At 39.4% G+C, this 72,089-nt stretch overlaps 1 protein-coding gene across 1 annotated transcript; it reads left to right on the top strand.

The window, feature by feature from the left end:
- Positions 1–13,354: 13,354 nt before the first annotated feature.
- On the top strand, positions 13,355–43,275 carry CYBRD1 (cytochrome b reductase 1). Its single transcript, XM_019727420.2, has 4 exons — positions 13,355–13,823; positions 25,596–25,804; positions 39,297–39,451; positions 39,981–43,275. Exons 1-4 carry the CDS (start codon positions 13,631–13,633, stop codon positions 40,285–40,287), a joined length of 864 nt encoding a protein of 287 aa, XP_019582979.1. The 5' UTR covers positions 13,355–13,630; the 3' UTR covers positions 40,288–43,275.
- Positions 43,276–72,089: the final 28,814 nt, after the last annotated feature.

Consider the following 72,089-nt stretch of genomic DNA (forward strand, 5'->3'; position numbering starts at 1 on the left):
CCGTGTGTGTGTGTGTGTGTGTGTGGTAGGAATCTGGAGATTTATATATTCACTTCACTCTTCAAGGGCAGCCTGCATTCCCTCCATCCCCATCACTAGAATGTAAGCTGCAAGTCTTTGTTTTGTTCATTGTTGTGTTCCAAGGGCCTAAAAGAATGCCCCGCAGGTAAACAGACTCTCAGTACATTGAATGAATTTCTTCTGTATAGAAAATGGCTTTGTCTTTTACAGACCTCACAACATAACAATCCCTTATTGTTAAATTTTAGGATAGGGATATCTATCCTTTCTCCCTCAAACTCCACCCTTATCTCTTCACCTAGGAGAGGAACACTGATTGGTTAGTCAGAAACCTGGACAATGATTGGGCTGAGTTGTCTAGGGAGAGAGCTTTCAAAGAAGTTAAACGCTCAGTAAAAGGTCAGTTCTTGAGGAAATCCCACTGATTTGAGATACAGAGCCTTGCAAAAACACCGTCCCCTGTCCCTGGCACAAGCTAAGCATCTGAAAGGGGCACAGCTGGCCAGGCTGTAGTCATTGGATGGTGAATGTCGGTTACTATGATGCTTGAGGTGGTGATTTTCTCCTAGAATAGAGCTTTTCAAACTTTAATGTGCTTACCAATCCCCTAGAAACTTACTAAAAGGTAGATTCTGATTCAGTAGGACTGCAGTGAAGCCCGAAGTTCTGCATTTCTAACAAGCTAGTCCAAAGACACTTTGAATAGCAAGGACCTACACACTTCATTCCCTCTTCTTTCCACATGCAGGAGTCAGTTGCAACCCATGCTAGTGGAGTAAAAGTAGGTTTTGAAAGTGGCAAGCTATTTACACATTTTATACCCCTGTTTAATCACTTTTTTGATAAAAGTAATATTACAGCCAAAGTTTTTTTTCTTCAGGAAGAAATGTCTCAATAGCTTGTCTACATAAGGTATGTTTCTCAACATAAGGTATGTTTCTCAACTCTGCATGGTAAACAGAATTCAAAAAATAGAATTTAAGTAGAAACTTGTCCAAAATATCAAGAAAATAAATAGATTAATTCACCTATTAAGAGTCAATGACTTGATGGAAGGAGAACTGACTCTGGATGGTGAACACACAATGGGATTTATAGATGATGTAATACAGAATTGTACACCTGAAATCTATGTAATTTTACTAACAATTGTCACCCCAATAAACTTTAATTAAAAAAAAAGCCAATGACTATCAGATTGATTTTTTCCTAACATTTTATTATGAAAATTTTCAAACATGCAGAAAAGTAGAAAGAATCGTACAGTATACACCCATGTACCCACCACGTAGCTTTTACAATTAATGTTTGTTTTAGCATCTATCTCTTCATAGGTTGACTTTTTTAAAAATCCAGTTATATGCTGCTTACAAAAGATGCATCTAAAAATAACACAAATTTGTAACTATGTGTGTTAATGGATATTAACTGGACTTATTGTGGTGATCATTTCACAATATATACATATATCAAATCATTATATTGTACACCTAAAACTAATACATTATATGTCAATTATCTCTCAATTTTTAAAAAGAAATAACACAGAAAAGTTAAAAAAATAGGACTCAAAATTTATTTGCACTTTGTTTTATCTTATTACGGATTCATGTTTTACGTGTCCGAAATAGTGAGGGGAAATTGAAAAATAAAAAAGAATTAGCACTATACTAAATAATTTGAAGATTCTTTCTTAAAGTATCCATATCCACTACTGGCCTTCTGAGTCTACTATTTGGGTAACAGCTCAATTTCATTGGCTCATGTCCATTTCATACAGAGCTTAGGCCCTTTTGAAATTATCTACTCTCCCCAAATTTCAGGGTTTCCCAGGCAGTGTCTCCTAGGTACTTGCACACAAATCTCTCCTGCCAGACACTTGGCAGCAGCGCTTTCGGGCGCTGAGTCTCCCACTGGGCTGCCGCTGATGCCAGGAGCCCTCACTGCACCCAAGCTACCTGCAGATTGTACTGAGTTATCAGCCTGGGCTGCTCAGTGCCCTGCCTGCCCCGCGGAGACAGAGCTTACCCACTTTTTATTATACACTCCAGGCATGCAGAACAGTTTTTAATTAATCACTATATTCAGATGAAGTGACCTTTTTTACATTTATATTTCTCCCTCTTATCAATATGAAAATGCATATGGTACATTTGACTGACCAAAATATGACCAGAAATGCTCAACCCAATATATATTGAGCAACCACCTGGAACAGAGTGATTGGGGGGAAAAAAATGTGTCCCTTCTGCAGATGCTTGATTTTGAAATCAATCTGCTTAAGTGTCTCACATTTCCGTCAGTGTAAACATAATAGAATCCAAACCCATGAGAAGCTGGAATGTTACTTCTTTGTTTCCAGCAGAGCTGGGGGGAGCACATTGCATATTTAAAGCAAGGAATATGATCTGAGATTAAAGGACTCCTTTCTCTCTTTGCACTATTTTTATCATTCCTCTTTTTTCCTCTCAACATTACGTCATTATTCTTATAATCTTTTTTTTTTTTTTTGCTATGTCACATTAACTGTTATTTGGCCAAAAAATATGTTACACATTTTAGTCATTTTCTTAATTATTTTAGTGTTGACTTGAGAACTGTGTATCTGTTCAGAGCGGTGATAAACATAATTATATATGCAAAGGACTCATGAGTCCATTTTATTTGCTTTTTCTGGTTTGGAACTACTTAATCAGGCTAGAATAGCTCATCAGGCAGAAGATGGGTCTGCAACAACTGTGTGTGCAAAGCAAAGGTCAGGATGAGATACCCTTTTTGAGGAAAGCATCCTAGGAACTTGTTTGGGAAACAAGGATTTTTGAGGAGTGCACTAACCATTTTGTCTCTACACTGAGTTTCCAGCCAGCTGATGTACCTTACAGATCTTGGACTTGAGCTGCAACACCCAGTTGGACTTCCAGCCTTCATCCGGCCCTGCTCACTTCAGACTGGACAACTCCCACAGTCCAAATTGACATGAGCCAATTCCTTCACCTACCCTTTTGCTACTGTTTCTCCTGACTAATAGGGATTGTGTACAATGAAGTGGTTTTTGTGTACTGACAAAGACTCAGTTTGTCTAAAGTCTGAAGTCAAAGGGAGATTCTGTCAGCAACCTAGGACCTTTCAATTCAGTCCTAAATGGGTTTTTCCTCCAATTGCAACCCAAAGTTTTATATATGTCTTCCAGTCCCTATCGTGTTTATTTGTGCCACTGACCGTGTAAATGTATATAGACAAAATTTTATCTCCCCCCAGATTCTCTAATTGTTTAATGTATCCCACAATGTCTAATATATCACATCCTTAAAGCCATCCATCCATGTAGCTTTACATTTCAAAAATCTGGGCATAAGGTCAACATATACTTATGCTCAGTATTTAATGGTAAAATTTAAATAAGTACAGTAAAATATGGAAAGTGTATGCCAACTTAAAGAAAAAGGTAAGAGAGAGAGCATGGCATTTGGGGGACACAATAACTAATTCAGGATGGTAGCAGCAGAGATTGACAAAAGAGAGCGGAGAGAGATGAGGCTGGGGCGATAAGCAGGAACTTGATCAGAACGTCCTTGCCTGCCATGCCAAGGACGTCTTCTTTAAACCTGGTGCCATTGAAAGATATTTCATCAGGAATGTGCTTAGCTTTGTATTTTTGGATTATCTCTTTAGAACAATTTCTTTTCCATTACAGTTATAATACAGAGGGTGCCCCCAAAAATGTACACACATTTTAAGAAAGGAAAAAACTGTTAAAATTGTAATATTCAATATATACTGATAACAAAAGATGAATACAAGTCACGTTTGACTTCTGCAATTACAAGAGGTGCTCAAAATGGTTATCATCAGCATCCAGATACTTCTGATTATAGCAAACTACTGCTTGAGCAACGTTGACCAAAGTGTCCAATTGGTTACATTTTTTTGGCACCGCCAGTACTGCATTAGTTTCAGGTGTACAACATAGTGATTAGACATTTATATAACTTACAAAGGGATCATCCTGAGAAGTCTGGGATTATCTTTTGATGTAGGGCACAAGATGCATTGCCTAGGGTAGGTGGAAGCCAGAAAACAAATTGGATGGTTGTTTGCTAATCTAGACTTGATATGAGGGTTGCTGGATCCAAAGTAGCAGTGGTAAAGATGGAGAGAAATGAATGAATTTCTAAAGGGGTAGGATGGACCCATTAACTGGATGTATGAGCTGAAAAAGGGAGAGAACCTCAAAAGCTAAGTAGGTATCCCTCTCCCCAGTGATTTCTTAAGAACATGGAAAATAGGCTCTCATGGTGTACAAATTTGATGTGCTGTGGAAAAGAATAATTTAAAGTAGGTTGGGTAATAGTAATCAGTATGTGTGCTAAAAAGTAACATCAAAAAAAAGATTGAGAGGAGAAATGTGCTTAGCAAGGAATTGTTATTGCTGTTTCTGATTGCAATAGAATTGCAATCAGAAGAAAAGCACCTTGAGAATCTCAAGGACAAGATATAGGAACAGAAAGAATTCCCCTGCTCAAACCAAGATGTACTCAAAAAGAGCTGGGAACGTTGTTGATGACTTAAAGTAACCCAAATAATTCCCTAGGTTTCATGACACCGAAACATTGTCAGACATTGTGGAAACTCAGTCTTCTCATGCTCAGTGAAGAACTGACATTTATTATTTTCAGTTAAATCTTTCCAAAGCACCATGGTAACAAGGAAAGAAATGTTACACAAAATAAGAAAATGGTCAAAGGAAAGAAATAAGCAATCACAAAAGAAGAAATACAAATGACTAATTAATACATGAAAAATATTGCATCCTAAAATGAAAATTATGGTGAGATACCATGTGATGTCCATCAGATTGGCAAACATATAAAAAATATAGAACAATCATACCCTTTATTGGCAATGGTGTGAAGGGGTATAATCATATAGTTCTGGTCAAATTGCTACAATCCTTTGTGAAATAATTTAGCAATTCATTTAAAAATTTTAAACCTAGTACATTCACTTTTAGGAATTTGCCCTAAAGAAACAACCAGAAATGTGTAAAATTATTCATGTATAGAGACATTTATGAAGGCAATTTTCTAATAGAGAAAAACTATAAATAACATAAATGTCAATATCAACAAAGAGGGAATTTGTTAAATAAATCATGGCAGTTCAGATAGTGTCTGCAAGCAAGGACTCCAGAGCCAGACGACTTGAGTTTAGATCCCAATTCCACTCCTTCCTGGCTGTGGGAATTTGGGCAAGTTGCCTACCTTCTGTGTGGCTCCGTTTCCCCATCTATAAAATGGGGTGGTTAGAAGCAAATTAATAAAATACGAAGAGTTCATATAACTGCGTCTGATACATCCTAAGGGATCATTAAGTATTAATAATTCTTATGGTTAGTATGACAATTGACCATCAATACTTAGCATGAAAGAGATTTGTTATCATTCCATATTGGTAGAGGGTGAAAGAGGGGTAAGTCTCCATCTGGGACCTCAGTGATGGTAGGTGGTAGTCCGAGTGTTGGGGGATTTTGTACAAAATGTGGGCACTGGGAAGAAAAGCCAAAATAGGGGAGAAAAAGGGGCAATCGTGACAAACAGGGCTGTTTGACACTCTTGCCTGGCCTGGCAATACTTACAGAACACCTCTACCAGACCACAAGTAAATCAAGATTAAGCAATCAAGAGACAGGCTTTTTATTCTCAAGGAAGCACCATACTCAGAAAAACTCAGCATTTAACAATAGCTCTGGATTAAGAAGATGTAAGGCTTTTCTAGCTTAATTCAACATTTCAAGTTCTTCAAGTGTTTGTTGTTTTTTAACATTCCTATCATGGTAGGATGGTGACTGTACTTTGTAAGATATGAGTGCGATTTAGTTGGTAGCCTTTCTCTGAGTTTCTGGGTTCAAAAAGGCAAGAATAAACCTTAGAGGTCATTTAGCTCAGGGATTCTCAGGCTTGGCGTGCGTGGGCTTCTTCCACAGGCTAATAAGGCCTTGGACTTCTCCAAATAGTGTTCTTAAATACATAAAATTTAAAAAAACACAGGATTAGAGAGGAAACCAATTTCATTGAAACGGAGTTATCAAAATTAAAAAAAAATTGTGATGTAATAGCATATGTGCTTCCTTGCTGATTCATTTAAGAGATAATTGCGGGTCTAGTAACTGCTGTTACTCTGAAGAAGTGCTGAGCATAAATGGGTAAGTCGAGATATCTGCAACAACTCTTACTGGGACGTGAAATATCAGTGATTTCTACTGGTGGCAAAGTCATGGCCACTGCGAATACTAGTGGGGTTTACATTTCTAATGAAAGAAATTGCTAAATTTCAGTTATCTGTTAATGAAAATAAAGAGGCAATTTTTCTCCCATTCAGGCTCTATCCACAGGCACCAGGTTAAGAACCTGATCTAGTCTGAAGTTATCCTGTCACAGATCAGCTAGCTGCAGCCCCGTTTGGCCCCCGTGCATTGTCTGGTGACACAACAAGCTAGTAGCCAATTGAAGACCTAGAACAATATACATTCCCTTATTCCAGACTTTTCCCTCATTCCTGTTCACTGGAATCTCCAGGATCTAGGCTTAGAGGCAACATATAAACGACAGACAGAAGCCACGCTAAATTATTTTGGGGCAAAAGTAAAATCTGGACTTACACCTTTTGGTTGCGTCTTTAAAAAGAGTTTTACCTGTTAACAGAAATTACAGTCAAGGCTTCCTGAGATTCACTTAGGTCTGTCTGACCTGTTTGCACATCAAATTTATTTAGCCAACTCTTTAGTCAATGAAGAGAGCCTCTCTGATGTACTTTCAGAGCTCTTTTTTGGACATGCATGTTTCCTTCGTACTTCAAAAAGATCTTGAGATTTATGAGTCAAAATTCTGAAAACACATTTCCGAGACACTCCGCCTGTGAACGCCCCTTAAAAAAATGCATCAGTGACAAGGAGGGCTGTAATTAGAGCACTTACTCTTGTTATTACAAAGCCAAACAAAGAAGCATCCAATAAAAGTTCTCCAAAGAGAAGACGATGTTTTTGTCTACTGGTTAATAACAGTATAACACAGTTCTGCACACATTGTCATGTCTCACCTGAATAGCCCAGTGTACGTATAAAATTTGATTTATGTGGAAGAGAGCTTGGTTATAAGAAAAGTGTTCCAGATCATTCTTTCCCTTGCTAATTAATTCTCTAACTTGAGTTTAGGCGCTCTAATCCAAACTTCCAGTCAGTCAGTCAGTCCACGAATATGTTTTTTAAAGGCCTTTTCTCTGTCAATAGCTGTTCTAGGCTGTAGTAACTGTATTTTCTTCTTTTCCGTTTTCTTGATGCTCTGGCCTTTGGGGGGCCTGTGGACAAGGCAACAGCCCCTCTCAAGTTAACTAATTCCTAGAGATAACACTTTGCCTGCCAGAATGCCTTCGATATGCAGGCCTACCAATTCTGAGTCCATTCCCCCAGCCGTGTCCTTTTATGAGAACTCTGCAATCCAGGACCAATATCCCCTGCTCCAGTCACTACAGGGCCAGGTACCAGACAACTGGGGACTGCCCCTGAAACCCAGAGCCCGCTGAAATCATCCAAACTATCCAATCATAAGTTTGCTCCACTTGCTTACCTCGCTTCTTTCATTCCTTTGCTCGAAAACCACCAGGGAGAGGCTCCTGCCTGCAGTTCCCTCTCTCCCTGCCTGCTCACCTGGCTTTGGAGCTCATCTTGCTGTGCGGCCATATGTGGCGTGCCATGCCTCCTGCTTCTAGGGGACTGTGAATATTAAGAAGTAACTTCTTGCTTCATGGCAAGCATTTCTGTGTCTGTGTCATCCTATACCTGCTCAAAACAAAACCCAGCAAATTTGGGAACATAGGCCCTGGAAGCACAGCAGCAAATCCTCACCTGAAAGGAGCTTATATTTTAAGCTAGGATGTTAACCTAAAAAGAAAAGGCCAAAGTGAGAGGCAATAAATGTTTATTTGAGATCACAGAATTGCAACGGGAGAGCGTAATTTCAGGCAGAAACCCAAATTCTGTGCTAATGACAGGATGAAAGCAATGGGGTTTTGATGAGAAAAGCAGGGGACATAATAGAATAGAAGAAAGGAATTGCTATCGGAGTTCACAAACTGAATTACTCTTTAGCTATACATGGCTGAGTATTGATTTTATTTTCAGAAAGCGTGTGCACAATCATCGGTCCCTGTTGTCAGAACGCCTGCTTTCCTGTTAGTTTTTAAAAATAGTTGTTTGTAAAACAATGTTGCTTTGGTCCAGTCCAAAGGTTATTTTGCCCAGTTCGAACATCCCAAAGGCTCAAGGAGCAAGACCGGCAAACAGTTCCTCTGGAATGGCTGCGCTGGCTCTATTTTTAAATGACTCCACTTGTGTCAACTTTTCATAAGGGTTTATAAATCTGCATGGGGAAGAGGGCTCTAAAATAAATAGAACCTAGGTGTGACCAAGCCCCATTCTTTTCTGTCTCCCCTGGTTGCTTCCTGCTAACCTATGGGGGAAGAGTGGTAGATGAGAATTGGGGAATTGGGGAACTCATCCCTTTTTTTCTCTTCTGCCTGGATGCAGGCCAGACTCTTTGCCTAGACTAGACTCCACCTACTTTGGGCTGAGGAGATAGGGGCAAACTGGGGTCATTATCATTTCATCTTGCCAGATGATTAGGAAGAGTTATCAGTCGCTTTCCTAAGTGCTTCGTGCCTCACCAGTTATCCCAAAACCAAACTCACATGGGATGATGATGGAAGTAATTTTAAAAATTAAATGAAGGGTCAGGTAGGCCTTACAAAACAGTAGAGTGTGGAACAGAAATGATGCCTTGGTCCGACCTCCTGTCACCCACAACCCCCTCCACTCGTGCACGTAGCATGGGGAAGAGGCTCTACTGAGTTAGCATGTTGCTTGGGCAGCTCTGAAGGTGCTCGCCTCACTCCCCATGTTTTCCCCGGCATATTCCTCTTCTCCTTGTGTCTACTGCCCAGTATGGTGTGCTATTTTGCTCTCTCAGGAAAGAGTTACTTCCTGCCTCCTTCCAAATTGGACCCCCTTCAGGCTGTGTCCAGATAGGAATGAAATCTTTCCTTGCTTCCGTCCCTGCCCTCTTGGGTTGGGTGGACTCTGAGAGCCTTCTGAGTTAGGCGATGAGCCCCCGTCTCTCGCTGCGGGGAGACTGGTGGAGGCTGCTTCCATAGCCAGTCTCCCCACAGCGAGAGACTGGGGCTCATCTCCTCACCAGTTCCCTTGGAGGAGAAACACTGCAGCAAAGCAGAAATTTGGTTTTCTCCCCGAAGACAACACAGTCTAGCCTCACATGAGGAATGTGTATTCCTCCCATTAACATCGGTTTGACTGTGTTCATTTCAAAACTGTAGCCCTCACTTTATTTTACTAAGCAGCCTTTGACCACTGCCTGGGCTTGGCATATGTCTTGAGTCACCATGTCAGCTGGGAGTCGCTTTATTTTAGTCATTTGGGACAGCTTTCTGATCCCCAAATCTCTTGTCTAGTAGAAGAGAGAACAGAAAGATGTGTGAGCTTATTCTTTCTGCTTTTGATTTTCTCACTTCATATATTTCTCCTTTCATAATGTGTCCTAAAGGCACCGACAATTAGTTGGGGCTAGGGAAGCAGTAGTATCAAGCAAGAGTATTTTTCTGCTTATCTCTGTCAGCGTCCTGCAGGAAACAGCTGGTTCCCACAAAGAATGTAATTGAAGAGAGTTTAATGAAGGGACTATTTACAGAGGTGCAAACAGACTTATGAGAACCCAACAAGGAATGGTGAAGACCCAGGATAAGCAAGAACAGAGAGACAATACTACACATAGGCCTGTAGTAGGAAGGGACCTGGTGTTACTGGACCCAGGGAGAGCTGTAGCTGTGGAAGAGGTGACACTTGAAAGTTGTCATGGCAAAAGGGACGCAACCAGAGCAAAAACCATGACTTGGCAAAGAGAGAAATAGGTCGACCTCTCTTTCTTCCTGCTCTCTGATCTCTTTCCAGCACCACCCATTGGCCAAAGCCAATTGGAAGTCAACGGGCAAGAAGCCTGCCAGGGAATAAGGTAAGGTAGAAAAGGGTGGAAAATGGAGGGGCAACTAACATACACTTTGAAAATTTAAGAAATGGTCCACTTATCCCACCAAGCAAAGCACTATGTAGAACTTATTATACTTTATATTAGAATATTAGACTTCTGTATGCACCAAAAGAAATGCAACATTACCTTGTGGAAGTTTCAATAGAGAGATGGCATACAGGGCACCTGGTTCTAAATCTTAATGATGGGTAAGGTTTGGATTTTCTTTCCCCACTCCTTCACATGCTATCTCCTTACTCCACATTCTATGTCTGTATCAGGGACAATAGAAATCGGTGTCAACAGGTACACGTTTCCAGAATCACAGGTTTTTAGGAAGGTTATGTTGTTCAATAACCCACCTGCATCCCCCATCCTCTCTCCATACACATATCAAGAATCCCTTAGACAGTATTGCTGACAGGTTAACTAGTCTGAGTAAGTACTTTGACAACAAATTTTTTACCATCTCCTGACAGAAATTTTTTAATTGAAAAACTCTGTTTAAAAAACAAAAGTTGTTAACATTACAACAACATTTAGTGAAAATTTTCCTGTTTCAAGTTAACAAGTTTCATCAAATTAGGTCCTAATGGGACAATGTAAATGTTGAAATTCTCTCAGTTTATCTTGTAACTTCAAGATGCTTCAACGATACCCACGCCATTTGGCCATGTTTTCATTCTCTTAAGCTGTTTTGTTAAACGGGGTCTAGAGGCCCAGAGATTCTTATTTGCTGCTGCTACAGCACAAAATCAACTCAAGAGTGAAGGTGTTGGGTCAAAGGGGTGATGAAGTTAACTGGGGACAAAAACTAGATACTTTTAGAGAAAAGAATAGGGACAAAATTATTACCAGAGAACAGGTTCTTGGTATTGTCACAGGAAAGAATTCAAGGACGCACCAAATTAAGCCATGCAAAGAAAGCCAAACAAGCAGTGGGTTTATTAAAGGAAAGGAAAAGAGTTCACTCCCAAAATAGAGGGAGTGGGCAGTCCAGGAGGAAGGCAACTGCATCAAAGAACAAAGAGGCTTAGAATTTTATTACATTTAATGAGGGTGAAAATATTCAAGAATTAGGCGTTTCTAGGCGGGTCCTTGCTGACCACTCCTTGTGGGGAGAAGGGATTTTTGTCCTTATTTGGCCCTTGTCGGAACTGTCATGGTGACACACGGGGTGGAGATTTTTCTTGGCTGCCATGTTAATAATGTTATAATCCATCATAATTAGCTAAAGTTCACCTGAGGGGCAAGATGGTGTCCTGGATCTGCTCTTGGCTGTCAGGATCCAGTTCTGGCCCATCTGGTAACTTCAACTTTTCCGAAGGATAAACTCCTCTCCTCCTCTCTCCCCACGGCCCTGTTCTTTCTGCCTATGATAAACACAGTGACATTGTTTTTAAAAATGACTAGCTAAAGGTCGCAAAAGAAGAGAACAGCATAAAATTAAACAGGAAATATTTGCAGCACTCAGGAACCAAAAATATCTGAAAGAATCAAACTGGAAGATTCAGTGATAGTTTCTTTTTATTTCTATGGATCTGCTCTTACCCTTCTCCACTCTGCTGTGTGCCCTGGGAGGCTCACCTGTTGGATTACATCAATTGCCCTCTGGCTTCTGATTAAATTCAGCCATTTGGACTGGGCAGGAGATTGAAGGGGAGCAGAGTAGCGTGGGAATAGTCACTCCACCTCCCATTCTTCCTCACTGAGGGGTCCTTGCAGGCTGGCTACATCCCTCAACTCAAGGCCATAGCCCCAGTCAGACTGCCCTCTCTACACAGTTCTCTCTATCTCTGTGGATTTCAGTAACCCTCTCCCATTCAGGTGTGGGCACTGCAAAACCCTTGTGGTTTCCCACACCCTTCCCACAACTTCTTAGGCATTAATCCTGTGCTTTATTCAATTGCCCAACTGAATGTGTCATCAGTTTCCTGCAGGACCCTGACTAACACACTAAATTCCATCAATCTCCCAACAAACATTTACTGAGTAACTACTATATGCCAAGGAGAATAAATGATAAATTAGACAGTTAATACCCTCAAGGGGCAGTCTGGGGCATAGCGACAGTCACAGGAACAGATGACTCTATCACATCTTGATAAGTGATGCAAACAGGCATTGGATAGAGGGGTGGGTGGAGGTGTAAAATGGGGGCATAGGCAGATTCCGGGGAGGTTTCTGGGTGGAGATGGGGTCAGGCAAATTTAGAGGCAGGGATGTGGTAGGGAGTGGTCAGGAGCTGGGAGAGACGTTTACAGCCATGGACATGAGGGGCAGTCAGGTAGTGGTAAAGTATTAGAGTGGAGGACGAGGCTGGCCCAGACCACAGCAAGCCTTGTACTGTGGGGAGGGAGTCTCCTTTTCTATGTGATTTCTCCCCCTCTCCACCAAGGGAAAAATGACGGAAGTCTGCAGCCTCTCACTCTTAGCCTTTAATCCTGCCTGCCCTACCAGGGCGTGACACTCCTACTTTATCCGCTTAAAACCTGTCTTTTCCACTGGAAATCAATCCCATACATGTACTTCCTGTGCATTCTATAATAGGTCTTTCAAAATGGTAACAAGACAACACAGCAAACTCATCCTTGGAGATGAGAAACAGGAGAGGGCTAGAAGTGAATGTTCTCAAATGTGTCCTAGAAGTCCTAACAGCCGGAGCCCCGTTTTCTTTAATAGCGATTGATAACACCGAAACTTTCCTTGTCCAGTGGAGAACGCATCATAATGTTGGGGAAAAGGGCAGACAGCGTGCATCACTTCATTAAGTAACCACTTTTGTTCCAAATTGGTTTGAGCAGGTAGGCTCTTTTTTTTTTTTTTTTTAAATTCCCTCCCCCAGGTAGGCACCTTTAAGATCCATCCTTATCACACTATATAGGAAAGTCCAGGGTTCAAAAGCTGTCTTCCCTCTTTAAAGCACAAACTGCATGTAGTAGCTTCCTTGCTAGGGCGGGCCAAGCCCATACCATCCCACAGGTTCCTCCTTGGAGTATTTTTGGCGTCAAAGACAGCCAGTCGTCTAGGACCGGGGCTCAGAAGGCTTCGTTAATCTAAACCACAAACACAACCCCACCCAACGGACCCTTCTCATCTGTTCATCAGGTGTGCGCACCACTGCCTTATTCAACCTCCCTACAAATAAGAGACACGGGAAGAGTTAAAAGAAAGTGGTGGGTGTGGAATCCTCAGAACTCTCGCGCTGAACAATTAACTGATCAGTGGCTCGAGCGCTCTGCAAGCTGGATGTCGGGACAGGCGGCGGCCACCGCGCAGTGAGAGTTCTCCGCTGGCCTCCACGAGATCCCTGGGGAGGGGCGGGTTTCTGAACGAAGGCCCGCTGCTCATCCCCTTGAGGCCTCCCATCCCCAGCAGGCCAGCGAAAGCCCCTCCTCCCGGGCGGAGACAACTACAAGAAATCACCGCCCGCGACCCGCCGTGAGACCAGTACCCGGAGGCTGCTGTCGCCTCGCCGAGTTCCCTGTGGCTGCCGCGACGCGGAGTATGGGGCGCTGATGGCCATGGACGGCTACAGGGGCTTCCTGGGGCTGCTGGTGGCGGCGCTACTTGTCGGCTTCCTGTCTGTGATCTTCACCCTCATCTGGGTCCTCCACTACCGGGAGGGGCTTGGCTGGGACGGGAGAGCCCTCGAGTTTAACTGGCATCCTGTGCTCGCGGTCACCGGCTTCGTTTTCATCCAGGGCATCGGTACTAGGCACCGCCTGGGAGACGGCGGGGAGGGAGGCGCGGGCTGGGGGTCCCCCCACCGAGTCCCAACACAGTGGGGCCGACAAGGGCGAGCGAGGGGGTGAGGGGGGAACGCGGAGCGCGCGGGGGCCAGGGAGCAGGGTGTGGAGAGCGCCCTGGAGCCCAGGCGGTGGGAGGGACGGAGGGAGGGAGGTGGACTTCGGTCGGGCCAGGGGATCTGAGGGGCCGGGGATCCGCAAAGTCAAAGTGGGCAAGCGCGGGAGTGGCGGCTCCCGGCTGGGGGTTCATTGCGAGACGCGTTGCGGGGGGTGGCTGGGCCCCGCGGCGCCTGGCTGAGCTGGCCCCGCCGCGCCGGCCCCACTTAGTTAACTCTTTGAAGCGAGTGGCTGGGACGAACTTGAGGCTCTCTAGCGACACCAGAAATGGGAGCCGTTGAGCGATGCGGAGCTCGGTGGGTCCGGTCGGGAGCAGCTGGCAGGCCCGGGCAAGTCGCTCCCTGAGGACCGAGCCTGCGCCATCAGGGGCGCGGAGACGCTCGTTAGGCGAGGCCTTTCGCTGAACTTGCTTCTAGGCTGTTGAATCAGGAGAGCAAGCCAACGGGGGATAAAGGAGGGGCGAGAGTTTTCCTGTTGTAACGTGCTCACCTCCGAGTGAAGGGGCTCGTCAGTGTAGCTGCCTGGGTGAGTGAAGCATCCGCTCTGGTTTCAACTCCTAGAGCGTTAAGCTCTGACGAGCCCGGGAAGCTGCCAAGACTCAAAGAATGTATTGCGGCCCTGTTTGGTCATTGGACAGTCTTGAGCCCAACTTGTTAATGTGGCTGCCATGGCAAAGTTCCACCTCTTGGCTTCCTGTTGGGCGCTGGCCACTAACTTGGGGCCGGAGATGCCCGCAGGGGTCCGGGGCGGCTTGGCGTCTGCTCTGGACGTCCCTGGGGTTAGCTGCGTTCGCTGTGGGCCCGCGGTGAGTCATCTCGGGGACTGGATTCTCTTGGATGAGGCTGGCGCTGGGGCAGGGAGGCCTCAGTCAACGGCAGTTTATTTTTTGGACATGTAATTGACATACTGCATTATACTAGTTTTAGGTGTATAAGATAGTGATTTGATATATGTACATACAGCAAAATAATCACCACAATAAGTCTAGTTAACATCCATTATCACATATAGCTATACTTTTTTTCTTGTGATGAGAACTTTTAAGATCTATGCTTAGCAACTTACAAATACACAATACAGTATCATTAACTTTAGTCACCATGTTGTATCCCAGGATTTATTTATTTTATAACTGGAAGTTTATACTTTTTGACCCCCTTTACTCATTTTGCCTGCTTACCCCCCACTTTCCTCTCCTGACCAAATGGCAGTTTTATGGCGTGTGTTTTTTGAAGTTTTTAAAAAGGTTTAATGGAGCCAATAAGGTATATATATTGTGTTCTAGCAGACATTAAGATCTGCTTCCTCTTACCAAAGAAAATGGCACATTTTTTATCAAAATTTGACAATCGAGAGTAAAGGGTAGTGAGAGTAAGTGTCAGAGCACCAACTAAAACAAAACAACCCCACAAAATTGTCACTTAATTTGGAAAGAGGAACTAGAACCAAGGCATAAAGGGGAGAGTAAATATGTGTTCCTTGATCTCAAAATCCTTTAGGAATAGGGGTTCTGGCCACTTGTGAGCAACACATCACTCCACCAAACCCCAGTTCTAGAATCTAAATTTACAATCATAGATTTACAAATCTAAAAAAAAAATAACTTCTAATGCATTTCTTGTTACTCAAATGGTCCTGTAGTACCTTTCACAATGTCCAACAATTTCTTCTGCTGTTGTTTGGATGAAGGAAACTCTAGCTACTAGTGCAAGCACCATTTACTTGTAATTACTGTCCAAAAAGTGAGTGAAGGCCTCGGCTGAGAACGTATTCAGAAAAAGGTAGAAACAGGTGGGCTGGGGTTATAAGGAGTGGAAAGGGTTTGGAAAGATGTGCCCACTGGCTGAAACCTCTAGACTTGCCTTTGAGCAGGCTGCCTTTTCTCCACCAGTATTTAAATTTCCACAAACACATGAACAAAAAAGCACCCACTTCATTCCTAAAGAAAAGATTTTTGTTTCTGTTGAAAACTCATGCTGCAGCCTTTGGCAAGTGTGGCTGGTATCCTCCCACTTTGGGATATAGGAGCAGACTGTGCTAATGCCCAGCCATGGTCCGCAGGCTTCTCTGGTGTGAGATTGGCACTGAGGTGTGAGCTATTTCATTGCATAAGTCCCAGTTCTTTCGCCACTAAACTAAAATGAGAAAGACATGTTCAAGTTCCAAAGCCGCTGTCATCAGAAGCCCTCTTTCCTTCATGTTGGAGCCCTTAAGTTTGTCCAGAGCTATCAACACTTCTGTTTGCTCAAAGTAGTAGGAACTATCTCTTCCAACCAACTCTCCAGAGCAGCTCCTAACGCCAGGAACCTTTCCAGAAGTTCTGGAATATCGTCTCATAATTAAGGGTAAGGGAAACACAGGTGATATTACTTGTTTCCTGACTTATCAAAGAGACAAAGTCATAAAACAATAGCTACCGTTTATCGAGTACTTTCTGTGTGCCCACTAAATGCATTATTTCATATATATATATATATATATATATATATATATATATATATATGAGTAAACTGAGGCACAGAGCAGTTAAGTAACTTACCCACAGAAGTAGTGTGTTTTCAGTGTCTTTACTTTCAAGGTTGATTTCTCTGTTTTTATGGGAATATGCTTATTTGCTGTAAAACATTCTTTTTAGAGAAGCAAAAAACTTCATCTAAAATACACTTTGTAACTCTTCATTCACATTAGAGTTCATTACAGTTTTCCTAAAAGGATTTCTTATTCTCTAAAATTTGGACTTTTCTTAATCTGTTTATACTCACTTTGGAGTAAAAATGTGTAAATGGATATTTTGGAAGTTTTCATCTGCTGCTTTTAGGCAAACCTTGTTTTCTTTAAGCATAGTTACTGTATTCGTATTAGTTTTGGAATGTTTGTCTTATCAACATTACCCATCCTGTTTACTATTTGGATTCCAGATTTGCAAAGCGCTTTCACCACATAATACATTTAATTGACATGAACATAAACTTTTTCATGCCTATAGGCACATTCAAAGTAGTCCTGAGTTCTTACAAATCTTGGCCCACCTGCGTCTCCTCACACCCAATAGTAGGAAGGCTCCGGGGGAAGGACTAGGAATAAACAGTTGACTTTATAGGCCAGGAGGGAAACACACATGTTACAGACTAGCTGTGTTGTAACAGACTGTTTTTACTGTATCATTGCTTCAGGGAGAACATTTTTAGGCTATGCTATTTCAAATCTCTAATAATGAACATGATGTAATTGAGTTCTTCTGTGGTACACAAATATTTAGAGATTAGGAAGAGAAAGCTAAAATATGTACAGTTATTACTACTCTAAGCATTAAATGCTTTATAGGTACAATATACAAACAGTAAACAATGTTTGAAAGTATGTGAGAACAAGTATGAGTCTTTTGAAACACCTGTTACAAAGTAAGGTCTGAAGAGAGCAAGGCTAACAAAGAAGTTACAAAATAAATCTCTCTCTCTCTCTCTCTCTCTCTCTCTCTCTCTTTGTCTCTCTCTCTCTCTCTCTTTCGAAGTATACTTTGGAAAATGTATGTATCCTAAAATAAAATATGACAGACTGAAATAAAATTTAAACCAGTAGGAAATCTAGTGAACATGAATGAAGAAGAGTTTCAGAGAGAACTTTAGAAGAGGCTTTGTGCTTTTCTAAAAGGAATGTTTCCCACGAAATAGGTATACTGCCAGGAAATCAGAGAAACAAACCTTGAAAAGAAGGCCACAGAAGACTGAACAAATGAGTGCTCTCAAAGTGGCAGTTGACCTTTTAAAAGGTTCAACAAGATGGAATGTGTTCTTTAGTAAAAGTAGAAAATTCAAGTTTATAAATTTAGTGAAAAGCAGTCTCAGCAATTCTATACTCCTTACTTTTCCACATGTAGAACTCTTTTTACTGTACAAACTGAGGGAAGAGAAATTGAATAGTATAATGATCTCAACTTGCTTTTGTGAGAGACTGTAACTACATTTAAGTAACACTTAAAAACAATTAAGAGTAGTTCTTAAAAGGCAGTTGGGATATCCTATTAATGTATCTAAAAGTGACCAAATTCTAAGACCACTTAAATATATTTGAAAGGGCTCTTGGGTAAAACCTGGCAAAGAAGATAATGGAGAAAGTGTCCCAAATACCTACTCCAAAACCAACCTTGGGGACACCATTGATAATAAAACCTATCAATCTTAGTGAAACAAGGGTTTTCACAAGGTATAGAGACAATTCAAGGCAACCCAAAGCACATTTTTTTTTGTTATAAATAAATGCAGGCAGATCTCTTTATAACATAATGAACAAAAATGTTTTAGACATGATTATCTTGCTCACTGTTGTACTCCAGCACCTAGAATGACACCTAAAACTGGTACACAGGAGGCCAATAAGTAGTCGTTGAATGAATAAGTGAGTATTTCTTTACCATCATTAAACTGTTGGTAACAAGATGCAATTTTACAGCCACTCGTGTGTGATGATAATAGTTGTATCTAAAGCAAAAGTGCCCTACCTTCCCCTCAGTGACTCTCCTGTTGAGCCAGTTCAGAAACATTGGTCTGGTCAATGTCCGGGAAGACTGGGCATCATATGATACCAGTTATGCACCTTGATTCTAAAGGCCTCAAGCTCATTAGACTTGCATTGCCAAAGTACAATCTGTGCCTCCTCTGCCTCCCTAAGGACATTACCGATTCTCCCCTTTTCCTTCTGCATCATTGAGTTTCTCCCCCTACTGGATTATTTCCAACATGTTGTAATATCTGTGTCTTAAAAACAACCACAACATGACCCCATATTCCTCCTTCAGCTACTGCCTCAATTCTCTGCTTGCCTTAACGCAGAAGTTTTTGTCACTACCTGCAGTCTCCAATCGCTCTCCTCTTATTCTCCCTCAAACCTACTCTACTCAGGCTTTCACTCTACTGCTCCTCCAAAATCGTTCTGAACCTAGAAATCAGTGACCTCCACATTGCTAATTCCAGTGCTCAGTTCTCATTGTTGGTCTTGTTTGACCAGAAGGCAGCCTTTCCCATAACTGACCCTTTACTTGTCCTTGGGACATTTTCCTTATTTGGCTTCCAGGACACCTGACTCTTGTGACTCCTCTCTCTTCACTGGCTACTTCTTTCAGCATCTTTTGCTGGTTCCTCCTCTTCTCCCTGATCGCTTAAGGTTAGATTGTCCAAGCCTCAGTCTTCTGACCACTTCTCCTTTCTTGATACACCCATCCTCTCGGGAATCATATATAGTCTTATGGCTTTAAATATCATCTAGTCATCGAACTCTCCTATATTTTTATCTTTAGCCTGGACCTCTTCCCTGAACTCTAGACCCAAATATTCATCTGTCTACTCAGACTCTACGTGGAGGTCAAATAGACATTCAAATCTCAACTCTCAACCTTCCTCATGTCCCCAAAAACCACTCCTCTCATAGGCTGCCCCATGTCAGTAAGTAGCAACCTCATCCTTCTAGGTGTTCGTGACAAAGCTACACAGTAGTCCTTGATTCCCCTTCTTCTTCCATAATTCTCCTCCAATCCATCAGAAAATCATAGGCTCCAAATTAAAAAATACAGTATTATCCAAATTCTGACCACTGACTTGTTAAATCATTTAGTCATGTGTTGTTTGTCTTCTCCTACTGGAATGGAAGCTCCCCAAGGGGAGGGATTTTGTCTGCTTTCTTCCCTGCTGTATCTATGGTGTGTAGAACATTATATAATATATAATAGGCATTCAGTACATGTTTACTAGATTAATGAAAGTTTGGCCAATCCTTTAAACCAGGGCTCGTACCTACAAGGACATCCCATAAAGTAAATAGATGAAGTGGATTGGGTGTATAGCACCCACCAGGGTGTCTTCCTGGGTTCAACAGTCAGACACACAAGACTTGTTTTAAGCCACTTAGTTTTTGATAATTTGTGATGGTAGCCCTAGGAAACAAATACAGGATATAACAGCTAACACTGCACTCTGGGAAGCCCAAAGCATGTCATTCCCATCAAGTATTTATAATTTTTTCATTATTCCTCCCAGTCTAGACACAATTTAGCAGTCGGAGGTCATGTTTATTATAAACAATGTTGCTTAATAAGATTGGGGACAAACCACTTTATCTGTTTATGAGGGCAGTTAACCATAGGTCAGATCCTCATATAGCAGGGTGTTGGTATATACCTTGGGGAGGGGTGGAAACTGTAGGAAATTGGAGAGTGTCTACTCCTGGCAAAATAGGAAACCTCTACTTAGTTCCAGTGGATTGTGGCTAGATGACGGTGCCAGCTCAACGTTGCTAGAGCTTCCCATTTTCCTGGAGAATCCAGATTTTTAAAAATTGGTTCCAACTTAAAGTAAAAAAGCCACAAAACCAAAACAAAACCCACAAAACATTCTGCTAATCAAAGAAAACACACCTGTGGACCAAATCTAGTATATACCTTCCAGTTTACAAGTGACCTCTATTCAAGTTTTCTGTCTTGACTTTGTGGGGTTTTAAAATTTTTTCTTAATAAGTAAAATGAGCTTTTAAGAAAGATAGACTAGAAATCTTTGTTATAACTTTTTTCTTCATATAGAAACTTTCTTAAAAGGTTGAAACGAGCTTTGAAATGGCTGTACAGACTTCAGTTACAGTTTTCTAAGTTCACTCATTCATTCATTTGGTCATTCATGCATTCATTTTCTTCATATATTATCCTATTTATTCAGCATACCCTTATTAAGCTGAAGGGGTGGGACTGTATGCCAGACACAGCAGCCCTGTCTATAAGCTGTTCCCACTTGAAATAGAGCCAAATTTTGGTTTTCTTCTAGAAAACCTGAACCCTATTTAGAGTTGGCTAGGACTTCAGGTCCAACTCCTAATTTTAAAGATCAAATGTCTGGCCAGGGTCAGGCAACCAAGTAATATCATCAAAGCCAGTACTATTTCTAATCTGTCATAATATTTTGATATGAAGCACAAGAAAATATAGCTGATGTTTCTAAAAACAAAATTTCTTGGATATTTGTAAATGTCTAGCCAATTAATGGCAAAATTCAAGTACACTTTTTCATACACATTTTGGTACCAAGTAGCCGCCTTTGTAAAGATTTCAGTCACTACAAAGAGATGCTTCTAGTGCCAAGATACTAAAACAAATCATCCAAATCACTTCCTTCATTTTGTTTCACCAAAGGATTTTGGTTTCATGATATTCATGCAATGAGGCAGTTTGAATGCACAGTTTCAAAGCTCAGATTCTCTTTGACAGGCACTGCAGGAGTCTTCAAGAAGTTTATTTAAAAAGCGTTCTCTGCTTTTACATTTAAACTAGAGGTCCTTTGGATAGAGTCAGGTAGATTCTTGGATGCACAGAGAAATGAGATGTAAAGCTTGATAATTCTGTTCTGAACATTCTACCAAGGAGGGCAAAATAATCCTTTATTCAAAGAGCTAAGAAAAGTGTACTGGGCACACCGGATTTAGAATTTGTAAGAGTTTTAAATTCCGGTGTATTTCAAACTCATAACTTACTACTATTTTATTTGGGGGTTCACTTAATCCTTAACCTAAAGCTGTTCAGGTGGATCTAAGTGCAGAATACTTTTTACTTATTTAAAAGGGCTGTTTGGTCTTTCATGAGCTAACCCTTGGGTCAGCAGTACCAATTGTCTTGAGTTTTTGATTGTGGCATTTTAAAAGAGGATCTACGTATGCGCTGGATAATACTGAATGAATTAGTGTGCTTTATTAAAATTTATTTATTCAGCACATACTGAATTATTACTATGTGCTGTGCTAAATGCTGAGGTCTGATGTTGAACACGACAGACAGGCTTCTACCCTCATGAATCACAAAATTTAAACATAAAAGAACTAGAGTCTAATTGTTGTCTATGTTTGGGGACATTTCTCCCCCTCCAAGTGGTCCTTTCCCCACATACACTTGGACAAACATTTTTCACTTCATGATGGTGCAAAAGTGATATGCATAATAAATTGCATGAGATTTTCAACACTCTATTATAAAATAGGTTTTGTGGTAGATGATTTTGCCCAACTGTAGGCTAATGTAAGTGTCCTGAGCATGTTTAAGGTGGGTCAGGCTAAGCTCTGATGTTTGGCAGGTTAGGCGTATTAAATGCAGTTTTGACTTAAGGATATTTTCAGCTCATGATGTGTTTATTAGGACGTGGCCCCATCGTAAATCAAGGAGCATCTGTAGGTATTCATGGTTCCCTTCATTTTCTGGGGAAACAGAAAACTCTTGTTTCAATCACAAGTAGCTGTTTGATAGCATTTTCCCTCCTAATGGGTTTCTGGACTTTTTTCTTCCTTTCACTGAACCTCAGGAATGATGTTTAGGTAAGTGCCAAGCCAAAGAAGCAAGAAATATTTAAATTATGCTCTCCAGGCAGTTTTTATAAGTGTTGAGAATAGCTTCTTGTTTAAGAACGTGGTTTGATTTGTTAAAGTTGCCCCTTTTTCCTAAAGTCCACCACATTTTGGTTATTTATACATTTTTTTTAAAGGATGTAAACATCTTAGGGAAATGCAACATTTTGCAATTATCCTTTATTTATCCAGAGAGCATTTTGGAGCATGATCAGCTATCCAACAGAGCTTCTCTATAGCCAGGATAGATGCTGAAAACTCTGTGCCTCACTCATGAGTGCCCCTCAGATTTCCACAAGCTGCCTATTTAGTCATTGAGATTAGTTTGCTATGAGGTTGCAAGCTTACAAAAATATCGTTTTAACTTTGAAACTATTACAAACTCTTTCAATCACGCAGAAAATAATAAACAGGCTGCTATGTGCTCAGCACCGAGATGGTAAAGATTTTTGCCAACATAAAAATTTATAAGAACTTAGAGCCAGTAGGAATAAAAGATAAGGCTGGATGATGGAGGGAAGAGGTTGGAGGTATGCACCCCAGCCTAAGCAAGAAACTGAAAGAAGAGATAGAAACTCTCAAGTAGATATAGGGACTAAAAATTCATAACTGCCTGGGCCCATTGGGATCAGAAGCTATTGTCAATAATGCTGCAATGAACATAGGGGTACATATGTCTTTTTGAATTTCTCTTTTGTGTTTCTTTGGATAAATACCCAGAAGTGAAGTTGCTGGGTCCTTCTTTGTCTCGTTATAGCCTTTGTTTTAAAGTCTATTTTGTCTGGTATAAGTATTGCTACCCCAGCTGTCTTTTTTTTTTTTTTCATTTCCATTTTCATGAAATATCTTTTTCCATCCCTTTACTTTCAGTCTGTGTGTGTCTTTCAATATGAAGTGAGTTTTTTGTTGGCAGCATATGTGAGGGTCTTGTTTTCTTATCCATTTAGCCACCCCTGTGTCTTTTGATTAGAACATTTAATGCATTTACATTTGAAGTAATTATAGACATGTAGTTATTGCCTTTTTATTATTCATATTTTTTAAATCTTTTTAAATTTTATTTTCTTCTTAAAGAAGTCCCTTTAACATTTCGTATAATACTGGTTTAGTGGTGACAAACTACTTTAACTTTTTCTTGTCTGGGAAGTTCTTTATCTGTCCTTCTATATGATAGCTTTGCTGAGTAAAGTAATCCTGGTTGTAGGTCCCTGCTTTTCATCGTTTTGAATATTTTGTGCCAGTCCCATCTGGACTGCAAGGCTTCTGTTGAGAAATCAGCTGACAGTCTCATGGAAGCTCCCTTGTAGGTAACTAAATGCTTTTCTCTTGCTCCTTTCAGGAGTCTCTCTTGTTTCTAACCTTTGGCATTTTATTTATAATGTGTCTTGATGTGGGCCTCTTTGAGTTTCTCTTGTTTGGGACTCTCTGTGCTTCCTGGACTTGTATGTCTATTTCTTTCGTCAGGTTATGGAGGTTTTCCGTCATTATTTCTTCAAATAGGTTTTCAATTCCTTGCCCTCTCTCGTCTCCTTCTGGTACTCCTATGATGTAAATTTTGGTATGCTTAATGTTGTCCCAGAGGCCCTTTAAACTCTCCTCATTTTTTTTATTATTATCTTTTTTGCTGTTTTGATTGGGTGTTTTCTGCTACCTTATCTTCCAAATTAATGATTTGATCTCTGCTTCATCTAACCTATTATTGATTCCTTCTGATGTAGTCTTCCTTTCAGTTATTGCATTCTTCAGTTCTGACCGATTCTGTTTTACGGTTTTCATCTCCATTTTTATGCTTCCTATCTCTTTGTTAAAGTTCTCCCTGAGCTCATTGAGCATCCTTATAACCAGAGTTTCAAATTATGCATCTGGTAGATTGCTTGTCTCTGCTTTGTTTAGTTCTTTTTCTGGAGCTTTGAGCCTGAAGCATGAGTTAAGACAGGCCATTGGTACAGAAAAGCCACTGAAAGCGGCTTGAGTGGGCTCACGAGTTGAGTGGGGCAGGGTCTCAGGGAATCAGCAGGAAGGGGTGAATGGTGTTATGTTAGCTGAGTGGATGGAGACTAAGATGTGGTGCTTGCCTGTGCCTGTGCTTGCATGCTATGTGGGGGAAGGGCTCAACAAAGAAACCAAATGGCAAAGTGAGACACTCCTTCAGCCCTCACCCTGAAGCTGGACAATTAAGTTCCTCCCCATATGTCCCTGATGCCTTTCAAGCTGCTGCCCCAACTCTGGAGCTCAGAGCAAGTGAGCCCATCAGTGAGCAAGTCCATGTGCAGGCCCTTTAAGAGGAATGCCTGGGACTCCAGACACCCTCTGTTTCACTCAGCTATAATCTCCGCTGGTTTTCATAGCCAGAAGTTATGGGACAACTCTCCCCAGCTCTAGAATCCTTGGCTGGGGAGCCTGGTATGGGGCTGGGGCTCCTCACTACTCAGGGGGGAGCACCACAGCCGAGATATCTCTTCTGATTTTTAACCGCCACGTGTGTGTGGGCCAATCCTTTCCTATCTCCATCCCCCCTACCAGTCTCAATGTGGCTTCTTCTGCATGTCCTTAGTTATAGGACTTCTGTTTAGCCAGACTTCAGGTGGTTCTCCATGATGGCTTTTCTGTAGTTTAGTTGTAATTTTGAGGTGGTTAAGGGAGGAGGTGAGTACAGCATTTACCTACTCCATCACCTTGAATGGAAGCTTGGATGTACTCTTTCTTCTATTTAAAACCTTTTGCACATATTTCTAATCCTTAGTTTGCCTTTTTCTTGTCAATCTAAAACATTTATACAAAGAAACCAGATCATGTGATTAAGAATTTAGTTTTGGATGTGTGAGGTTTGAGATATTTAGGAAGCATCTATATAGAAATGTCAATGGGGATATCCTCCCCATTGCATTATGTGGGTCTGGCATTTGGAAGAAAGTTCTGGGCTGGGGATACAAATTTTGGAGTCCCTGCAGTGTAGGTAGCATTTCAGTGAAAGAGTAAATGAGATCACCCACGGAGAGTGCAGAGGGAGAAAAAGTCTTAGGACTGAGCCTGAGAAGCACCAAAGTTTTTTCCACAAGTTGGGAATAAAGAAGATGCCAGCAAAAAACCCAAGAAGGAACCATTGAGAGGCAGGGAAGAGGGGAGAAGCAGAAGCCAAGAGAAAAGGGTTTCGTGGAAGGAAGAGTTCAGTGCATCAAATTGTTTATCTTGTGATAATTTTTTAAAAACCCCTCAAAACCGTATTCTCCCTTTCTTCTCTCTCTAGCCATCATTGTATACAGACTGCCATGGACCTGGAAATGCAGCAAGCTCCTGATGAAATTCATCCACGCAGGGTTAAACACCATTGCTGCCATTCTTGCAATTATTTCTCTGGTGGCTGTTTTTGATTACCACAATGCTTCCAATATCCCCAATATGTACAGTCTGCATAGCTGGGTTGGAATGACAGCTGTCATACTTTACATCTTACAGGTAAGTGTCTCAGTATATTTATAAACAAGATACAAAACACAATTCAGATTCTGTAAAAGTTTTCTATACGTTAATAGTTTGTTGGAAATCATCTTCTCATTCCCATTAGTCTTTGTTCCACTTGTTTCCGTTGTTAAGTGTTTTCCCCTGAGGGGGCACAGAATTTGTAATCTATGAGCTTGAATGTGATATTTTAAATATAGGCATATGTATGTAAGGAAATTGTTAGCTGATAACATCTAGACTGCCATTGTTGGGACTTTAAATTTTCATGTGCTAAATAAACTAGCATAGATAAGAGCTATAGATTTCTTTCCCACATTCTGTCACTTCTATTTTCTAGGTTTAACTTTATGAGCGAAGAGATGAACTTATATCTCTTTGTTTCTTTACATTTTGAAGGCTTAGTGTTTATTTTTCCTCTTTCTTCCCTTCGCTTACTAAAACCACATACTCTTGAGAGCACAGTATTTAAACATAATAGAGTGTGATAGAAATTTGGCTGTTCTAAGTCACTAAAACAAAGGTGAATTTTAAAAGTCTTTTTGGCATTAACTACTTTGTTGAAAAATCTTTGTAAACTATGTTGATTTACTTCCCTTCTTTAGTTAGTACAGTATATATCCAACTACTTTATTGGGACATCATTTTGAACTTTACTTTTCTGTAGATAGAGGAAAAGTAAGAAACTGGAGGGAATCCACAAGGTACATCTTAAAATATATGAATGTATGACCTCTCAAAAAAAGGACCTCTTACCAGACATTTGTCATTTTTCTTCTTAAAGAAAGGCTTTTTGAATGTTAATCAAATAAAAGTTAATGTCTGTATGGACACTATTAATTAAGTTTTCATTATCATATCTGGAAGTAAGGATTGGGTGGTAGATACCGTGTTTCCCCGAAAATAAGACCTAGCCGTACAATCAGCTCTAATGCGTCTTTTGGAGCAAAAAATAATATAAGACCCAGTCTATATTATATTATATTATATTATATTATATTATATTATATTATATTATATTATACCCGGTCTTATAGTAAAATAAGACTGGGTCTTACATTAATTTTTGCACCATAAGACACATTAGAGCTGATTGTCCAGCTAGGTCTTATTTTCAGGGAAACGTAGTAGGAGAGAAGCACAGAGAAAACCCTGCATGCATCCAACATGATCTCCCTGATCAAGAAGGAACAAGGAAAAGATTTCAAAGTGGATAGCTGGAGCTTAGCTCAGCTCTCTTGTCCTTGAGGTTGATTTTTCTTTCAGTGTTCTCAGCTACTGCCTCACATCTGGGAGGCAGCTTCCTGCAGTGCCATCAGCTGGTGGAGCCTCTCCCTTTACAGGGTAGGATGGCAACAGCAGGGGCCTTGGACATGCTGTCAGTGGCTTTGGGGACACTCTTGACTTACTGGCATCTCTTCAGTACTTTTCTCAGCTGTCTATTCTGTTTCCAGTGGTGCGTTCCTCTGGCTTTGCTCCACTTCCTTTGCGCCGCCTCAGAATGCAGAATTCTACAGCCTGAGTTCTGTGTGAAGCATTCGACTCATCTCATACAGTCTTTTAAGTAAGATAGCCTATATGGACACTGAGGATGCACAGGTTACACAGCTAATGGCAGAGCCTGGACTTGGACCCAGGTCTGCGGAAGTCCTGGGCACTCCCCACAAGCCCTTGGTTCCATTGTTTCCACGATGTCCCCACGATCACTCAGCCTGTGTTTGCACATCCTCAGTTGAAGGCCATGTCTCTGGGGAACAGAATGGAAACCACCCAAATTCTTCATAGTTTCCCTGTGATAGGGTCCTGTGCTTCTGAGTACAGTAGTTAAAATGGACTAAATAAATGCCTCTACAGAGTTACTTATACACCAAGGCGTTCTTTGAGCATCTGGAAAGATATGCACTTGAATGTTAGCACTGTTGACCTCTGGGTGGCTGGATTCCAGTTGATTAGTCTTCTTTTTTACTTTCTATATCTTCTAGGCACATATGCATTTCTTGTACAGTAATAATATTTTAAAGCTAAGTTTTAAAAAAAACTTTCTATACCAGATATGCCTTTTTTATTATTAAATTTATGCCTTGTAATCTAAATTCTCTAAAAAACCAATTTATACTCTGCTCTATATCTTAATATGTAAATTAAGAAATCTCTAGGAATTAGCAAAAAAGAGAATACGTATTCTAAAGTCTATGGGTCTTAGCTACAATGGTTCTCATGGAACATAGGCTTAGACACTATCTTTTGGAAAGTAAACTTAAAAAACATAAACTTAGTATCCACTTAAAAAACTAAAAGGAAACAGCAAAATAAAACAGGAAATGTAAATAAAGACTGCCCCCTCTCCCCCAAGAAAGCCATGAATAGTGTTGTTAGTTTTCTATTGTTGCCATAACAAATTACCACAGACTGAGTGGCTTAAAACAACACAAATTTATTACCTCACAATTTCTGTACATCGGAAGCCCAGATTGACTTGCCTGGTTTCTCTGCTCTGGGTCTCACAAGGCCAAAATCACAGTGTTGGCTGGCCTGGGCTCTTATGGGTATCCTTTGGGGGTAGAATCAGCTTGCAAGCTAATGCAGGTTATTTGCAGAATCCAATTCTTGCGGTTATAAGACTGCAGTACCTGTTTCCTTGGTGGCTTTCAGCTAAGGGTGTCCTTTCCCTCTCCCTCTTCCCTGCACGTGGCCCCGTCATCTCAGAGCCAGCAGTGGTGCACTGAATCCATCTCACTGGCTTTGAGCCTCTCTGACTTCTTCTTCCTTCTCATTTCTTCTCTTCCAGCCAGAGAAAGTTTGCTGCTTTTAAAAGGGCTCATGTGACTAGATTGGGCTAGTCAGATAATCCAGAGTTGTCTCCCAATCATAAAATTGCTAACCTTAATTACATTTGCAAAGTGTCTTTTGCCAGTAACATAACATGTTCACAACTTCCAGGGATTATGGTATGGACATCTTTTGGGAAGGAGAGGGTCTTGATTTAGCTTACCACAACTATAAATAAAAGATAGAAGAAGTTATAAATGAAATTAAAAGCTGGTTCTTTAAAAAATTAAAATAAAATAGATAAACCATTGTCAACCTGATTGAAAAAATCAAACCATACAATATAAAACATTCAGAATGGAAAAAAATATGATCATAGATACAAACAATACTTTAAATTAGGACAAATGATTAAATTAAAATATGGTAATATACTTAAAAATCTTAAGTAGATTTTTAAGATCAAATTTGACCCAAGAAGAATCAGAAAAACTAAACAGACCAATAACATTAGAAGAAATTGGTGAGGTCATTTGAAATCTATCCCTAAAAAAGGCATCAGGTTCCCATTGTTTTATACCTTTGACCTTCAAGGAATAGATACTGTAAACAATTCCAGTAGAGAAAACAAACAGCTCTTAGATGTGACCCCATTGTGTGCTATACACTTCCACATCTCAGTGGGTAGCTCTGATAATAAACACCTTTACCAACATCCAACAGCAACCATCAGCTTAAACTGAAATACTGAAGATGTTTCCATTAAAAAAAGTAAATAAGACATTGATGCTTGCTACCATCATCATTCTACTTTAAGGGTTTTAGCTAATACAAGATAATGAAAAAAAAAAATTCTGTATAAATAATAGAGCATTTGTGACTTTTTTTGTGTTTGCAGGTAATATAATATATGTCTAAAAACCCAAGAAACGACTAGAAGTGATAAGAGAATTTGGAAAAGTGACTGGATATAAAATCAATAACTTTTGCCTATACTAGAGTAACGATTTAGAATAAGAAATAGAATCCATTTATAATATGGATTAAAAAAAACTATAAAATACTTAGGAATAAACTGAACAATGAGTGTATAAGATCTATATGCAAAATATGTAAAATACTATAAAATCTTACTAAAAAAGAAAACATAGTATGATGAGAGAAAAATTGTTATGGAAAGAGAAAAATTAATATAGAAATATCATTCCCTCTTCAACTAATATTAATGTTAAGTGTGACTTTAATTTTAAGCCCAATGGAAGTCTTAAACTTTATGTGGAAGAACAAATATCCAAGGATAACCATGAAAATTTTGAAAAAGAAGTGAAAAGAAACCTGCCTTATTAAAAACAAGTTACTAACATAGGAAAACCCAAAATACATTCATGGAAAGAACAGAGAGGACAGAAGCAGTCCAAGCATGTATGAGAACTTTGTCTGTGACACAATGGTATTTCAATTTAGTGGGGAAAGAATGCTTATTTAATGTTACCATAGTAATTGGCAATCAATTTAGAAGAAAGTAAACAAACAAAAAGACTCTGTACATCATACAAATGACAAAAAAAATTCCAGATAAAGGTCTAAATATTTAAAAAAAAAAAAAAGAAAAGAGAAAAAGAAAATTAAGAAGCATGTAACCCATAAAATCTGCAATAGGGGAGGCCATAAATTTAACAAGAAACCCAAAACCATAAAGGAAAAGGAAGACATAATTTGACTACAAATTTTTTTTTTTTAAATTATGTGACAAAAGATAACAAAGTTAACAGAAACTGCACAAAGAGATATGGAAATAATCATACCATGTGGTAAGGTTTACTGTGTTTAATATACAAAACAACTCCTAAAAATTAATAATAAGAAGGCAACCTAATAGAAAAATGAACAAAAGATTTGAACAAGCAATTTAAAACAGAAAAAATTATATCACCAAGAACCATGTGATAAAATGTCCAACCTCACTAAGAATTGGGAAATGGAAATAAAATACCATTTTCCTCCTGAGATTGACAGAACAACAAACAGTCATGTTCATTGCTGGCATGGATGTAAGGTAAAGTGTGCTGTCTTACACTGCTGATGGGAAATCGAATTGTCAGAAAATTTTAGGGAAGTAGTTTGTTAATATCTATTGATTTAGAAAAATAAGCCTACTACTTGACCTAGATATCACACATTTGAGGGAATGGAAATAAAAACTGTTCCATAAGGAACTCTAAAAAGGATATTTAGTGTAGCATTGTTTGTATAGGCAGGAAATAGGAAGCAAATAAATGTCCAAATAAGAGAATGGTTAAATAATCTGTGGTAAAGCCGTATTGCTGGTTATTATACAGCTATTATGAAGAACATAGCTATAACCACTGACCAACAGTGAAATCCATATGTGCTTCATTATAAAAAATACTGGAGAGCAATATATATAGCAAAATGTCATTGTTGAGGGAAAAAAAGGAAAGAAAGGAAAAAAGCATATATGTGTAGATGAGTAAAAAAATATGGGCATATATACCATATTTTATATGTGAGGGTGGGTGGGATTGGTTGGGGAGATTAATAATTTTTAAAACATCTTGTTTCACTTGAACGTGTGGCTCTTTTTTTTTTTTTCAAATATAAGTGAATCATATGTGTTACATAAAAATCATATATACGTAACTGTTCAAACTGAATAAGCAAACATCATCCCCTCACCAAAGGCTGTGAGCACTCATGTCACGCTTAGTGCCTTTTGGCTGTTCTTTCCAGAACCAGGTGAATGGTTTCCTGTTCCTTTTCTGGGAAAGATGACTACGTTCCAGCTTTGTTTTTTTGTTGCACAAAAGCTGTTTTTACGCTATTTTCATTGCTTCTCTATAGAAGTGATAGAACAGATCACCCAGGTTTGCTCAGGAAGAAATTAAAGAGCATTTCCTTTCCCAGTGGAAAGAAACCAATTCCAACCTTCCTTTCTTCACTTCTGATAGGAGCTAAGCTCTGTCCTTATTATGATTTACAAAGATACCAGCCTCCATATGCCTAGTTGTGAAACTACATGAGCCACAAAAATATGCTTTGTCAGAGAGGTGTTTCTACAGATTCCGTAGTTTAAGAGTAAAAAGGGGAAGTTGTGTCTCTTTCTGAAACAAGCTGAGTTGTCTCTAAGTGGAGGTTCTTGGAGCTGCCACTTGTGGGTAGAGAGCAGGAAATCCTGCCGGGAGCAAGTGCAGCTGTTGCTTAGGGCTCGCTTACACAACCATAACTGCTGTGCACTTCAGTCGCAAAGCATAATAGCGTGCAGACCATTTATCCGATTTTGTGAGGTCGGTTTGCACTCCCCCTCAGTACAACTCAAGAAGCAAACCTACCACAGAGTCTGAAGGACATGGGAGAGATGATCAAGTTCAGAGCCTCTCACCTTAGTGCTACTGGGGTTTGGTTTGGCTGCTATGTGTAAAATCAGAATTTACCTTCCACGTGAAGCCAGAGTCTAGGTGATTTCATTAAATAAAGGAAGGAGGGAAGGGCGGCGGCAAGCAACAAAACAATACAACCAAAAAGCTGAAAGGTCTTCATGCTTCCTTATGTATGTCTGTATCTATGCATTGTAAAGCATTTCAAGTGTAGCATTCTTTTCTACTTGTCAGACATGGCCTCTGGGGCATTTTCTAAAAATAGCAAACTATTGTGTGTATGTAGAAGTCATGAATCACAATAAAATTAATTCCCATTATTCCACCATCCAACCTAATTTAGAAAACATAGGACCCGTAGTCACCTTCATCCCACATCTTTCTAACCATCCCAACCCTAGAGGTGACCGTTCTCCTGAAGTTTCTTTTCCTCATTCCCTGTTTTTCTTTATAATTTTACCATACACTGTGAATCCCTAAACAATATAGTATTTAATCTTGCTTTAACTTTTTAAAAAACAGTCTCATAATATATGTATTCTATTGCCACCTAAATAGTGGTGGCAATATTGCCACCACTATTAGGCAATAGTGCCACCACTATTTAGGTGGCAATAGAATACATATATTATGAGACTGTTTTTTCAAACCTTTTTTTTTTTTACAACCTTCTTTTACAACCTTTTTAAATTGTACTGATTCAACTATATTGCTTCCTCTACTAGATGTAGATAATTCATTTTTACTTTTGTATTCCATTGTATAAATATACCACAAATTTATTTATCTATTCTGCTGTTAGACATGTGGGCTATTTTCAGTTGTTTTCTGTTACAATGTTTCATTGACATTCATATACACATCTCCTGGTTTTCATATGCCAAGGTTTCTCTGGGTGTATACTTAGGAATGGAATTATATACTCATACTAAAAAAGTAATGCTAAATTGTTTTAAAGTAGTTGACCCCAATTATTATATATTCCTGCCAGCAGTATATAAGAGTTCCCATATAACACATCCTTGCCAACAGGCATCCTCTTCAAATTTTTAATTATTGCAAACTAGTTGGTCTAAAATGATGTCTTCTTGTGGTTTTAGTGTTTATTTCACTGATTAGTCATGTTTCTCTTCTAGGATCTCTGTCCGTATCTTTTGTCCAGTTGAAAAAAATGAGCTTTTCTTTTCCTTAAAGATTTGTAGATCTGTCAAATTCTTTTTCATTTATATGTATTGCATATATTTTTAGTTTGAAGCTTGTATGTTTCTCTTTTGTTAGTATTTTTTGATAAATTCTCAGTTTTAATGAAACATTCATCATGTTTTCTTTTAAGGTTATTATGTTTTGTTTTGGTAACTTGTTTATGAAATCTTTTCCTACCTTAAGGTTAAAAGAAAAAAAAAAAGCAGATTCTCAGGCTGTACTGTAGACCTGTTGGATCAGAAACTCTGAAAGTAATATGGGCTTTCCTCGGCCCTCCCCGTCATTCAGCTGCATGCTAATGCTGAGAACCATTGGCCTAAGAGAAAGCCTATAAATGGCCAAAAGGTTATATTACAGTTCCCTTAAGTTTTCTATTAAGAGTATTAAACTTTTGTTTTTGATATTTAAGTACTTAATTCATATGGCATTCATCTGGAATTAACTTAGTGTATGATGTAATGTTGTGACCCATCTTCACTTTTTTCCATATGGGTAAACTGTTTCCCCAGCACCATTTATTAAATTGCCCCTGTCCTCGCCACTTACCTGCAATGCCAGTTTTGTCCTATATCTTTTCCTCTGTGTCCTACTCAGCGCAGTATAGAAGAATACAGGAGTACTGAAGTATACAGAAATACATAGAAGTATTTAAGAAGTACAGAATAGAAATAGAGATAAGAATCCTTGATTTGTTCTTATTTTAAAGAGCATGCTTCTAATAGTTTACTATTGAGTAGAGATGTTTCACATTTTTTCCTGTTGCAGTTTGTGAAAAGGCTTTGTTTTTCTTCTCAAGTCTTGAATGGATGTAGAATTTTATTGAAAGCTTTTCTGTGTCTATTGAGATGAATATTTTTTTCTTCTTTAATCCATTAGTGTAGTCAACTACTACACCCATAGATTTTTCTTACCTTAAACTTGGGTGAGTTAAATATTATTTTAAATTGTCTCAACATTCCTTTTTTGTTCTCTGAAATATCCCGATTCTTATCCTCTGTTGTTTCATTTGTGCGCTAACTAGGCTTCTCAGACGTGTTATTTTACAACTTCATGACTTTCATTTAACAGGCGGAAATTTGGCGCCTGGCTTCTGCCTTGCTCAGATCCAGAGAGCAGGTAGTGTTTAAGAACACAGGACCTGGAATCAGGGTGACCTCAGTTTGAACAGGATTCATCCATTTGGTGCTGGTGACCTTGGATAAGTTACTAAACTTTTCTGGACTTAGTTTGCTCACCTATAAATTAAGGCTTTTGATATGTCCTTCACAACATCATAAGAATCTAAGCCAAATAAATACATGGAAAAGCTCAACCGAGGCTTAGGATACTGGAATGATGCAGCTCAGCTGTTCTTATTACAAGTGTAAATCTTGGAGTAGGCTACTTGATGACCTGAAGATGGCATTTTCCATTTCCATTATAGATCATAGGCACCTTCATGGTTAAGAACATGCATTTTACATCAGTGAAATTTTATTCATGAATCCATTCAGTTATTCAACGGAGTAGATTACCTACTATGTGTTGGATACCTTGCTAGGCTGTGGGTGATACATTGTTCTACAAGATGAGCATGAGCCCAGAGAGACATGCTCTCCACCCTCATGAAGCTTATGGGGAAGACAGGTCGTTGAGTACTGGGTAGACAGGGTGAGTATGGAATGTTCTGGGAGAGCAGAACATAGGGTAGAGGGAATAAAGGAATTCAGACCAAGACTTGAAGTCATGAGTTTGCTGGTGAGAGAATATTCTAAGCGGATGGAATAGTGTGTAGGTAAAATTTCATTGTATTTGAGAAACAAGAAGGAGGCCAGGCTGTCTGGAGTCGGGTATGGAAGACGAATTGGAGGCTGGACTGGAGTCCATATAGGGAGACTAGCTCACAGTTGTTTACAGAGGTTCAGATGAGAAATGATGCTGGCCTGGAGGAGTAGCAGTAGCAGTGGGAACAGTGGATAGTTCCCACAGTGTCTAGGAGATAGAATTCATGAGATTTGGAAAGTCACTGATAGATGGGATGAGAGAAAGAGTCACTTGAGCAAGGCTTCAGCAAGTGGGGGGATGAGAAAGGAAACATTGGAGGGGGAAGGGAGGGCTCAAGGAGTGTCAGAAGCTACTGAGAAGTCACGGAAAATCAGGTTGAAAACTGTCCATTGGATTTGGTGACCTGGAAGTCGCCGATGATTCTGGAGAGCAATTTTCTTGCAGGGTAGGAGCCAGATTTCAGTGGCTTGAAGAGGGTGTAGAGGTGAGAAAACAGAGAGACAACTTAGGCAAGAGGTTTAGGTAAGAAGGGGAGGAGACAGAGGTGTAACTGGACAGCGACACAGTCAAGGCAGGTGTTTGGTGCTTTTTTTTTTTCTAACTTCTTTTCATTGTTAAATGAAAATGAGGATCTTGGACATGTTAACATGCTCACAGGATGGCACCAGTAGAGAAGGAAATGTTGTGAATATTGGAAAGATGCAACAATGTATAGCTAAATCTTCAGGAAGCAGATTGCAGAGCACAGCTGGAAAACTGGACAACACCAACTCCATTATAATTGAAAGAAAGGAATTGTGGGATTGCAATGACTTTTTGGTTTGGTGGCAGTCAATTGAGGCTCTTCTCTGAAGTTGCCTGTTTTTCTTCCGTGAAGTAGTAGTAAGATCTTCTGCCGCTAATAAGGAGACAGACAGGAGAGTCAGAAGTTCGAAGATGAGGGAGCCTGGAGGACGAGTCGATAAATCAGACAGTAGAAGGACTAGGGAGCAGCACGGAGGTCCTTCTAACAGTGAGCATCATAACCATGAATCTATATGAAGCTAGTTTCCTTGACTGATTTACTCCAGCAGGACCGCGCAGACCAGGACAGTCCTGAGGACGGCTGAGCCAGGGTCAGGGTATCGCCAGGTGGATGTGATGAGACAGTACAGAAAGGGGAGGTAGGATATTGACAGGAGACTTAGTGTCCAATTTCAATGTCTGTCATCCATCTTTATAAAAAACAAACAAACAAAAAAACAAACAAACCTATGGATATAGTCTAGTTGGTGCTGATTAGATTTTTTTTTTTAATCCCTGTAAGAAAAGTGCAGTTATGTTTTAAGAACACAAGGAAATTACGTAAGACCAGCTTCTCAAAGTGAGCTTTCTGTGACAGCAGCATTAGCATCAGGAAATTAGAAATACAGATTCTCTGGTTCCAGTCCAGACTTACTGAATCAGAAACTCTGGGCATGGGGCCCAGCAGTATGGGCTTTAAATGAAGGAATGAGTGAGCGTATAAAATAGAAGAAAGATGAAGAGGAGCTGGGAAGAACCTCCTTATAATCTATAAACCACTTGCTCACTCATTAAATCTACCTCTACACTTAAAAAACGAAACAAAACAAAGCAAAGCATGCCTAATGCAAAAGTTAGGTAGGCAGTTACTTCCTGCGCTCATTAATAACTTTTGATAATAAAAGCTTTTGTTATATCTAAAAGTTTACACATACCATACTTTAAAAAGAAAAAAAACTCATCTGTTTTAGAAAGTGAGATAAAACTGGCATAGCAAACTACACTTTTATCTTTAATGGATAGTAATAATTAACTGAGAAAAGCCCCAGTATTTAAGACTGGAACTTTAAAAGTGAACGTTTATTGTCTGTTTCTAATTATAAAAGTAATATACATTAATTTTAAAATTTACAAAATACAGAAAACATAAAGAAAAATCAAAAATCACTGGTAAGGCCATAATCTAGAGTTATTTTATTTTGGATTATTTCCTTTTGACTTTTATTACGCATCTATATATATTTAATTTTTAAGCATCATTAGGATCGTACTACATTGTCACTTTCGCATCTAAATAACTTTTTATGAGATTTTATATTTCTTTAGCTCTTGTAAGGACTACGTGGTGGTGAAGAACAGCTTTCTGTAGGTGATGGTTCCTAAACACAGGAAGCCTGTGTGCACTTAGTAGTGTTTGTAGACTGAAGGTAATGGCACATTCCACTACCTGCTCCTTTAGGAATTTTCCAGATGCATTTAACCCATATCTCTGAAATAATTTGCGTGAATCAAAAGCAGTAGTCTTCAAACTTCCTCGTACATAAGAATCACCTGGGCATTCTGTTAAAGTGCGGATTCCTGGGCCTTACTTCCAGAAATTCTGATTTAGCAGATCTGGATGTGGCCCAGGGATATCTTTAAATAAACACTGTGAGAGTTTCTGATGCAGCCTTCTGTGGACAACACTTCAAGAACCACTGATTTAGAGTATGCATGTGACTTGCCATGTGTGCATACAGTAGGTAACCCTTTCTTTTTCCCCAATAAATCCTTTTTTGGTGACCAAAAAAAACAAGAACCACTGACTTAAAGGGACAAAGGGATTTCATAATTTTCAGTTCATTAGGTTTTGTTACTATATCCACTTATAAGATGGTAAGGCTAAGACGGTTAAAAGGAAATAATGAGATTTTTAAAATAATGATTATTATAAATTGGCATTATCGGAACACTTTCAATCAAAGTTAAGCAGTCTATAATTTTTTACTTTTAAAAGTAATTTTCTTTAAAAACAATTTTTTTTTTTTTAATGGCGAAAGTAAGATTTAAGAGAATTAAATTGCCCTGGGGTCCTGTAAGCAAATTTCAAACGTTCTACCTGCTTAGATCATTGAGCCCTACAGGATTACAAGAGACATACATGATAAATCCTGAAAGAAATGAAAGAAAACAGTAAGATTCTTAGGAATGAAAAGAGGCAGGAGAACAGGAATATGGAAAATATATATTTCTATGGGCAAGTCATAGACAAGATATGGTGACTTACACACAGAAATATATTTGTGAAAATTCTTGACAGTCACTTGCCTGAGTCACATTTTCATATAGAAAGCGCAGCCTGTATATCAGGAAGCTTGCCTTTCAATATAAATTGAATCACCAAAATTCACTGAAGGAGAATTAGGACCCTCTGAACCATTTCTAATATATTCAGGCATTTGTGGTATTAAATAGGTAATAAAATATGCAAATCGGCCTATTAAATGCATTTTTGATTACTCTGCATTCGTTATCATTGTCTATAAGCTGATTCTAAACGTGTTTTAGGGCCTTAGACCCCTTCTGTCTCCATTGTTCTGGCATCCTGCGTTAGTCCTTTGATCTCAGTCAGGAAAGATGAACAGTAATGTTAGTGTTTCTCCCCATTCTCCTCTCTTCTCTTGTTTCATTAGGGTGGTAGACCCTAAATAGTTACCTGAAAAAAAATGTTCCTTTAAACTCAGTAACGCAGTGACCACTACATCATCTTTATTTTCTTGAGGAGAAAAAAGTACTTAAGGGGCAGTGGGTTTGGAGCAACAGAATAAAACTATGAAAGTGTTGGCAGGTTTCAGTTCACATAGGAATCTTGCTGGCTTCTCTGCAGAGAAGTATTCCACTAGGGTTTGAATTATCAAGGAAACAGAGAGAACTTTTTTGCAGAACTCACTTCTTCCTCGTAAAACAAAATTGTCAACTTCTTTCTACATAGTTTTTTAGACTGACCTGACTAAATGTGCCCTATTGTATTTGGTTTTAGTGACTTAAATTTTTTTTACTTCTCTTCCTACTTGGCATCCTTAAGGAAATTGGTAAAAACAAACAAGTAAGTACCAGAGTGTTCACTGTAGCCTTGTTAATGACAGCAAGAACTAACACAGGACCATCCATAGAGAACTGAATAAATTGTGTTACATCCTTGAAACAGAATGTTAGCCATTGGAAAGAATAAACTAGATAAGCATGTGTTGATATGAAAAGACCTCCAAGCTCTACTATAAGGGAAAAAGACAAGATGCAGAACTAGTAAGATCCCACTTATACTTAAAAAAACTCTCTTTACACACACACACACACACACACACACACACACACACACTTGTATAAACATAGAAATTTCCTGGATACTTGAGAAAGTGATAATAGATGCTACTATTGAGTAGTGGAACTGGAATGGGAAAGCTTACTTTCATTTCATGCCCTTGGTTCTATAGGAAATGTTTTGTCATTTTTCTCACAGTGCTTTTAAAATAATAATTTTAAAATTACTTAAAATTTAAAATTAAATGATAACTTTTGCTCTTTTTGATGTTTAGCTCGTCCTAGGTTTTTTCATCTTTCTGCTTCCTTTGGCTCCACTTTCTCTCCGAGCACTTGTCATGCCCATACACGTTTATTCTGGACTTTTCCTCTTTGGAACAGTGATTGCAACAGTACTTATGGGAGTGACTGAGAAACTGTTATTTACGCTGTAAGTTACATAGCTTTTCTAATTGTAATACTTAAGCTATAAAATGTTAAATACTTGTTCAATGAATAATGGTAATAAAAATGTAACAAAATTTTTTAAATGTTAAAAATTTTAAGTATTCTTAAAAAACATGTAATATAACATTTTTAAGTGCTTGAAGAAGGACTAAAAAGTCTAACAAATGGTTTTACTCTTAAAACAACTACTGAAGTTATGCATGCCCTTACAATGTTTTTGATGTGCATATTTTTATTAATTGTAATTATGATGTATATACATTCTTGTATCCTTTTTCAATTTTTAAGTGGTTCAGATGTTCAGATGCTATATTATTTTCATGCTAATGCTTTTAAACAATCCCATACTATTCCACTGTGTGAATTATAGCATAAATTTCTCCTTAATATCAAGCTTTAAAGGAATTTACATTGAAGCTGTACTAGTGTGCATTTTGAGCAGAGAAATTCAAGACTATTTGGCATGTTGCTACATCACCCTATTTGTAATTGGACACTCTCTCTTTTTTCAGTAGGAAAGACACTGTCCCCTACAGTGCATTTCCACCGGAAGGTGTTTTCACAAATACCCTCGGTCTTCTAATTCTGTTGTTCGGAGCCCTCATTTTTTGGATAGTCACCAGACCACAGTGGAAACGTCCTAAAGAACCAAATTCTACACTTCTTCAGCCAAACAGAGGCACTCCAGAAGGAGTGGAAGGCTCCATGGCAATCAACTTTGGCAACATGGACAAGTCAGATTCAGAGTTAAACAATGAAGCAGCAGCAAGGAAAAGAAACATCACCCTTGATGAGGCGGGTCAGAGATCCACCGTGTAAAATGCCGTAGAGGTGTAGCCATGGAACCGTGCTTTTAAAAACTAACTCTGTGGTTTAGCTTCTCCTATTAGCCGTAAGATAATTGAGCTCCACAAAATCAATAATCATAAAGTAGGATTTCTTGAGAGTTTGTACTGATCGACGCCTATGAACTGACTGGAATGGGAAAGGAGATGGTCAATGTAAATGACAGCAGCTCTAAATTGTGGTTATGTCACCTCTTGTTGAGGACCATTTAGCATAGGGCTTTGCATGGAACACATGTTCAGAATGTGTCTGTCGGCTGGTAAATTTGATAACCTGGTAGCCCTAGAAGTTTTTCCAAAACTCAACTGAGTCCCAAGGCTTCCCTGGGGCTTGGTGTACTTTATGATCCAGATTCCAAACCTAATTAGAATGAGAATATGCCTGAATTTTTCAGTGGCATAAACTGCTCTGTAAACCTTAAAGAGCGCTTTTCTCTCACGTTTCTGTTTTTATTTTTTAAAAGGCACTTGCATGGCACTTACTATGTGCCAGCCACTATACCAAGCACTTTATAAAATTAGCTCATTTAATCCCGACAAACTTCATGAGGTAGGTATTGTTATTATCCCTGTTTTACCGGTGACCGATCTGAAGCTTGGAGAGGTTAGCATCTTGCTCCAGGCTTCTAAGTGGTGGAACTGAGATTTAAAACTGGCAGTCTGACTCCTCAGTCCACGATTCTAACCTCTTCACTATGCTATTTGTTTTCTGTCTTATACTAATTTGCACCTACTTTGACCCACCCCTGAATAAATTTCAATTGCTGGAGTACAGTGGAGTTGTTCAAGTTTACCTTCTGGTTCTCTTTTCCAAGGCAGATTCCTCAAATAACCAAAGAAACGGGCCTACCCTGCCTGGAAATAGATCGTGGGCATCCTTCCCCTGCCAGCACGCCCTGGCCTACCTGCATGCCGCTTTGATCTTGAAATTGTGTCTTGGTGACAAAGAAAGGTTTGGGCAAGAACATCTGTAGCTTTCAAGATTAATCCATTTGATTTTTATTCTTCAGGATCTTGGCTGCTGAACCGTTTTGGGTGTGAGAATAGGAGACACTTATCTCATGGTTCTTCCTGGGGCCAATCGCTACGGTCCTTCCAGATTGGAGTGGAATTTTAGGGGGTATCTTGAGCTCTGGGTTCTTACTAGTGAATTGAGACTCAGAGGTGACAAATTGCATGCGTGGAGACCTCTGTTAGGCTCTGACTTAAATTAAAGCTCAGAGTAGTGCCTATGCTGAAATGATGCTTTTCATTTTGGGGTTGATTTTTGGTTTCCCTGCAGCTTTAAACTGGAACATTTTAATGTGGATAAAAATCTTACAGTTTACAACAAATACACTTGATATTTTTGGTGCTTGGTGGATTCCCTTTTAGGATAACTGGTAATTACTTCCATAGATTGAATATGAAATACATTCCATCACATCCCATAGGCTTCATGGAAAATCATTCAATATTCCCTTGCCAAAACACCGTTTTCTTCTTATTTAATTCTATTTCCAAAATTGATAATAATGTCAGAAGGACCACCACTGCCAGGCTGAATGCCTGGCACCTATTAGGCACAATTAAATTCAAGGTGGGTAGAGCATGCTACAATTTCGATGCTAGGCATTGTCCCACACAAACAGACATTCATAAATGGATGTTTCAGTACATGGAGGTGCACAAAATTCCAGGAGTTTTTTGGGGGCAGGGGTCAGTGACAGCCCCAAGAATTGAAGCTGCCATTCCATTTTATATAGGCCAAGAAAGAGATTATTAGTGAAAAAAGTTAATTATGGATTTGGTGTTAGAATATTCTGTTCTATTGCAAAATAATTGAGCACCCCTCATCCTAGCCCTTTATTTTATCTTTCTTGTGGGCTAAAGTGAAGGTAATCTTACAGATATTATAGGAACTTCTTCTCTTTCTTTATCGCAGCCTTTGTGAAAACAATGCATTGTAAAATATATCTAGAAAACCTTTCTGTTCGAGACTCTTTTAATGGGCTTTTACTTCTAATGATAATTGTACCTTGATCTTCCAAAAGCTGATATTTCCTATCTAAAGCATCTCTCCCAAAAATATCTCATTAAAAATCCCATGAAAAGAATAGGGGAGCAGAAAGCCTTAGGTATAAATTCCAAAACAGTGATTGAAATCTCCACAAGTAATTATAGCTTGTATCACCTGCAGAGATAGTCTGGCTTGGTTTACCCCATAATCTAATTTCAGAAAGAAATAAAAAAGCTTTATTTTTAACACTCATCTAAGTCCACACTAAAGTCTTTCTCTCCAAGAGTTTATTGAGAAACTAAAATGCACATATTTTTTGATTTAATGTTATCCAAAGTGTACAGCTTCCTGTACTCCTTGTATCTAACGGAAGCCACCCTCCAAAGTACTTTCTTTTCTTTCCTTGTGTGGCTTATTTAAGCTGTGATGGTCAGAAACAACATCTCAGACCTTACAATCAAATGACAAAGAAGGTAATTGCACTTTTTAAGGGATACTGACAAGCGGTTTCTGTTTTCTAAAGGACAAAATAAAGGGCCTCATTTTCAATTAGGCCTTTTTCCCTGCTTAGTTGGAAATCCCAGTGCAATGGAATTGACTACAACTGCCAACTCTAAAAGCTCAAAGAAGTAGAGATTTATGCTAATTTTATTGCAGTATGATAGAAGTTTTATCTTGGCATGCCCTTTTTTAGATAATTTCAACAGAAAACTAACTGCTATGTCTTAGAGCTACATATAGGAAAGTATAGAAGAGAGAAAACTAGTAGTATTCTTCATCCCTTACAAGGTACCTGAAAACTTTAAGTGGAAAAGGTTTCTACGTTTCAATTTGTCTTTTTATCTCAGCACATTTATGGAAAAATATTAAATTGCCTGAATATTTTATAATTTTGTAGAAAAAGTATGCATTTATTTTTTCTTGACTTGTTTTTATATAGTAATAAAGTTATTTTGGAAGCTATTTGTGTGTGTTATCAATTTGTTTAGGTTAGAAGGTGTAGGCATTGTTCTGACAGTTTCTTTCCCATAGAAATTTGTTTTAAGTTTCTGTATTGAAAATGGTGTCAGATTTCTCTCTGAAGGGTACTCTGAGTCCCATACCTTTTACATTGCTAGAAGGATTAGAGCACTGTTTCAAAACTGTCATGTTCACCTCCACACAGGAACTGAACTGGAGCCATCATCTAGTGTAGAAGGCAACCCCAGACGGAGGCAACCCCAGCAGGTGCAGTTTAAGTTGGAAAAGCATGAAAGAAGGACCTATTAAAAGTGCTGGTTATTACAGAACTCTGTGTTAATAGTAACTTGTCCTTAAGAAAGTATATAATTCATAATGTGCAAATTGTTGGGTTTTTTCCCAAGTAAGAAAGAAGGATCATTAGCATCTAAGTAGTGCTGATACTCATCCAAGCTTAATTTAACTGCTCATTTAGCCTTTTTCATATACTTTTTGTCTCCTGGAAAATGTTAATGATATTTTATGTTGTGTAGCTATAATAACACCGTAATACTGTACGTCCTATTCTTCCAGAGAGCTGTAATAGTGTGCATGACTTGAATTTTTATGTTACATCATATTTTGTCACTGATTTATATAATTAATCTCAGGGGTGCTGTATTTCATTTCAGATTGATCATAATTGGCAAGTACTTTTGACACATGATAAATATATGGCTCAAGTATATTACCATATAATTTTACATATATTAGCTCATTTAATTTGCAGTTGTGCTGGCTCCCACCATGCCCTAGCCCCTCCGAGGCAGCTGTTTTACTGACTACACGTTACCTACGTCTCAGCCACAGCTACCTGGACTAGGGTGGGAGAGAACATGTCACCCAGGTACAGGCTCACTGTAGCTGGTCAACACACTATGAAGTGGTCGGGCGTGAAAAGAGGATGTGCTCTAATTTCATTTCAGATTGAGGAATGAGGATTTCAGAGGAATTAGGTTCTCTCTCTTCTAGGAACTTGAATTGGGAAATGCTTCAAGAAAGAATAAATGAGAACAGAAGCTAAATGAATGCCTAGAGACAGGAGCCATAAGACCAGGGATGGAAAACTGTCTCTAAAGAGCCAAATAGGCTTTGTGGACCACATAGTTTCTGTTGCAACTACTCAACATTGCGTTTGTAACCAAAAGAGGCCACAGATAATAGTAAATGAATGAGTATAACTGTGTTCCATTAAGTTGTATTTACAAAAGCAGTGGCAGGCCAGATTTGGCTCAGAGGCCAAAGTTTGCCAATCCCTGGCCTAGACCATGATGAGGTAGGACCATGATAATGCACGGCAGGCTGAAATGATGAGAAATCAAGAGCTGTGCGGTGAAGTCAAAATACTGATGGTAGAGAGGAAGCATTGGTAGTTGCTAATAGGAAGCACATAGGTAGTTGATCATAGGAAGAAACAGTCTTGGCAAGGCTGGCCAACTCAAATCAATAGCAGCTACTGGAGTGAAATCCTACTGAAGATTCCTAGAATACTTTGGTTCTAGTTCTGGTTCCCTTGGGGACTGTTCTTCTGGGAATCATGAAAGATCTCTGTTTGGCCCTCAATAAAATTCAATGAGGCAAGTACCATTAAACCTACTTTACAGGGGCAGCCGGATGGCTCAGTTGGTTAGAGCGCGAGCTCTGAACAACAGGGTTGCCAATTCGAATCCCACATGTGCCAGTGAGCTGCGCCCTCCACAACTAAATTGAAGACAACGACTTGGAGCTGATGGGCCCTGGAGAAACACACTGTTCCCCAAGATTCCCCAATTTAAAAAAAAAGTTAATTCTTTAAAAAAAACAAAACCCACTTTACAAACAAGGGAACTTAGGTTCAGAGAGGTCAAGTGTTTGCCCAAGTTCCCCAACTGGTAAGTAATAATCAAAATATGCACCTAGGTCTTCTGACTCTTAAATTCAGAATGCTTTCCATCTCAAATCAACACTTACATGCTAACTAACAAATAAAGCTCTGTGATCTAAAAACCAAAGATTGCTTTTTAAAAAAATATTATTAGGGAATATTGGGGAACAGTGTGTTTCTCCAGGGCCCATCAGCTGCAAGTTGTTGTCCTTCAATCTAGTTGTGGAGGGCGCAGCTCAGCTCCAAGTCCAGTTGTCGTTTTCAATCTTTGGTTGCAGGGGGCACAGCCCACCATCCCATGTGGGAATTGAACCAGCAACTTAGTTGAGAGCTTGTGCTCTAACCAACTGAGCCATCCAGGTGCTCCTCCGGAAGCTCAGCGGAAGCTTGTTGTCTTCAGTCTAGTTGTGGAGGGTGCAGCTCACTGGCCCTTGTGGGAATCGAACCGGTGACCCTGTTGCTAAGAGCTCACGCTCTAACCAACTGAGCCATCCGGCTGCCCAGATTGTTTTTTTAAGATAAACAACTATTTATTTATAAACTTTAAATATCTTTAATAGGGCATAAAATCTGCTTTAAGTAGAAATTTTGGTACCAACTCTTTTCTGTGATAATCTCCAAAGATGACCGCCATCAATTCCCCTTCTCCCTGTATGCACATGCTGCTCCTCACACCAGGAGGTGAAATCTGTTTCCTCTTTCCTTGAATCTGAGCTGGACTTTTGACTTCCTTTAACCAATGGAATGTTGAAGGGACATTCTGAGAATCGGTCCATTCCTTCAGAGAACTCACAACTTAATGTTTCCTCCTCTTGGACTCCAGCCGTTATGCTATTGAAGAAGTCTAGACTAGGCCACCTGAAGAGAGACCCTGGAGGATGAGTCTTCTGGGATATTCCAGCCCCAATTGAGCCAAGATACATGAAAGTTTCCAAGTGAGATCAGCAGAGCTACCCAGCTGAGCTCCAGTAAACTCACAGAATCGTGAGAAATAATAAATTGTTATTTTAAGCCACTGTGTTTGGAGGTGGTTTGTTTTGCAACAACGGGTGTGGTATACCATTCTTATTTAAAAAATCAAAATAGATGTACACTAAATCTAAATAAGAAGTCTTTCCCAGAGTATGTACATTTTCCTTAGGGGTTGTTTGTTTTGTTTTGTTGAAAAAAGAAGTTTGGGAAACACAGAGTTAAACAGGTTTCTGTATGTAGGACTTTGCAAACCTTTCCCCCAATATCTTAATATGAACGTTTTCAAGCATACAGGAAAGTTGAAAAATTACAGAATGAATGTGCACACATCCACACCTAGAGTTGACAATTAACAATTTGCTATTGTTGCTTTATCACATTTCTATCTATTTATTCCTTTATTCATCAAATATTCTTTCTTAAATTGTTGATACATTTCAAAATGTTGCAAACATCAGTAAATTGGTGTGCGTGAACATTCTTAGTTTGTTCACTATCATAGAGAAAAAGCATTCAATATGTTATCATTAAATATGTCATATATGATCTTTATCAGGTTTTCTATGAGGGATTTTAATTTGCCGAAGTTTTTAAAAAAGTCATGAATGATGATTTCACTGATATGTGGTGTGTAAAACTGAAAACAACAAAAGTACAAGACAAGCAAATGAAGACACAAAAACTCATAAACACAATAGTTTAGTGGTTACCAGAGGGTAAGGGGGGAGGGGGTGGTAAATGAGGGTAAGGGGGATCAAATATATTGTGATGGAAAGAGAACTGACTCTGGGTGGTAAATACACAATGTGATATATAGCTGATGTATTACAGAATTTTATACCTGAAATCTGTGTAACTTTACTAACAATTGTCACCCCAATAAACCTTAATTTAAAAAAGTCATGAATGAAATTGTTAAATTGGGTCAACTGATTTTTCTGCATCTACTGAAATAATCATATTTTTCTCCTTGATTCTGTTAACATGGTGAATACATTGATTGATTTATGACTATGGAACCAGCTTTGCACTCCTGGGATATATGCATTCCCTTGGATTATTATGCATTATTCTTTTTATACATTGCTCGATTAGATATGCTAATGTTGTTAAGGATTTTTATTTCTATGCCAAGAAAAGATATTGGTTTGAAATTCTCCTTTCTCTAATAATAGCTTTGTCAGTTTTTGCTATCAGGATAAAGCTAGACTCACAAAAAGTAGTTGGGAAGTGTTCCCTCCCTATTTTCTGAAAGAATTTGTGTAATATTGCTATTATTTCTTCTTTAAATGTTTGATAGAATTTGCCAGTGAAAACATCTGGACCTGGAGTTTTCTCTGTGGGGAAGTTTTTGATAATGGATTTAATTTCTTTAAGAGATATAGGGCTATTCACATGATCTGTTTCATCTTATGATGGTTTTGGTAAACTGTATTTTTCAAGGAATTTGTTTCAACTAGTGGCTTTAGAGAGACCAAGGCCTTCCCTCAGGAAAAAAAAAAACAAAAAAAAAACAACTGAAAATGGAAATTTACCCAGTGCCATTTCCTTCTTCTAAATGATGGCTCTACTCCAATTTCTGTCTGCTTTTCATTGCTTTTCAGTGTCTTCAGAAATTAAAAACAATTTTGTTTTCTAGAATTATTAGTTGTTATCTGTGGAAGTACTTATCCAATAGAAGCTATTCTTCCATTACCAGAAGCCGAACTTCACATGCTTTAAATGCTAATATGTAATATGAATCTCCAAGATATAAAATATAATGTTTTACTAACTTATTTTGACCAGAGAGTTTTGGTGTGTTTTTTTTTAATGGAACAGCTGCAGAATGACTGCTTTGCTTTGGAAAAACTGATCAAAGGACAGCCTGACTCAAGGTGCCCTTACAACTTCTCGCCAAGTTCAGCCCTTACTTATTATCCGCTTAGATTTACTGCTCACCTAATTAAATGCTGTAGAAAACATACCAGCTTTAAACACCTTGCAATTAAAGGTGAGCATCTGACCTTCATTATAAGGTAAGAAGTGTAAGGAAATAGTACGTGATTGTGGTCTCCACTTAAAAATGTCTCAGCATCTAGATTTGTGTCACCAGACAAGAGAAAAATTCTGAATATGAGATTGTAGTCTGGCAGCCTGACACTTCAAGATGGCAATATATACAGAGATAGGTACATGAGGAAATATGCAACATATGAAGGTAAAGACATTTTTTACCTGCACTCTGAAAGGAACCTACTACTGACCAATTCAGTACTTTGTTTCAAGTGAGCAATCCACTTGTATTTTCCCAACTTTTTATTTTTAAAATTTAAACTGTAGAATAATTGAAAAACAGTATAATAAACTCACATACCCTCTAATACATTCAATAATTATTTGCATTTTGCATTTTTCACATTTGCTTTCTCTTTTTCTCTCTCCAATCCCTTCCCCAATTTTTAAGGTAAGTTGCAGACATAAGATTTCACCCTTAGGTATTTCAGTAAGCATCTCCAAGGAATAAATTAATGGCATAATATCATCTAATATCCATTTGAGAAAAGCATACAAATCTTGTTCCAGATGATGTTTTTGATATAAGTTAATTTTCCTATTCAGCACAGAAATGGTATCCCCTTTCAGAAAAAAAGATGGTGAAATAAATGAGGGAAGCAGAGGGAAAAAGCAGAAGATCTTATGATGCTAATATTGCTCACTAGTTCATAAAGCACACATGGTATTTAAAGTATTATGTGTAGTATATGATTCTATACTACTCTATTCTAGTACACGGTGCTAGATTGCTCTAGCAAATTAACTGCTCCAAGTAGTAGTTCCCTACTAGGCTTGGGCTCAGCATCTCTCCCGAAACAGCTGTTCAGGATCTGGTAAACTAAACAAACCTGTGGGTATAAGAAATGTCCAAACCTGGAGAGTTTATCTGAGCTGAACTGATGACATATGCCGGGGAACACGACCTCAAACGCGCTGGGGAGTAATAGTTTTGCAGCTTCTTTTATGCATTTGAAATTGAGGAGGGAATGTAAGGAAGATTACATGGAAGTGGGAGAAAGTGAGACAGGGATCGTTAACCAGATTATTTGCTCTCTTGAGGGTTAATACCCCCTTCATGGGTAACTACTGGCATTTCAAGGGTGTGTTAACCTAAATGCACAATAACAAAGGACAGGACTGGCTTAAAACCTTTCACTAAAGACGTTGTAGGCCTAGGGGGTGACTACCCACCATGATCTGCCCAGTTAGAAATTTATGTTCAGTTCACCTGTGAGGTTACTTTTCACAGAACCCTTTTTTATCCACACACCAAACATTACCCCACCTTCTCTGCCTTGTTGAATTCAACATCTCAAAAACTCAGATCAGGCATCGCCTAGAAAAAACCCTGACTCCTGCTGCTTCTCCTTTGCTCCTGCCCCCACCATCCGTTGGTCTGGGTGGAGTGATTCTTCTCAGAGCACTTAAAGAACCGGGTTCTTGCCACTAGACTTCTTATCAGACTGTATCTACTTCTCCCTGGCTCTCCCTCCCTGATTTCTCTAAGGGTTGGGGAACTGGGCTTTGCATGCCCAGGGATATAGTGGGGCCAGATAGATATGTTGAATGTTTATGAAAGACTCAACAAGATAAGCAGACTGATAGCAAGAGAGAAAGTGGCATGAGGCCGCAGCCTGGTAAGGGCAGCTCCTCTGTGGCCGCTGGACAGCAGGGATTGCGGGACTTGGCCTTAGGCTGAATTAAATCTCCTTTCTTGGCTCACTGGCCGTTTTTCTTAGTCTCTCCCCTCCCTCGGTTTTTCAGTGCCCTAACCCTACTATTTTTCTCTCTTCAAAAGCCATTCACATTAATGTGCAAGGCAAAATGGGAACCAGGGAAGGAACCTCAATCCAAAGGAAGTTTCTTGGGGCCACTTGGAGAGATTGACACATGCCCTTGGGACTTGGAGATCACAGTGGACTTGTGTCTGCTTCTGCCTGGAAAAGGTAAATAAACAGTGGAGAGACAAGCTAGCTGGCAGCTCAGATGGCAGGAGCAAAGGAGAGGCCACGGCTGCACTGGGCTAGGCCTGTGGATCCAGAGGCTGTTGGGCAAAAAGCACATGTCCAGTCGGCCGGGCACTTACTCTGTCCTCAGCCAGCACCTAGAAATCTGGTGATACCCATGGAGTTTCTCCTTCCAGAGGGTCTTGTGCCTTTGTAGGTAGCCCTCGTAGACAAGTCCTGAGATGACGTCTCTCTGTGTAATGCCTCTGGGTCCGTATCTCTTCTTATAGAGATGCGGACTTTCTTCCATGATGATCAGTTGCATGAAGAACAAACAATCTTGGAGCCAGAGAATAAATCTTTAATTACAGAATGTCAAGCTTTAGGCAGCTAGGAAAAAAGAAGAGTGCGCAAGCTGAAAAGGGCTCCCTTCACCCACCTCAGAGGCACAGCCCATAAGGACCACCCATTTTAAGGACAGGAATATTGGGTGGAGAGGATGCTGGATAAGTGAGGTCCCACAATCTGGCAAACTCTGTTCATGCTGGAGGTAGCCCCATGAGCTAATTTATATTGCAAATCTGGATAAGAGTATGTCATGCAGGGAGGCCTGCGGGGTCTCTGCTCCCGCTCCCCATACAAGAACGCAGGATATGGTGAGGCCAAAAAGGAACACCCACGGAGCCATAGGTAGGGGAGTCATACCACTATATTCTCTCTGGCGGCACTATACTCTCACTGGAGGCTGGATCCACACTGTCCGCAAACCGCCATCCACGCTTGCCAGCCCAGCCGCCATCTTCTTGCTAGCCCCCATTCTTTCTCTTCTCTCCTCTCTGCTAGCGTAGCCACAGCAGTTATATTAGTGGCCAATGGCTCACTGGTTACAGCTGACGGCCAACTAGCCACAGCTGATGGCCATGCAATCACAGTTGGCCATTTACTACCTGAGCCAGCACCTGTCTATGTGAGGCCGAGAGCCTGGAAACTACTTTCTGGGGCTCTGCCCCCACAGAGTATATTAGTGTTTTGTCAAAAAGGCTAAGAATACCTATAAAATTACCCAAAAGCCTGTTTTCAGATCTTACTATATAGTAAGGGAGTCAGTTACCATCACTTTCCTTCTGGTAGGGATTTGAAGATGTGTGAAAAGGGTAATGAGGTTTATAGAATAAAAGGAGGAAGTCTCATGACAGTATTTGATTGGTGAGTGTTCTATTAGGGTGGGATTTTGATTGGTGAGTGTTCTATTAGGGTGGGATTTTGATTGATGAGTGTTCTATTAGGGTGGGATTTTTGGAAAGAAGGAGGGGAGGCTTTCTGATCGATTTCAAGTACATTTGGACATCTTTGATTGGTTCAATATCTATTGGCATATAACTGGTTGCTTTCCAGGCTGAGAGGGGTCACGTGGGTTTTCCTGTTTCAATTGGAAGGATTTCTGGTCCTCAACCTCAGGGTCAGAATCTTGCATAAGCAACTCTTTCATCTGGTTAATGTGAGAGTAGAAATTTAGCCTGAAGTCTAGTCTAAATAAATGTTTTTATATATATTTATGTTTGTTTATATGACTCTATAACACTGAGGCTAGACTGAGACTTGTCACCCGTTTCCTTCTTGTAGAATAAAGGTGAAAAGGAGCAATATAAACATTGGATGGATGTTGCAGTGAATAATGTCTGAGATTCCACTAAAGTTAAGACTCTGAGGCGATTTCTCTATTTTGTGGATCAGGGGCTGGAAGGACTGTGAAGTTGCACTGGATGGACTCAGGGGGCAGCCCCCGCTCAGTCCCAGCTCACACAAGCAGGTGAGTGTCCAACGCCCACCTTCTCTGCTGTGGCCCAGGGGGGTGAAGGCAGAGGGCACTGGAAGTACCCTTGCCCTTCCCAGCCTGACCCACTTCCTCCCTCTTCTACCAGAGCCCATATTTCCCCTCATATCTCATATCTATAGGGGGTCTTTGAACAGACTTTGGAAGATTCTGGGCCCAGTCCAGTGAACTCACCTGGAACACTCAAATGGAGGAAGGAAAGTAAAAGAGAACTGAGGCAACTGGAGCAATAACTTCTAAGGGCAACCTTATTCACCCCAGAGGGAGCAAAACTACAAATATAACTCAGGTGTGCGCAAAAGTGTGAAGTGATGATGATGGTTCAGGCCCCACGAGACAGAAAATCATCTCTTCCTTAACCTAGCTTCCCACTCCCATTCTCTCTCTCTCTCTCCCCCCCTCTCTTTCTCTGTCACACACACACACACACACCCCTTCCTAACATGCAGTTAGTCGGTTTAAATCAGCATGCAAAAGTGGATCCTTGTTTCTTTGCTTCATTAAAAAGACTTGTAAAAAAGTTCTATTTCCACACTTTAACATTATATTAATCTATAAAGTTGTTCTCCTCACTCCACCCCACCATCCTGTTCAATTCCCAGGGCTCCCTACCTTCCCAAGTACAAATAGTTGATTGATTGCAAGAAGAAACCCCACGAGATCTATAGGTTGTGAAAATCTTTGTTCCTCCTGCGAAGAGGACCAGGAGAGGGGTCCTGGCACTTGGGTGCTCGAGCTCTGTTTCCCCCCCCCAGCCCGGGTGGAGCCTTGCTCCCAGGCGCTGCTCAGAGCCCAGGGCCACACTCGCTATAGTACTTCCAGAGCACTGGTTGTTAGTGGGGTGCAGATGGAGACTGAGAATCACCACTGCAGTGGCTATCTGTATGGCAAGTCATCTTGAACAATTTCTTGTCTTAGGAAACAATGTCCAATAGAAAGAGAATGGACAAACACAATGTCACACTATAAAAGAATTATGTCGTGAAAAATTATGTTGTAGGTGAGCATTTAACAATATGGAAAGATGTTATATATATACATATATAAAGATGTTATATACATGCATATATACATAACTGAAAGCATAATATACCAAATAGTTAATTAGTTAGTAATGGTTCTCTTTGGGGACAGAGTAAGATAATGGACATTTTAAATTTCCCTCTTTTTGTTTTATCCGTATTTCCTATAATTAACTGTACTACTTGTGTTAAGAAAAACATTACAAGTATCAGAAATCTGCCTGCCTGATTGATACCATCCAAATCTTTGCTTAGTCTTAGTTAACAAGAAATCAAAGACAATATTTTAAAGACCAAAATAAATGCTTTCTTAACAACCGGAAAGAGGAATCAAAGCATTTACCAAGAGCCCAACTTGGTCAGACACCAGACTGGCCAGAGGAACCACTCCCTTTGCAGCACCTGGGTCCCCGGGTCCCCAGAGGCTAAACAATGACAAGTGTTCCAAAGGCCATGCAAATTACTGGAAGCTCGGCAGTGTAGAATCATGAGAACCAGATGAAGCAGGAAGATCTAGATTCTGGTACGAACCCTATCATGGTCCAGAGGTGTAGCCTTGGACAAGTCACTGGATCTCTCCATCCTCTACACAAACAGGCCCTTTCTATTCACTCACCAAATATTTGCTGAGACTCTCCTGTGGGCGCAGGCTTTCTCCACAGGCACATGCGGTGAGTCTATGTTACTCTATAGAAGTGCACCCAGTTTAATCTATACCACCGTTTCCATCCTTTGGCACAGAATTATCCAGAGGTTGCAAGGCTTAGGAATGGACTAAACCTTTTGTAACCTAGGTGTGGAGGGCTCAGGAACAAGAGAAGGTTAGTGGGCTTTGTAAAAGTGACAAATGAGGCAAGACTGGGGAAAGGGATAAACTGAGTAAAGAGTTATAGATGGACCAGAATGGAATCCACTTGATTCAGAACAATGTGGAAGAAGGGGACAAAAGGGAAAAACCCTGAGCAGAAGCAGTGAGGAAAATGAAGGTCATGGTGGAAAATTCCCAAGCATGACAGGCTAAATGGCTCATTTTTCTCAATGTACAATTCACTGTTCTCTTCAGGCATCAACAATCTGAACAGAACAATGAATATGTGTTTGCTATTACTGGAAGAAAGGAAGAGATTAAGCTAAACACCTTTGTCCTTGAAGATTTAATACTGTACATAATGGTTAAGACCATAGGTTTTGACAAACATGGGGACCATGAGCCAAAATCAATAGAGACTGATGTTTTGTTCCAGAAAAACTACACAGGTGAACCATTACCATAAAGGACATAATAGTGTCAGGAAAAGTTATTTTTATACTTCTCAGAAGATACACTGCAAGGCACAAATTTTATTCAGATTTTGACATATCATAATTTGATTGTTTTTGCTCATTGCACAAAAATGTGCTTACCAAGAAACTTCAAAGGGCTACCAGTAAAAACAAAAACAAAAACAGTTGAACAGCAAACTAGTTGGAACATGCTCACATAAGGACATGCACTCGTGTTCAAATGCAAACACATAGAAACAGATAAATGCCATTGAAGAAAAAGAAATATGAGGTATTCAACAAGGAAAACTGACCACTAATCAGAAATTTAACTATGAGACCAAAAATACCTTTGGGCCAAAGTTGGTGAGCACATTGCCTCTTTATGAGAATCCAAGGAGACCACTGTTGTGTTGTTTTAAAGAGCTCCCCTGTGCTCAGTTATCTTAGCCAAATGTGGGGCTATTAAAGTACAGGTGCAGCGTGTCACCTAGAGGATGGTTGATAGGAATATGGAAGCTAGTTAGTGCTCTGAAGTCAGGACTGAGATGTTTCTGGCCATTATGACAATCTGACTTGTTAAATGAACACTAACAGCAAAATAAACTCATGTTTCATTACACACAAAAATAATAAATCTCCTTGATTCATAACCCATCTGACTGATATGACTTCTGTTAAGAGGCTAAGAAAGCTCAGTTGAGATCATATTGTTTACTTTTTGGAATCCAGAAATGTGTAATTTGAGGATGTTTGCAGATATTACATGCATGGACAAGTGCTCTGTATATATCCTAACATTATGGGAGTATTTTGTGTGTTTTCTAGAAAACTTTTGCCCTTGCCTCTCTCTCCTTCACATGTCTCCATTTCTGCTTTCCTATGTCAAATGTTGTAGCATTCTAACGCTTTACAGATTGTACATTATATATTATGTAATTAAAATGTAAAGTATACTTTATGGTCCCAAGCCTTATCACTTACTAATTATAAGACCCTTCAGCAAGTCAGTTTCTCTGAATTATAGCCTCTACATCTGTAAAATGGAGCTAAGAATATAAAATCGGTGGTTTTAAAACAGGTCCTCAAATTTTTTGACACTGCTTCCATCACAAGATGGAATCCAAGTCCCTTCTCCTTAAATATGGGCCAGGTTTAGTGACTCGCTAGGAATGGAATGGAATGTGGTGGAAACAATGCCGTATGACTTCTGAGACTAGGTTCCCCTGGCTCTCCCTTTGGAATCCTTGCTCTTGGAACCCAGTCACTTCACCATTTGGTGAAAAAGCCACGTCACCACTTGGAAAGATCACATATAGGTCTTCTGACACCACTTCCAAACAAGTTTCCATCTGATGGCCAACATCAGCCACCAGACATGTGAGTAAGCGAGTTTTCGGGCTATTATAATCCTCAATTTTTGAGCCACCTCAGCTGAAACTGAGTAGAGAGAAACTGTCTTCTTTAAGTTCTTCCAAAATTGTAGATTAATGAGCAAATAAATGTTGTTACAGTGTTAAGCCATTAAGTTTGGATTTTTTTTTTTAATGCATCAACAGATAACTGGAACAGATTTTGGCACCATAATAAAAACTGAAAACATGTAGCAATGACTTCAGGTCTGGGTGGCAGGCAGAATTTGGGAGGGTATACAAGCGATGGTTCATGAAAGCCTCAGGGTTCTTGAAGAAGTTATTGGTTAGGGCTGACAGCAAAGTGAGGAAAATATTATTGGGAGCTGTCATGCAGTGGTTAAATGTTAAGCAACACTGTCATCTGTGGTAACATGGAAAACAGAAAATACACGAAAATAAATGAATGACCTATCTAAGGAGATTTTCAGGAAGAGCGTTGAAGGTGCTGCCTGGTTTTTCTCACGAACTATAGCAAAATGCAAGAGAAGGGTGATAAGAGAGAACTGTTAAATGTATAGCAGCCAGGAATTGCTGGGTTTGAAAATAACAGTTTCTTCTTCCTCACCTCTCCACATGGGAAATGAAATGGCTTCCAGGTGAAGATCAAATCCAGAAAAATAGTCCAAAGGTAAAGCTGGGGATGTAACTATAAAACTGTTAAGATCTCAGACAGTGTTAAGGTCTTGCTTCATAGACCTTTGCAAGTAGACCAAAGGCCTGTAGATTGTAAAAGTGTTATCAGACAGCAGCCTTGGAGAGTCTGCGTTTACAGACTATGTAATCCAGGGGGCGGGGAGTCAGTCAAAGGCCTGGACTTCAAACCTGTCTCCACTACATATTACCTGGGGTCTTTGCAGGATCCTGAGAGGAGATCACCCTGGATTACAAGGGGTGGGAGAGGCCTAAATCCAATGACAAGTGTCCTTATGGGAGAGAAAGACACAGCTAGAGAGCAGGCCATGTAAAGACTGAAGCAGAGATTGGAGTTATGTAGCCACAAACCAAGGAATGTGTGGAGCTAACAGAAGCTGGAAGAGGCAAGGAGCAGATTCTCCCGTAGGGCCCCAGGGGGAGTACAGACCTGTGAACACCTTGATTCCAGGCTTCCAGCCCTTAGCACTGCGAGAGAATGCATTTCTGTTGTGTTAAGCCAGCAAGTTTGTGATAATTTGTAATGGCAGCCACTAATCCCACAATCATAACATTAAATGAAAAAAATTCAAGTTACAGAAAAAAAGACATATAAAGTTTTAAAACCATGAAAACTGATACTTTATATTGTTTATGGATACATATTTATTGATAAAAGTATTAAAAACAAATGGGAATGATAAACACTGAATTTAGGAGAGTAGAAACCATGAAGTGATGGGAAGGAGGGGACACAGTGGGGGTACCCAGAGAGCCTCACCTGTACTGATTATACTGCTTAGGGCTGATGGATAGGGCCACATAGCATCAATATTTTATTTTGATACCACTGTGAATGGCTTAAGTATTTCATGATAATTACACTTAAAATAACATTTAAAAGAAAAAAGAAAACGGACAAGAAGGAACATTGATAGCACTTTGAAAGTGGGGACTTCTTGCTTGGATAAGGCATGACCTTTCAAATGTCAGCCAAAACAACATGATTTGATGCATGTGTATCTCCTGGTCCTTAAAAAGCAGATGAAAATCACTTTGTTAATATTCAGTGTTCTGATGTCAGCTATAAATAATTCCAATAGTAACATAACCTTTTTCATTGGAAAAACACCTGTACAGTGCCGACTCTGATTACTCCCTGTGGATACTGCTTAGCTAAAAATTAATATATTATGCTATCTAGAATGACAGACTGTGGGCTGGAATAAGAGAAAACAGTAATTTATAAGATGGAGTAATTACTGAAGATCCAGGTACTGTTTACTGACTTTCTTCTTTGTTCTCAAGCCAAGAAAATTATTCGGTCCACCTTCCCAAAGTCCTTTATTAGCCTTAATCTTAGGTTGTCTATCAAAAACAATACCATTGTGGATTAATAAACACCACAGACCTGTAATAAACCGCACAGGCTGTTGGTCTTCCGAGATAATAAGTGAGCTCAGCTGAAGCTTATCAAAGTGTGACTGACTCTCTGGGCTGTGCTCCCTGGGCTTGGCTGCGGCCGCCTCCCTGGCTGCGCTACCTGGAATGTCCACGAGGTGGCAGCAACTCCACGGCTACCAACCAGGCGCCTTCAAGGGCAACCGAGGCCGCCATTGACTCCCTCATCACCTACTTGGCGGTTGTGGCTTCAAAGTCATATTAAGTTGTTTCATTTAGTCCTGGGATTTAGAAAACCATTGTGACTATTTTCAATGCAAAATTATTTGGGTTTAATAAAAACTAACATAAACAGTAATTTGATGCCTGGTATAAGCAGCCTCACATTCTTTTCTTTCTTTTTTTTTGGTACACCTGATGAAATACTTTATTTTAAAAACATGCCTATTTTCCAAAGTACAATGGGCATGTGAATAATTTTACATAAGAAGATATACATTTACATTGTGACGCTACCTCTACAATATTCAGACAGAGACAGTCTTTCAAAGAATTGGCATTTTATAAAGGGCAGTACCATTTGACAGCAGGTAAATTATAGCTGGTTCTAGTGGTTTCTTCTTATGGGCACTATTGCTAAAATCCAGACTCAGCTGGGATGTCACATCAAATCTCTAGTGTGTTTACTCTGTCCTACAGCGCCCAGATTCTGAAGCTGTGAACCCTTGAGCACCTAAGCCCTCCCAAAGGATGGTTAGATAGTGTTCCTCAGAAATGTCTGACCTGACCACCTACTTTTCAGTGTAAAGGGAGGCTCCCTTTCATCCCTCAGATGCAGACATCCTAAGCATGTTTGAGATGTACAATGAACTAGAGACGTACTATGAACTAGAAAACTGCCTTCTCAAAACTGAACGTAAATGTGGAACACTATAAACAATGTGGTGACAGAAAGAACACTGGTTTTGGCATCTGGGAACACAGAGTTGAGCCGTGTTCCTGAGGAACTGTGGGATCTGGGATCTCTCTTCTGTGTAACGACTTAATAATACCTACTAATCTCCTGAGTTACTGTGAGACTCAGATGGAACAAATTATCTAGATGTTCAATATATGTCTGTTGACTATTGTTAAATAAAAGGAGAGGACTTTAAAAGTCATACTTTAATAAATGACCCAAAATATACAAGTATAACCATAGGGTTTCGTAACCATAACAGATAATGTGGTAATGGTTTTCAGAAATGAACTATGTGCTAAACGAAATAAGTCAGACAGAAAAAGCAGAGAACCATATGATTTCACTGATATGTGGTATATAAACCAAAACAACAAAAGAACAAGACAAGCAAATGAGAAACAAAAACTTACAGTCACAGACAATAGTTTAGTGGTTACCAGAGGGTAAGGAGGGAGGGGAGTGGTAGCTGAGGGTAAAAAGGGATCAAATATATGGTGATGGAAGGAGAACTGACTCTGGGTGGAGAACACACAATGTGATTTACAGAGGATGTAATACAGAATTGTATACCTGAAATTTATGTAACTTTACTAACAATTGTCACCCCAATAAACTTTAATTGAAAAATAAAAGAAATGAACTACGACTATTCTTCCATCCATACTGAGCAGTGGTTCTCAACTCTGGGAAGCTTTTTAAAATTCCCAGTGCCCAGGGTTTTGTGGGGTGGAAATCACCCATCATTTGTGTGTTGTTGTTTGATTTGTTTAAGCTCTCAGGTGATAATAACAAGCAGCCAGGATTGAGAACCACTGCTCTAGTGCAAAAATAAGTTAGTGTCAGTATTGAATATCAGCTATAATTGAATCAGAGTAGAAATGAGTTTCTAGTTGAAAAGAATTTCTACTATTTATGGTCTGAAATACAGGACTGTGTCTTAGTCACTTTTCTTTATGACACTTACCCTTCTTTTTCTCATTGTACAAAAGAAATATTGTTTGATGCAGAAAATATAAAAAGCACTATGAAAATAAAACAAACAAACAGAAAGCACTCTAACTCCTTTACCACTGTTAACACATTGGGGCATGTCCTTGCAGCGTTTTTTGTTTTGTTTTGTTTTGCTTCTTGAGTATATATATCTATTTTTTTAAATGAAAATGGTATCAGGCCACATTTAGTAGCCAGTTTTGGTCACTTGGGAATACAAATTGGGCATCTTCCCAGGCCAATAAACTTTCTTCTGTGACATGGCTTTTAATAGATACTTTGCGGCTATTAGATGCACCATAATTTCTTATGCTTTTATTGTTTAACATTAAATTGTATTACCATAAAAAATTTTATACTGAATTCTTGTGATACATTTTTTTCTTTTCTTATTTTTTTTTTTTTGCACAAAGTTTTGACAATTTCTTTCAATGATTACCTCACCTTCATATTTACTCCTAATCAGTTTGGGCAGGGTTTTAAATGAATTGACAAACAGAAAGATGACCTCCTTGGAAGTGCTGACACCAGTGGTCTAACTCCACGTTCTAGAAGTGCTTCCAGAACAGCTGGATCTCTTAGCCAATATTGGCAGGTTTGGAAGCTAAAAATAAGCCAAATACTCACTAAATCTGTGGTTCTCAAAGTTTTTAATATGCATACAAAGCATCTGTCAAATGCAGAGCTTGTCAAAATGCAGATCTGGGGTGGGGCCTGAGATTCTGCACGTCTCACAGGCTCCCAGGTGATGCTGATGCTTCTGGCCAGTGGACCACACTCGAGAAGCAAGGATCAAGATTACATCCCCTCAGACTGAGTGTCCCTGTGTCCCATCTTTGGGCTTCCCAATTGCACAAAATACAATGATTTCCACAAATAAAGGGGCAAGGTTGAAATGAATATTTACTTTCAGTAATGTATTTATTCAAGCCAAATCATTTGGACCTTGCTGTTGAAAGAAAAAAAAACACACGTTCTGCTCTTTATTTTTAGTGTTCTCTCTCATTTCCAGGTAACTGTAGGCAGCTTATATTTCAATATCAGTAATTATATAGAAGAGAAAATTCCAGGTTTTATAGCTGAGGCTGAAAATATATCATGAACCCCCAAAGTGAATGAAGCAGGATACTCTTTCATCCATTCATCATACGAATGTTTCCACTTTCACGAGTGGCTTATTTTGTAAATCTGAAGTGTAAAGAACATGCTTCGTAATTGGTGGGGTTTTCCAAAAAACATGACTTTTTTTTTAACCAGGAAAAACTAAATAAACAAATATTTCACAGTTTTTGTGTTTACAAGGTAAGTTAATCCATCATCTACTGTGAATATTGAGAACACGTAGCATTTAAACAACTTTTGTCACAAAAGAATGTGCATGTTCATTATAGGAAAATTGAACAAGTTGAAAAGTATTTTAAAAATTATCCCTAAGTCCCATCACCCAGAGATAACTACTATTTTTTTTATTTATTTTTCAATTACAGTTGACATTTATTATTATTAGTTTCAGGTGTACAACATAGTGATCAGACATTTATTTATATAACTTATGAAGTGATCCCCCCAATAATTCTAGTACCCATCTGACACCGTACAATTACAATATTATTGACTATATTCCCTATGCTGTACTTTACATCCTCATGACTATTTTTATAACTGGCAATTTGTACTTCTTAATCCCTTTCATCTCTTTTACCCATCCCTCAAACCATTGTTAATAATCTATTACAAGCATCCCTAAGCACTTCAGCAAGTTAGGAAAATCCTCATTTCCTCTCTGGTTCATAAAATCTACTTCTAGACACAAATTTTGTCTAATTTTTCTGCCTTAGTTGGCAGTCCACACTATGGCCAGCTAACTAAACACATTAACCCCTGCATGTCAGCTCACATACTGGGTTCATTCAGTAAAAATACCATAAGGTACTGCAGAATAATTACTAGAACCACGATCTGGTCAGTGTTTCAGGCTTTATAATAAGTCCATACGCAGACATTTCACATGCACTTTATTATGTTGTCACCACAGCAATCTGTGAAACATTAGTTTTATCTCTGTTTTATAAGTAACAAAACTGAGGTTCAAAGATGTGAAGTAATTTGCTAAAAATTTCACATTCAGGGATTGGCAGAACAGAGAAAATGGTACTTTTTTTTATTTTCTACTACTGATCAATTTTTGTTCTTAATTTTCTTGTTAAAATGTTCAGAATGAAAAAACCTTCATTTCAAAATGGAAGATAAAAATTTGCAGATGTTCAGGTTTCTTGCTGTGCTGTAATAAACTCCTTTATCTCTGAAAATAAAATAAAACATAAGATAGATTTGGGAATGCTACACTATCTTTTTAGTTTTTCTGTAAATCTAAACTGCTCTGAAAAAATAAGCTTTAAATGTAAAAAAAGAAAACCTTATAGAATTATACATGTTGTGTTAAAGTGTCTTTTACACAAATAGTTCTCCTATTTCCACGTCTGTTTTCACTGCTTTATAATCCTGCGCCGATATCCCATAACCACAGACCTCTGGATCTCTAGATACGCAAGACTGGATTGCTGAGATCTTTCAGCCAAGAGACCACATCCCACATAATCCAGAGCCTTTCAGTGTAATGAAGTATCGTTTCCAATGTGGCCCAAGACACATTTCCCCTCTAGGTGCCGAATTCTGCCAGTCCCAGAACGGTGGTGGTATCCATACATTAAATTTCACCCCTCTAGAAGATGAGCATTTCTAGGGAGGATTGCCTTAGAACACTGGGTGTACTTCAGGTCCCCATTCAATAAGCACGTGTCCCCTCACAATCAAAGAGCCCACAACACGGCCTCAGTCGTCCCTGGAATTTCACAATGATCAGCTAGCAACTCTTCTGGTAGAATTGGGGCCCTAGTCCAAGATCAGTTCATTTTGCCTCCTGGATGGCATTATACTTAAAGTCATCTCTTGTTCAGAAGTAACAGAATGTAAGTGTTTAGCAACCCCTTTGTGTGAAAAAGGACTTCATCTTTGCCCACTATTTTCCTTTCTATCTTCTGTCTTCCAAGGATGGATCTGCCAGACACATCCTTGGGGCACTTGGGGAATTGAATTTGGAGGAAAGACTGAGCACAAGAAGCACTCAGGTTAGTGCTGGCAGACAAACTTCTCAGAGAGAACCCCTGATTTTTATCTGCCACGTGGACTTCCAGAATCTTTAGCTTCCTTTGCGGCTAGGTGTGGCCGTCTGATGTGGCCATATGACTAAGTTCTGGTCAATGGGTTGTGAGCCAAAACAATGTGGGCAACTTCTAGCTTATGCCTTTAAGAGCAAAGGGTTTGCCTTCCCTTCTAGCCCTTTCTGCTAGCAGGAATATTGGTGTGGAAATGAACTTTTTTGGTCATGAAGAGAGGACAACACTCAAAAGATGATAGAGCCACAGGAGGGAAAAAACTGAGCCTTTGACTATTTGCAAAGGGAAGCCACCATACTTTCACATGAGAAATAATTTTCTAACGTGTTAAAGCCATTGCATATCATTTCTTACTTTCTTGAGTGGATTTCCTTCCAACATCAATATCTGTGTCAGGCTCTGGATTACCTTTCAGGCTCTCGCCCCTCCCAGCACCCTTTACCCCATAATTAAACAGGTCAGGTTTAAGATACTGCCAGGTACAATTTGTTCTGTGCTTTCTTTCTTTTCTCTCTCTCTCTCTCCTGTGGTTCTTAGATATGTTCCATGTGAAAAATATGGCACAATGTTCTTTCCCTCATTCTGTTCTCTGCTCTAAGCTTTCAGTCAATCAATCAATCTCTCTCGCTCTCTCAAAGGCTCTGTTATTAAGCTCACCGCCTTTGTGCTGTTGGCATCTATTAAGGCTGCAATTCTGTGGTGCTGCTGCTCATTCCCACCTGTCTTGCTGCACAGTAGAATGGGGTAATTTACTGCCTTCAGAAAGCTCTGTCTCCACTTACATAGGAAAAGGACAGGCTCTCTCACATAAAACCACCAGGAAGATTACTTTCCCAAGAAAAACAAACAAATTCTCGCTGTCATATCTCATTACACAGCCACTCTTGGAAGAACTAATTGGATCTCAACTGGATTCAAAGACTGAAATCAGCCCCACCTCATCCCTGTAAGAAATCGAGCTGTTGTAGGTAGGGGAAGAGGGGTGGGTGGAGGGTTACTCAATCAAGCCAGAGAAAAGTGTATCTTGAAACACAACAATTGGTAGTCCAAGCGAGCTGTTGGCACCAGAAAGATGCTGCAGAAATTACAGTGACCTCTTTACAGGAAGGCATTGGGAGATTACAGGAAGAACACGGCATTGGGAGCAAGTGATATCTGGAGAACTAGGCTTATAGTTGGTATTAGAGAGGTCTGTCCGCAGAGAGCAGGACTCCAGGCATCGGGTGAAGTTTAGGGACAGGACCTCAGGCCCTAGAGTGGTGGTTCTCAGCTGGAGAAGATTTTGTCTCTGCAGTGGACACGTGGCAATGTCTGGGGAGATTTTTAGTTGTTATAATTGGAGGATGCTAATGGCATGTGATGAGTAGAGGCCAGGGATGTGGTGATACATTTTACAGTGCACAGAGCAGCCTCTACACACAAAAACACAGACAAAAATTGCCCAGCACAAAATGTCAATAGTGCCAATGTTGAGAAACCCAGACCTAGTGGGACTAACATTAACAGGACAGGGCCCCCCTCTCAGGGAACGTCAGGGGTCCTGAACAGTGCTCCACGGCACAGATTCAAGGAGAGCAAAGTAAGACCTGGCCAGATTACCATGGCTGGGCTGCAGGTCAGAGGAGCAGGACTGAATCCAACTTATCAGAACTGAGGCACGTCAGCTAGATCCCAAATCCCCAGGGAATCCCACTAGAACAGCTTAAACCCCTATAGAAAACTGGGAGCATTGCTCTACAGCAGGATTCTTAATCTGGTGCCATAAATCTTTTGGAGGCAGGTGAAGATCCAAGCACATAGGTAGGGGGATTTTGACCTTCCCCAAATCATATGCAAAATTTTGTGGTTTTGCATTTTCCTGCGGTAAGGATCCAAAGTTTCTCTCAGGATCTAAAAGTGGACATGAGACGCCTCCCCCCCGCCCTGCCACCCAAACAGTCAAAAACCATAGTTGATGGCCTAGGGCATGAGGTTACACCTGCAGGAGGGTAACATAAGGTCTTAAGTAAAGAAAGAGGAAGGATGTAAAAACAAGGATAACAGCTAGCAGTTATTAAACACTTTCTGTACCCTAGGTATGTTCTGTTGCCTAACTTAGATTAACTCATTCAATCTTCATAACAGTCTTATGAAGCACATACTTTTTCAATCCCATTTTATAGATGAAGAAACTAAGGTTAAAAAGATATATGAAAAAATACTCAACTTCATTTTTAGGGAAATGCAAATCAAAACCACAGTGAGATATCATTTCACACCAGTTACAATGGCTATCATCAACAAGGAACCCTCATATATTGTTGGTGGGAATGTAAATTGGTGCAGCTGCTATGGAAAACAGTATGGAGGTTCGTCAAAAAATTAAGACTAGATTTACCATATGACCCAGCAATCCCTCTCCTGGGTATCTACCCAAAAAAACCTGAAAACATTTATCCATAAAGGTATATGTACCCCAATGTTCATTGGATCATTATTTACAGTGGCCAAAACATGGAAACAACCAAAATATGTCCTTCAATAGATGATTGGATAAAGAAGATGTGATATATATATACACACACACACACACACACACACACACAAATGGAATATTATTTAGCCATAAGAAAAGGTCAAATAAAGCCATTTGTGACAACATGGACTGATCTTGAGATTATTATGCTTAACAAAATAGGTCACACAGAAAAAGTCAAGAACCATATGACTTCACTCATATGTGGGATATAAAACTGAAAGCAACAAAGGAACGAGACAAACAAAGAAACAAATCTCATAGACACAGACAACAGTTTTGTGGTTACCAGAAGGTAAAGGGGGAAGGTCAAGAAGAGGGAAAAGGGGATCAAATATATGGTGATGGGAGAACTGACTCTGGGTGGTGAACACACAATGCAATGTATAGATGATGTATTATAGAAATGTACACTTGAAACCTATATAATTTTACCAACCAATGTCACTCCAATAAACTTAATTTAAAAAATTGAAAGAACAAGAACAAAAAAACTAAGTAAAGAAAAGAAAGAAAGAAAGAAAGAAAAGAAACTAAGGCTAGAATTTCTCTAAGGTAATGCTTCCCAAATTTCTTCACATCATGGGACACACACACACACACACACACACACACACACAATAGCTATTTTATAGAGAAAAACTATTAGAATTAATAAGAGAGTTTAATAAGATTGCCAAACATAAGATCAATAGCAAAACTACAATTGCAAATCTTTGGCAACAAATATTTTAAAAAGATAATTAAAACAAAGATGACAATTACAACAACAAATTATAAGGCACCTTGGAATAAATCCAGTAAAACATGAACATATGCAAGATCTTTATGGAGAAATCAAAATACTTTAGTACTATATGAGGTCTGACAATTAAGTTCGCAAACTTGTTGCAACAATGTTGCTAATCTTTTTCAATATTAGAGGGATTATTCATTATGAATTTGTATCAACTGGACAAACAGTTAACGCAGTTTACTATTTGGAAGTGCTGAAAACACTGCATGAAAAAGTTAGACAAAAATGACCTGAACTTTTCGCCAACAATTCATGGCTCTTGAATCACAATAAACCAGCTTACACAACACTAACTGTGAGGGAGTTTTTAGCCAGTAAACAAATAACTGTATTGGAACACTCTTCCTACCACCTGATCTGGCCCCCAATGACTTCTTTCTTTACCCAAAGATAAAGGAAATACTGAAAGGAAGACATTTTGATGACATTCATGACATCGAGGGTAGTATGACGAAGGCTCTGATGGCCATTCCAGAAAGTTTCAGAACTGCTTTGAATGGTGGACTAGGTACTGGTGTCAGTGCATAACTTCCCAAGGGGAATACCTCAAAGGTGACCATAGTGATATTCAGCAATAAGGTATACAGCACTTTTTCTAGGATGAGTTCATGAATGTAGTTGTCTGATCTTGTATATCAAAAGTGCAGTGGGGTAAAGGAATGAGGATGCTTATGATCAAAGGCAACTTGTCCAGGGACACTTGCAGCTCAATGTCCCTTCTGCCTTGGCTTCCTCAGACCTGAGAGTTTAGAATCTCTGAAGCCCATTCAGAACATATCAGTTTACTTACTTGGCACACCACAGAGAAAACCCTGCTATTACCATTAAAGAAAATTAATTAGTAATTATAACTCTTCCTACAAAGAAAACACTATGCCTAGCTACTTCTAAAGGCAGGCACAGACAAACGTTCAATAAACAATTCCAACTATACATGAAATTTTGCAGAATAGAAAGAGGGAATAAAGTCCAACTCATTATCTGAGGCTGGTGCAACCTTAATACTAAAACCAGACAAGAACTGGGAAATGAAACTTTCAGGCCAGTACAAGACCAATAGACAAAATATAATGGCAAATCTACATTTTAACAACAAATATATAAAAGGCACAATTAAAAGAAAGCTGCTAATTACAATGACAACAAAAAAACAAGACACCTTGGGATCAATCTAACAAAAGATGTACAAGCCTTTTATGGAAAAAAATCATAAAACTTCAGAAAAGAGCATTAAGAAGATGTTAACAATATTTTCCTAAAACATGCTAAAGATTTAATGATATGGACTTGACAAGCTGATTCTAAAATATAGGAGAGCAAAGAGCCACGAATCACCAAATAATCTGGAGAAGAACAAGTAAAAACAATGATATTAAGATTTGTTATAAAGTCATTAATAATTAGGAACATGTTATTAGTTCAGAGATACGTCAATAAACCAAAACAGAGTTGAGAATAAAGCCCGTAAATAGATGAATATGCGAAAAATCCAACTATGGCATTGCAGATTAGGAGGAGGGGGAGAGACTGTTTAAAAAGTATTAATTGGGCCGGCCTGGTGGCTCAGGTGGTTGGAGCACTGTGCTCCTAATGCCAAGGTTGCCGGTTCAATTCCCACATGGGCCACTGGTGGGGGGGAAGGGGACCCCAAGTCTCATAATACCAGCATAGGCCAGGGAGCTGTGTCCTACACAACTAGACTGAGAAACAACAGCTTGGACTGGAGTGGGGAGGGCGGAGGCAGAAGAAAGGGAAAAAAAAAAAGTATTAATTGATTAGCTGTATGAGGGAGAAAGTTAACTAAATTCCTATCTCACACTATACACAAAAATTAATTCTTGATGGATAAAGGACTTAAATATAAAACTTTAGAATATGTAGAATTTATCTAACTTGGAGGTAACAAAGGATTTCTTAACACAAAAGGGGAAGCATAAATTCAACTACATTAAAATAAAAAGAACTGCTGTTCCTCAGAAGATATCGAGTGGGTGAAAACAGAAGCCAAAAACCAGAGGAAGATATTCACTACACATACAGTGAACTCAGGATTATTATCCAGCCATATGAGCTCCTTTGAATCAATAAGAAAAAGAGATTCAAGATGGTGGAGTATTTAACCACTGCCTGTGTCCTTCCGTAAACACATTAAAATTATAAGTAAATTGTAGAACACTCAACTTGGCGAGCCATCTGAAGTCTAGCCATACAGAAGTCCTATAACTAAAAATATAAAGAAGAAACCGCAGCAAGACTGGTAGGAGGAGCAGAGACGCGGAACAGGCCCCAAACCTTCAGGTGGCAGTTGAGAGTCAGGAGGGATATCTCAGCCACGGAGTTCACCCCAAAGGAGGGAGGGACCCCAGCCCCACACCAGACTCCCCAGCCTGGAGTCTGGTGCCGAAATGAGAAGCCCACACAATATCTGGCTGTGAAAAACAATAGCGATTCTGACCATCCGGGTGAGACAGAAGGCTGTGGGAAACACAGACAATCTCTTAAATGGCCCACACACAAACTCACTCGCTCGCAGGCACTCACCTTGGGCTCCGGTGGAGGGATGGTGACTCGTGGAGCATCCAAGGCATGCAGGGGGCAAACAGGTATGCAGCTTCAGAACGTGAGTTGTCATTTTTCCCTGTGAGGAACACTGTTCCTGTGCAGCTGACAAGCAGACGCCATCTTTACTGTGTTAAGCCCACCCCCCACGCTTACGGCCAAACCTGAATCTGATTGGCTTAGTGAGCTTTGATGGGCACCCGCCCCACTCAACCCGCCCAACGCCAGAGGCACTTTCTCGGGAGCAGCCAGCCCAACCCATATTGCACTTTTTCTTGGAAAACTGTGGGAGTCCAGCAGGCCCCAGTGGGTCAGTGGCTGGTCTCAGAGTGCCCTGAGACATTTGCTGAGTTGTTCCAGGCTCAGCACTGGCACCAAACCAGAATTTATATTAACCTGGTGACCACAAGTCTTCCCACTCTCGTGACTCCCTAAGACCCTGCCTCACCCAACTTGTTTACCACACGAGGCTTTATCAAGTACTCTAGGGGTGAGTCCCAGCAATCTGTTTTTAAAAGTCTTCCAGGTGATCTGGATACGTGCTAAAGTCAAGTAGCACTGTTCTAGGAATTTGCTTTCAAGTTTATTGGCAGAGGTGTTCCAAATGTTTTCTTAAATCCTTTTAGCATCTAAGTCAACAGTGTCCAAACTACGGCCCGCGGGTCAACTGCGGCCCATGATCCATTGTTAATTGGCCCACAACAAATTCCAAAAATATATTTAGTTTACTTAAATAAACCAGGTGAGGCAATATGGACTTCACCTCGAGTGAGTGGCCCGGCTGTTTGTGTATTTTATCGCATATGGCCCTTGGTGAAAACTGTTGAAAAAAGTTTGGACACCCCTGGTCATGTCCTCTTTTCATTATTAATGTTGTTTGTATTTTCTCCTCTTTCCTGGTCAAGTTCTCTAAAAGTTTGTCACTACTATTAGTCTTTTCAAAAGATGTACTTTATTGGTTCTTCCCTTTCTATTTCATTAGTTTTTTTCTGTTATCATTTCCATCCTTCTACCTTCTCTAGGTTTATTCTTATATTCTGTCCCTGATAACCAAATATTTGGGAGAACTTTTTGGCTTAGATTTATTGGGGGGTAGGTAACACACATGGTATCAATTCTTGCCCCAAACACATGTGATAACAAACTTGTGGTTAGAGATTCTCCAAGTATTTTTCCCAATTTTTACTTTCTATTTGGATCTAACAATGATAGGTGAATTCCCCTCACTGTCTCTCTCCCTCACCATCACACCCCAGTTCAACCCTCTTGAATGTATCTAGTATAACCTTTCTGGAATTCTGGCTTCATGTGGATGTTTCCCAGTCTATCCTCTTAGCTTTTACTGACCTCATGGTTTTGTCTATCTCCCTCAGCATTTGGCTTCCTAAGATAGCCAGAAACCTCCATGGCAATCACCAACATCAGGTGGGCTTCTCTCTTTGAATTTTTACTTTCTTATTATTGTCCATTGCAAGGATATTCCTCCTTTTCCTAATAGTCCAGCCAAGTATTTCAAAAGATATTTTTAAAGTATGTTTTATCTGGAATTTTTAGTTTCATACTGGAAGACTTTCTCTGAACATCTAGTCTTTCATAGAACCAGAAACAGAAGTTATATATAATATATTATTAAATTATATATAACATTACATAAACTTCCATTTATATAATATTATATATTATGTAATATTATATATAATATGTTATTATATTATATAATGGAATATATACAGAATATATATGTATTATATATTATATATATATTATATATTGTTATATATATTATATTTATATGTATAGTTATATATATTATATATAATATATATGTTATATATTATATATAATATAATATATATTATATATATTGGAATATATACATATACAGAAATGGAAGTTTCTGTAATAAACATTTTCTTTGCCTTTTCCTAACTTTTAAAGTTGAATGCTTATTTCATTTTTAAGGCTTTCTTATTTTTTGCATTTTTAAGCTATAAATTTCTCTCTGAACACCACTTTATCCACAGTAATGATTGAGATAGTGAAATTTTGTTAAGTACTTACTCTTACTATTACATGGGTCCAATGCAAAATTCTCTTTATGTATTGTCTAATTAATCTTTACAAAGTCCAATGACATGTGTACTATTATTATTCCTCATTTGATCTATGAGAAAATTGAAGTGAAGAAAAATCAAGTAATCTCCCTGGTATCACAAAGATAGGTACGTAGCATACAGGGAAGCTAGGGTTCCAACCCACATTTGCTTGAATTCAAAATGAGTTCTTGCAACCAATTCAATGTATTTTATGAATAAAAAGGGAGGGGGTGATATTTGAGATGACAGTGAAAAGGAAAGAGTGACATCATTTGGTTTTAGAGTGTGGGAGCAAATTGGTATCTCACAATTGGAACTAAGGCAGAGAAAAGATGCAGGTTATCACGGGAACAATAACAATCCAACCCAAACTCAGAGACCCTGGTGCAAACTGAGAAAGTGTGGCAAGCAGTAACAAGTGTGCCCCAACACTGTGTGGGTTCCCAGGCACTCTGATAGAACTTGTCTTTTCCTGTCTAGTTCAAATTATTAATTTGTGTTTTTTCTGGCACAACTTACCAAAAAAACCCCAAAACAACACAAAACCGTTTTTAATCCAAATGGCCATATTTGTATTGTATAGAGCCATCACTGAACCAAACATATTTTTAGCCCAAAATAAAATAGTCTCTTCTGCTAATCCCAGATCTGGCTCCAAGCCAACTGGCTTCTCGCTTTTATTATTTGCAACAGAGTCCAGGATTCAGAGTGTATAAAAGAGCTGAACAGGAATATAACTCCTGATAATATTGTCTTGGTGCCTTGTGCACTTATCCTTTTTGTCTCTCCCCAGGGGAAGAGCAGTTATTCTTACTTATGCTAAATCCAGTTGTTCCCCACAGCGGCCATGTAAATCTTGGCACCAAGTACCAGGCAGAATAAAAAGTCAAGGCAGTGGGAGGTGCTCATACGAGAGCAACAGGCGGCCCCAAAGCCCCAAACTGTTCCATCCATTTCCTCCTAAAAATAAAGGGTTCTATTCATCAAAAACTTTTATATATTCTTGTGATTTTTCTTACAAAAAAGTCAACATGATATGCAGGCAAAGAATAACAACTCCTAATTCACAAACCATGCCATCCTTTCATTTCCCAAAGTAAGCAAATAATCCAGAGAGAGGACAAGTAGAAGAGGCTTGGCGTTTGCTGTATTCACCAGAAAAAAAAAAAAAAATCTTCTGCAAAAAGGGATCAGACCTCAAATTAGAGATTTAAATTGTTTCTTTTTGAGCCAAACTGTCTCCTTTCTGCATACCTATTTAATGAAATGAATTTCCCAAAGCCTACATGTGAGAGATGTTA

This window comes from Rhinolophus sinicus, linkage group LG01 (assembly GCF_036562045.2).
Source record: "Rhinolophus sinicus isolate RSC01 linkage group LG01, ASM3656204v1, whole genome shotgun sequence".
Taxonomy (NCBI): Eukaryota; Metazoa; Chordata; class Mammalia; order Chiroptera; family Rhinolophidae; genus Rhinolophus; species Rhinolophus sinicus.

Bases quoted from the DNA above. Each gene is read 5' to 3' on its own strand.
- CYBRD1 (XM_019727420.2), top strand. From the start codon at position 13,631: ATGGCCATGGACGGCTACAGGGGCTTCCTGGGGCTGCTGGTGGCGGCG. The intron at 25,805-39,296 runs GTAAGTGTCTCA...TTTGATGTTTAG, and splicing joins TCATACTTTACATCTTACAG to CTCGTCCTAGGTTTTTTCAT. The intron at 39,452-39,980 runs GTAAGTTACATA...CTCTTTTTTCAG, and splicing joins GAGAAACTGTTATTTACGCT to TAGGAAAGACACTGTCCCCT.